The sequence below is a fragment of the Diadema antillarum genome, unplaced genomic scaffold, assembly GCF_040938485.1.
Source record: "Diadema antillarum isolate AM-2024a unplaced genomic scaffold, OU_Dant_1.0 seq00000413_RagTag, whole genome shotgun sequence".
Taxonomy (NCBI): Eukaryota; Metazoa; Echinodermata; class Echinoidea; order Diadematoida; family Diadematidae; genus Diadema; species Diadema antillarum.
In genome coordinates, this window is record NW_027271399.1 from 1,190,768 (window position 1) to 1,253,784 (window position 63,017).

The following is a 63,017-nucleotide window of genomic DNA, read 5'->3' on the forward strand; positions in this document are numbered from 1 at the left end:
AAATCACATCCTACCCGAAACGGCGAGAAGTGCCAGAGAGATGAATACGAATCGGAGCGCCATGATGATTGAATAGTGTTATCCACTCCTTCTTGTACGACGGAAAATTTCCAAGTCTTACGATCCCATCGGTTTCGGTCACAATATATGGCTTCACTTAGATAGCCCCGCCCATTTTAAACCATTCTAGCCCGTACACGACACCTGGTCTTCCAAGGAAATGTTAGCAACCCACCTTAATCTGAATAGTCATATAGTTAAGGTCAATATTTGGTCAATAAAGCACAGAGGTGCGGTATCCAACTTCTCATCTTTCAGCTGTGGTTGGACTGTTACGATGTCGAGTGCTATTGACTGACAAAGGAGCTAGAAAAGTGAGACAAAGATCCTATTTCTTATCAGATGTTGAACCTTATGATCGCAACGAACAAATATATATTTCCGATAATCAAGAGGTCCATATAGGCCTATTCGTATTATCATGTATGATTATATCCTGATTACAGATATGAGACACTGATTTAATTCAGGAGAGAGAGAGAGGTTTATGACTGTAATAAGGGAAAAAATAAATGCTTCTGTTGTCACTGATCGTGCCTTGTAAAAGTAGATATAGCCACTGTTCGTTATAACTCACGCAAAACAACGACATCAAAATCGCAATATTATGTCCTTCCCTTCACGTATACAATATAAAGAATAAACAAATCCACGAAAACGTAATACGTCAATATCCTTCTCAAGATTATCCTTCACGGAAAGAAGTTTGTACCAACTAATGCTGCCAGAAATACTGATATTATTGATTTGATTTGATTTGATTTGATTTGATTTGATTTATTGGTCCCTCAATCATCACTGTACATGCACATACATTCATATACACATGCATTGTTGGTGTCACACATAATCATACGTAAACATAAGTTGTAAACAAAGTATCTTTTCTTCATTACCTTTGCTTTTCCTATAGCTAAGCGTATCAGCGATACAATGCATAGCAAAGAAGGGCTACAGCTAAAACTAGCTTGATTTGTTTGCATCCTTTGTACATAATACACATCGGAAAAATAGGAGGGAGGGACGATTTGCTTTAAGGCAGTTTGACTCTCTTACCCAAAGCAGCGTAAACATGGTCTCAACCAATGTCAAGAGTGTGATTTACTTTACACTCGACCGCGATGAACATTTACATTAAGATAAGGCTTCCCTTAAGACCGCATCACTCTTTTATATTTGAATTGTTAGGAGGCATGTTAGACATACATGTAATGAAGTACTGTATGTAAACAACATAAAGGATGCCAGGCAACGAAAGATACCATTATGCCCTCTTTGTTGTGTTTTCATCGGATGTTTAGATATCAGACCATTGGAAATTTTATATACTTCGATAAGGTGAGGCATCTTTAATAGCGACGAATCCTCTAGTTAAACAAAAGTCCATCAGTCAGGTAGCTGGTTGGATGCCTGCCTACACTGAGCTGACGGGAGAGCCAATGAGCACTGTAACTGTAACATTTGTCCTGTTGAAAGCAAGAGATTATTAAGCAGAGGGGTGAAAGTTCAGGTGTGAATTTTCTTCAGTTTGTCTCCCTTTACAAATAAAAATTTGTGCTGATCTGTAATTTAACAAACATGTCGAAAAAAAAATTGAGAACCACGCGACGTGACCCGAACCTGTCATGCATTGCTTTCCCAGCAGCGACACTACCACTAAGCTATCCCTGGTTGCCGGCAGTGATACGATGAACTTTTAACAACTATTAAAGATCAGTGTTCTTGCCATATGGAGAGAAGTATTCAGTCCCATTTTTCTAGGTAGCGTAAACAGACATTATCATTTCTTACACAACAGCTTAAAATTCATAAAGCAGAAAGAAGGCCTTGAAAGATTTTGCGCCAGTTTTCGTAAAAAAGAATGTGTCTTGAATGGTAATCACTTGCTATTCAGGAGAGATTCCCAAGTGGACTGAATGAAGAAAGAGCAGGGGGACTGTTCGGTAGAAGCATGCAAGCAATAAAAACCAAAACCCGAAACAAAAATTAGTTACTGTAAAAGTGCTCTACAGGGGCCAAATCTATCTCTGCATCAGCACTTATCTGCTTCTCACGATCTCATCCAAATCGAAGGTAACTACTTCTGTTAGAAACTCTTGAGGTAGATATTTCACCAAGGGGCCCGAGACAGAAATGGTCCCCATTAACCTACCTAAACTTACACATCCTATCACCATCGCTGCATATACCTAATGAGAAAATGATATTGGAATCCGCTAATGGTAGATTCACATCAAACGAATGATTTCCATTTAACATAGGTATGACAATTTTTTTTCTTCAAAATATTATCTATCCTTTGTAAATAACACACAAAATGACGAAATATCCAATATCTTCCGCCATTATTAAATTTTGCTTTGCATCCTCTACGATTCTTTGGTTACATTGAAGACATAATGACTTATCAATAATAAACTCTCATTAATATAATTATATACATATATATATATATATATATGTATATATATATATATATATATATATATCAGTGTATACAGTATACATATATATATATATATATATATATATTTCTTCTAATCATATAGGAGACAATATTTGAATGTGAAAAAAAAAAATCTCTGTCACGTTTCTCTATAATCTATCATTGTATCTGTCTTAAACTCGCTCGGGTGATCACGCCACTCTCTAGAAATTTCACGCAGCAGACATTCTTTTCTTCTTCTTCTCTTTTTCTTTTTTTTTGTATTCTTCGCGGGCTATATTTCCCGACTTCATAAATTGTCTTTCCTTTCAATTGTAAATATCAAGTAAGAATGTATTACATATCAGTGTCTTGGAATCTACACCCTACAAGCAACGCTTCTATCAAGATTTCTCATATTTCACATGTTTAATTGTATTAACTGCTGTATTTGACAATTCGCCCATGCATTTCTTTTTTATGTTTATGTTTGTTTATTGTTGAAACGCCGAATATGGAACAACAACAAAAAATCATAACTTTGCCTGGTAGGGAGGCCAGGTACTTACAGTACTGTATACACATGTTTATAATGCGTTATTCCGACGGTTTCAGACGGAAGCATCGTATTTTCGAAAAGGAAATAAGGTTCATTATTTCGAAAGTTTGTTAATCTCAAAATGAAATAAGGTTTGTTATTCAGGAAATCGTTATTACGCTTTTTTTTTCTTGAAGATTAGCGCATTTTCTTTCACTAACAGATTATCTGAACTTTATTTCATTTTCGAAAAAAAACATAAACATTTCACTTTCTTTGGAAACAGAGAACAAGGTTGCATAATCAACACAAAGTAAATTGAGAAACATAATTGTGGAACCTTGGGGTAACAAATACGTTGTAATGAAAATTGATTGACTGAAGTGATACAGACGATATAACATTACGGAAAACATCGAAAAATGGAGGGACCCACTAAAAAGACAATGCTTGTAGAATGTGGGCCCCTCAGGTACAGAATGTCAATAGAAAATGAACTGATGCAAAAAAGGGGAAAAAGGTTGGGAATGAAGTCAAGAAAAAAAGTCTGGAAGCCCACTAAGAAGACAGAGTAACAGACAGACACACATACACAGGCGAATAAACATTAAACGAGACTGGGACGACAAAACTTATAAAGGGGGACTAGAATACAAGACAGAACGAGACAAGACTAACATAACAGGAAGACAATACAACGGGCAGAAAGGCAAAACAGATCCAGCGATCCTCGACAGATTAATATCGAAAAAATAATGTGATGCGTGAAAAGGATACGAAAAATATAGAAAAAGAGAGAGAAATAGATGCAGAAGTAATACGAATAAAATCAAATCTACTCTGTAAGTGTCTCAGGACAACAGGGCCGAGAAAATACGTGACAATATGTTATTTATAAACAAAATTCTTCGAAAAGGAATTGAAATAAGCCAACAGGCTGATTCAATTCTGTAGGATCATAAAATCGCAATAAAAAAGACTTTAATCTCCTTTTAAATGAATATATGGAGGGTGCATTTTTTTATATCATTATTCAGAAATTCCAATAAGTTGGGCCAGTATAAATAAGTGTGTTCTTAGCAAGAATCGTTCGTAAAAGAGGTAAATGAAATTCATTGGAATGTCGAGTGGGATATTCATGGAATGATCGATTTCTTTGAAACATAGAATCGAAAATGGACGGGAGTGAGTTGTTGCTGTACGTATACATAAATTGCCTTAAATTGAATAAATACAAATCTTTAATTTTTAGCAGCGTATTAGAGGCAAATGACAAATTTGAGTGAGAGGGTATGGAAGGATAACGGACAAACGAACCTTCTGAAACGCTATGATTTCGGATTAATGAATATCTAGGTATATGGAATAACGAACTTTCGGAAAACAAGGGTCACAGGTACGTATGTTATGTACAGATTTTCATCTTGGGAGTTGAAAACATTTTCATATTTTTATGCTCCAACAAACTAATGCTGTACTACATTGTATTATAAGATAAAATACCTGATCTCCTTGATTTATTTAGTATATTGTTGTACATGATAAAATATACATATATTATCATTATCATCATTATTATTATCATAATTGCTATTGTTATCGTTATTATTATTGCTATCATTATCATTAAGATAAAAAGGATTCGTATCTTGCGATACACGAGAGCTATATAAACAACATACAGCAGCACGTCACGATTGAAAAGATTTACACTATATTCAATTTACATACAAATATGACAAGCGTGAATGCTAGATTTATAATTTCAGCTCATTCTTTCTGGCATTTACTATAAGTATATGAAAAGAAAAAGAATTACATCGAGGTCAAGACAGCACATTTCCTTTTCTATTTGTATGTACATTGTAAATTGTAGCTGGTAGAACTTGCAATGCAAGCTCTGCTTTTGAGTGGGTTCCCCATCTCCGTATCCAACTTAATAATAATAATCACCAAAATGTCTTTTTGTGTAATTCTCACTAAAATGATAATGTACCCTCTTGGTATTAATTAGTCGTGTTGATTTTTGTTTATTTTCATGTTCATTGTGAGCATAACTTATTGATTACGCTGAGTTGGAGAAAATGAAATATAATTGAACTTGATTTTGAACAGGCAGGTCATGCAATTATTGAACTTTCTTATGAAACTCTATTGACTTCGTTTGAATCGTATTATTGACACACAATATTACACATGATGGTAAGAGAACGTGACTTGTGATTCGAACTATCAAACCTTTGTTTTGGAAATAATATGTGATTAATGATAGCTCAATTGAATTGAAATGAAAGAAACCATAATTGCATTGAGCTGGATTGGATTTAATGTAGGCGATAATGATATAACACTAATCTTTTGTCTCCGGTTTTTTCAATGAGGCACAGCGGTAACAAAAAAAAAAAAATGGAAAAAAAATCTACATTTTATATTCCACATTTGTCATGGTGCCGTAAATCATCCACGAAATGCCTAATAATAGGACTTTACAGGAATTTACATTATAAATGAAATTACGGATCATTAACACAATAGTTATATGATTTGCGTTGAATTCCCATGTCAGAACACAAAATAATAGGCCTATATCTTATGAAAATCGCTATTAAATGATTTCACTTTATTCAAAAAAGGAGATAATTTTGATATAGGTAATCATAGACCTATTTCTTTACTTTCATCCATTATTTGGAAAAAAATTGATATTCATGGGAGAACTTACATTTCGTAATTATCATAATGTTTTTACAAACTCTCAATTTGGGTTTCGTCAGAAACACACCACCATTCACGCTCCTTTAATGTTTATTGCTAACATCGCGAATACTAAAGATAATCATTCTCATCTTATCAGAATCTTCCTGGACTTCTCCTAGGCCTTTGATACAATTCATCATGACTTTTTAAATCACACATTGTCTCATTTGGTATAAGAAACAGATATTCATTTATAGCAGCATAACTCAAATTAACATGGATTTATGCGACGAATGCATTTACTCCTGTTTACTTTTTGGGAACCTAGTATAACAGGTTCTCTTAAGGAACGGGTTAAGATAACATAGACCTACGTGCAATCTTGATTCGTGCTTCTTAATTTCTTTCCCAAGAGCTCGCATGGAATAAATCTGTAGAAAATTTACTTTGGCATTGCTTTACAGACATTCTTTTACTCCTAGGCAGAACAAGAGCAGGAGGTTGCTGTACACGAACTTCCGGTGAGTGAATCTTTGCTCTTTGAATAGATTGGGACTTCGACGAAGGGTGTGCCCAAAGGGCTTGGGCAATACTACACACACACTGTTTGCCAATCGGTTTTGTGGCGTAATGGGTAATCTCATCTTTCCCTCCCGAACGCATCTTTGCTAGTGATATAAGGGGGTGATGCAAGTCACATTTACTTCATGAGGTGCGGCGTTTCTCTGTTTCGCACTGTCATCAAAGCACAGCCTGTCTCCATCTGCCATCTGCCTCGTCATCCCGATTACTCAACATTTTAAATGTACCAAAGATAATGTGGAGCTTTGAAAAGAAAATAAATCCTAAACATATCAGAAAAAGTTTATCAAAATATATAATGTTGTCATAATAATGAAATAAGTACAACTACTATTAATATGATTGTTCTTATTGTCATCAATATTATCATTATCATCGTCATCATCGTCACTTTTATCATTATTGTTATCATCAATTCAAATAAATGTTATTATTTTACTATGTCGATTGACATGGCATCACCAGCCTCTACTTTCTTCCAAACGGGTATCCCAGTGTTTTGTTATTACCTCCAATGCATATGTTAGGGATGGATAATAAGAAACCTCTTATGAAATAAGAAGTGGTAAGTAATTCCAAAAGGAATTCAACGTTTATTTGATGAAAATTGGTTTTGAAGTGGCTGACATATCCAAAACAAGTGATTCTAATAAAAGGTGGACCCCACCTTTTACTAAGATCTCATTGTTTTTACTTTGCTTTGAAGATCTAAGCCATTTCAAAATCGATTTTTGTCAAACAAGCTTAGAATTTTTCTTCGAATGGTATGCTCTGTAACATTTCATGAGCAGTTTCTCAGTATCTTGCAAAAAAAAAAAAATCACAAGTTCAATCCTTATCCGTACCTATACCTGAAGTCAAGTCTCAGCCAAAACTTTACAATTCCTTTAACCAGGCCAGACAAGTTTCACCCTCCCCCTCCCATATTTATACAAAAGAGAAAGATGCACCCTAATACGTCCATAGAGTTACAGGAAGGGCTCGTGTGAAATATGGAAGGGTTGTTTTTTTATATGCACCAGAAGAATACTATTGGTTTGTATTAGTACAAATCGCTTTTCAGTCTGCGTGTGGATTTCTGAGCAGGTACTGCCGTAAATTAACCTTTAATAAAGATTACCATCATGTATTATATAATAGTTTATATAATATTACAATGTATAATAACATTGGTATCACAAAGGGCAATGGTAATAACATACTGACAACCTAATGCACTTTTCCAAAATGTTTAATACAATCGTCCTATAACCATGCGCATCCGTCCAGCAAATAAAGTATCCAAAGTCTTAGTTTATGAATGTCAATGTTTTATACAAACTGTGATATCAACAAACATTTTAAGATAGTTAATGATTGCCACTGATGATGTGCTATCATGTTGATAGCACATGACATCACTCCAAATGACTTTTTGAATCGTTCCTTGTTTCGCTCCTTTCAAGCATTACAAAATCCAAAGTCTCATTTTACCGGTGTATTATTCTGGAATCTTGTATGACCGTTATCTCAACAGGATGCCAGTAATTTATGATTACAAAGGAGCGTGATCTAGAATACAATATCAGTTTTTCAAAATATGCCGTATGTTTCCTTTGCTAGAATTGAATAAAAAAAAAATATGTTTATCATTCCGTGAACACATAGATTTTTATTGGCCTGTTTTGCGTCAACTGTAAAAGGGAAAGCCGTATAGGATGCACATTGTGGTTTCTGACGTAAAGTGCCTGTGCTCAAGCTATCTTGTCCTTTAAAAAAAAAAATCGTCAACCACTGAATGGGGGTATGATCAGCAATGTACTTTGTACGTATCATAGTCCTTGGTCTTGGTAGGAACTGCCTTTCACCTATTGTAGACTACAGCTGTAATATTGTTGACATGCCGATGATATCGATAATGAACAGCAATCGCAGTGATGACACACTAATCCATTGTCTACCATAAAAAAAAAAAAAGATACGGGCAATCTGCCAACAGTTGTTTTGATAATTGAAATACACCGTTTCTTCTTTTTCCTTTTTCTTGAAACATTTCTTCTCCTTCTTTTTTTTCCAAGAACAAGAACAAGAACAAGAACAAAAACACGCAAACAAATAGTACTATGTATACCAGTATCCACTAGCGGTTGTTTGATACCTTCCTTTATATTATTAAGATGTAATACAAAAGGGAAACAAAACAAAACAAAACAAAATTTATATATATATATATATGTATATATATATATATATATATATATATATATATAATGTACATATTGTGTCAGGTTTTACTTTATCTCCAAAACATAAGTAAAGTAAACGTGAAGTAATTTAGATCACAAATTCCCAGGTTGAAGTGCCTCTTTTTTCCTTTTTTTTAAAATGTTGGTTACTAGAAATGATGTTAAAGTTTTAGGGCTGGTTCGTCTGGGAGATAGGTCATTAAAGGTGGGGAAGTTCCAATGCTTCCATCGTACTTTGTAAGTCTGCCATGCCTTCCTAAAATACTTCGTCACACCATGGTACCGTTCATGCAAAGGTAGGGGTTATCGCAACACGGCAAACTATTATATCAACAAACCTGTGCAAACAGCCCTCTTGCACATCATACGTAAACATATTGATAACAGTGAATTAACAATAACCTCAACACCGTCGAGAGGACAATCTCTTTCTTCTTTCTTCCTTTTTTTTAGTGTCTGCCTATTCTTCTTTGTCTGACTATGATTTTTACACACACACACACACACACACACACATATATATACATATATATATATATATATATATATATATATATTGTTTTTATAGTTGCTACTAATCTGCAGTAGTCTTAGTTTCTCTTTAAATTTTCTGCCAGCTATTGTGAATTGTACGTCTCTCGTCTCATGATTTTTGCCCTTATGTTCTCTTTTTTGAAATGTCTCCCCGTATCCGTGCGGCTTAATTAAGCATGACTGTAGTTTTGTGTGTCTTCTTTGTGTGTGTGCGTGTGAACGTGTGTGTGTGTGTGCGTATGTGTGTGTGCGAAGTAAAATAACGAATGTCCAACCCTAGTGATTGTATCAAATTGCATGTTTTTAAGTATTTTCTTGACCCCACTGAAGGAGCTTGTAAATTATCGCCACCCTGTCTTGAACAAGTTTTACTTTGACAAGGTAAAGTCCTCGTCACGAATGCCGAACCCCTTATGAATAACAGAGCTTGGAAGCATTTTATAACGCCACAGATTCTTATCTCTTGAGATTACACCCACTATTTCAACAACCGGTTCAGAGTATTCATATGGGATTGTCGATGGGAAATGATTAACTATACTGTAAAGAAGTCTGTTTACAGATCATAACTTTGATTTTGATTAGTTTGTCGGATTAAGGGCAACACACCTTGGGCAATCTTTAAAGACAAACATATTTGTCTTTGATTTTTTTTCGGGGGGGGGGGGAGTGCTGCTGCTAGTGTAATGGATAATTTGAAACGCCCTTCTTTAGACATGTTAGAGCTATTCAGTGGTTTTTTGGCTGGTCTTTTTTGGTGCCTACACTTAAAGATTATCCGCTCTCTTGCTGAATGAAGGCTTCTGTGTCGAGAAAAATTGCGTATTTTTTCATCGAGGCAGAGATCGCACAAGCCTCTCTTGCTTTTATTGAAATCTGTTTTAATTCTTTTAAGGATGTCAAAAATTAATGTATAATGGCTTTTTGTCTTGTTCAATTTGTAAATGTCTATTAGGAGTTGAGTTTTGTTCTTGTTTTTTTTTTTTCTTCTCATGTTTGGTTACTTGCAACTGTCTTTGAAGGTGCCGCCCGGTAGTCCGTAGTGTGATTTTTTTTTCTTTATTGTCGTACTTGACTGTGACCTTGTACACTAGGCTTTTTCAAGGCATTTTCCTCCTCGCAGAATACTTGAATAATGCATATTTATGTATGATTTTTCAGTACTACTTATATATTGACTTATACATGATTTTTTCACTGACCACAACACATGTGAGCATTATGTTCGTAACATAATATGGAAATACAATACATCGTAGCAAGTGACTAAGGCATAAGATTTTGATCGTAAAATAATCAAAGTGTCATTTTGTAACAGTTTGAAGTGTAAGTGATGTTTAACTTGTAACGTAGCAAGGAATATTCTAAAAGTTTTGATTGATAATATCTCACGATTTTGTTACCTTTTTCTTTTTTTAGCACTTTGTATCGCATATTTCTCAGCTCAACAAGAACAGAGTAAACTCATTTTTTTTGTAGGGGGGATCAAACTTTTTACAGCTGCAACACACACACACACACACACACACACACACACACACATACATACACACACACACACACACACACACACACATACACACACACACACACACACACACACACACACACACACACACACACACAATGTTATTAAATATGACCGTGCATCACAAAACCAACAAAAAGTCGTAGCCCTTGATTTTACGTGAGAACTCAAAAAAGTTGAAATGGGTCAACCGAGTCAATCTTGAGTTTTTCAGATTTTCTGAAAGGGCTCTTCTTCTTCTACTTTTTTTTTGTTTATTTTAGTTTGGGATCATAACATGAATGGGAAAGTGTGGTTTAATTTCTACAACCTCTTTTGGGGGAAGAGTTGAATGTTCAGGTATATCTTAGAGGCCCTATTCATTTCTTAAAATCCTTTGCACTCTCTTCACTTTTAAATCTCATAACTTTTGAAAGGAGAATGCTACTGCTTTGGAAGTTGGCATTAATCATGGACAGAATATGTCAATAGAGCATGCTTAATTTCAGCTTAATCTGGTAATCTCTTCATTGTTGTTGCTCCTGTGGTTTACAGTCTGTGTTTTATCCCTTTCATCACACAGCTAGCTCGGTTTGGTAGACCCTGTACTTCAGAACCTCTTTTCTCAGTTCACACTTTTCCAGAGTGTGTACTTTCTTTTCAATATCTAGATAGGTTAGGGGAGTCCATTGGAATTGAGTTATACATCATTTTAAAGCTTATTAGAGTCTGCTCTTTCAGAATCTGCCCTTAAAGGACAAGTTCACCTTCATAAACATAAGGATTGAGAGAATGCAGCAATATTAGTAGAACACATCAGTGAAAGTTTGAGGAAAATTGAACAATCGATGCAAAAGTTATGAATTTTTAAAATTTTTGTGTTGGAACCGCTGGGTGAGGAGACTACTACAGCTTGTAATGTCATATGCGTACAACAGTATAAAGAAAATGTAAAGAAAATTCAACATATTTTCACTTTTTTCGCATAATAAAAGAGCACTTGACTTGCCGCTTTCTAAATGCAGGGGGAATAGTATTACCCATAACATATGTCGGTAACGAGTCAAGGGAATGTGTACTTTTTTCAAAAGATGATATTTTGTGAAATTCTCTTTATATTGTCCTTATATTGTTGTACGCATGTGACATTACACACTGGAGTAGTCTTCTCATCCAGCGGTTACTGCACAAAAACTTCAAAAATTCATAACTTTTGAATGGATTGTCCGATTTTCCTCAAACTTTCAATGACGTCTTCTACTAATATTGCTTCATTCTCTCAATCCTTGTGTTTATGAAGGTGAACTTGTCCTTTAACTAAAAATCCATGTCTGGCGACTTTTTGTTGGTTTTGTGATGCAGGGTCACAAATGTGATATATATATATATATATATATATATATATGTGACACTGCACCTCAAAACAAACAAAAAGTCGCCACACATGAATTTTTAGTTAAGACCATATTCTGAAAGAGCAGACTTTAAGCTTTAAAATGATGTATAACTCAAATCAAATGGACTCTCCTAACCTATCTAAATATTGGAAAGAAAGCACAAACTCAGGAAAAGTGTGAACTGAGAAAAGAGGCTCTGAAGTACAGTGTCTATTCAAGCGCTTAATCTTTACTTTAACCGTGCTGGCTGCGCGATGAATGGGATAAAAAAACAGGAAGTAAACCACCAGAGTAACTACAATGAAGGGATTATCAGATTAAACTGAAATTAAAAATGCCTCATTAACACATTCTGACCATAGTTAATGCCAACTTTCAAATCAGTAGCCCTATCCTTTCAAAAGTTACTAGAGTTGAAAGTGAAGAGTGTGGACAAGGTTTTTCAGAAATGAAAAAGGGATTCTAAAGACACACCTAATCACACTATTCTACCAAAAATGTTCGAGATAAACTGCTAAAAAAACACACTTTCCTGCCCGTTTTATGATACCAAATTTTAGCATAATGTAAAAGAAGACCCGCTCTTTCAGAAAATATGAAAAAGTCAAGTTCAGCTAGGTTGACCCATTTCACTTATTTTCAGTCCTCACGCAAAATCAATGTGTGCGACTTTATGTTCGTTTTGAGGTGCACGGTCACATATATATATATATATATATATATATATATATATATATACATCTATTTACACATTACATCGTTCTAAAACTTGATTTTGAGTTGTTCTTGTCACTGCATTTGTCACCTACATGTACGTATAATTCATGACAATTGAGCTCATCTACTCCAGCATACACAGGCGAACTCTATTCCAGTCGTATTTCCCTCGTATTTGAAATTTGCTGCATAGCTTATACGCGTAAAATTTCCCATTAACAGTGTCACTTGTCCTAAGGTGTCACCTTGCTCTTAATCTAACACTCTTCGTGTGTCCTACTTTACTAAGAATGAAAAAGAAAAAAAAAAGAATGAGTCTGAAAGGCAAGACGGTTACTGCCATCTTTCAATAATATTCATAGCTTTTTATCCTTTTCCAACACTTCTTAAATCAAGTAAAATTTCTTGGTGAACGTATGAAACGGGACAAACCTTGTATCTATCACACAAAATCTCACACATATTATGCAAATGCATATATACTGAAATACACAATTCTACTATACATTTCCGACATTAGACTTGCACAGCCTACCCAGTTTCATGACAAAACACAGTACAATGAACCGACAAAACCTTGTTGTATTGATTAGTTGAGATTATGTATTTTCAAACATATACAAGGACAAAATCATGTGACAGACATTGCATATCAAAGGTCTGCGTGAATCAGCGAATACAAGCAAAGTTTGTATTCATTCTTGAATAAATATACACACTGCAATATCTTTTTCTTTTTCAGTTTTTCTTTCACACAAAGGAAATCTTTTCCACACCGGTAAACATGGTAGGACAAGGTATCATCATTCCAAGGACAAATAACAGTTATCACATTTATGAATAAATAGATAACCACTGCGATACACCATCTTGGGTCTGTTTCATGAAACTTTGAAGCTGTGAAAAAAAAAAAATCTGGTTAAAATCAACCCGAGGTTTTCTCACGTAAAATGTTTTATGCAACAAGCAACTGGATTTCTAATGGAGCATATGTATTAGCAAACAAATTACAGATCAACAATAAATTAAAAAAAAGACAATCAAAATCAATGCAATCAATTGAACAAAGTATTTAGTGTCTTATATCAAAATTGACAGATTTATTCATTTTCTTCATCTACGGTTATCGTCGAGGAGGACTATTGGAACATTTGATACAATAGTCCAATGTGCTCTTATTGCACAACGAGGGATGAGTACTGTCTTTATGAGTGTATTTTTAGTATTCATCATTATCATTTGTTACCTTTAGTTGCTGACGAATCTCCTAAAAGCCAATGAGATGGTTGGAAATTAATTCGCAGACCGGCAAGTATTCTGATTATACAAAACATAGTGATTCTGTGTAGGGTTATACAGCCGAATAACATACACAATTCGAATGAATACCAACTCTAATCTCAAACAGCCAACTAATATCGGAGCCTTGATCATAAGCACTTGGAAGGGTATTATAAGATAAACCTGGTTTTGCCTTTTTTGTCATGGAATCAAGAAAATATAAGTACACTGAACGAAAGCAAATGTGTCTTGAGTTCGTAAGGGTCGCAAGGTTTAATTCTCTTGTCTGTTACAATTATGGCGTTATCAAGAGAATTCATGCGTTATAGGAAGATTCATGCCTTACTCAATATAAAATATCCTCATAATTGATAAACATGGTGATAAAAACTGGGTCGAAATTTGTCCAGTGCTGTCTTTCTGCTACTTATCGCAAACATTATGAAGTTGCAAACGAATTTGCAGTGTCTCAGACTTCATTCGTTCGTATTCGTTCTGCTTCTCAAATCAAGTAAAAATGAATTACATGGGTGTGACAAATTGAAACAAAACATAACCAAATGACAAAAGAGCAATATAAAAGTGCAGTTTATAGTTCCCGCATCACAAAATCATTGTAAAACTTGGCATATAAATACAGAAAAGGTAGTACATTTGATTCAACAAGGAAGCAGGAAACCGTCAGCATAAGCATAGCTTGACTAGGCTGATGGCCGGGGCCGGGGTGGGGGGGGGGGGGGGGGGGGGGGGGGGGGGGGGGGGGGGGGGGGGGCATTTCATGAAGCATTTTGTCTGACACGTTGTCGGACAAATTGGGCTCTCAGCAAATCAGATGCAAGGATTTCAATAGCTTGTAACAGTTTGTCAGAAAACTATCCGACCAAAATGCTTCATGAAATGCCCCCTGGTTGTTTGCCTCTCACGAAAGGCAGTTCTTTTTTTTATTACAATAGCATGTTTTTCTCAAGTCATTGAACGCAAATCGGAAAACGAATAGCTGCTGAAAAAGGTAAATACATCTCTTTGGCTTAGCCATTAACGCGCAGTGAAAATTATTTTGTTTAAGTTAGGATTGGAATCCCCTAAAATACACACAAAATATTGACAATATATCTTTTTTTTTTTGTTTGGAAGAGTAAAACTCTCGTTTGCCGAAAGAGACTGTGTACACGAGCGTATACATTACAATGCATTGCTATTAACATTGTAGATGTATGTATGTCAATATAAAATGCAAACAATAAAACACTTTAAATCATTCTGAATAACCCTATATTTCTTGAATACAAACAACAGTTTTAATGATAAACACACCGATCAACAAAATCACACACCGCCACTAGGAAGATTACATAATGTATGTATCACTGTTTGCTCATAATAATATCAAAGCACATACTCTGGCGATTAAAAAAAATCCTTTCCATAATCACTTCATTACAATCCTTATGATTTCATTATTCTCGTCTTTATCGATCATTCTTCGTAAATTTAAGCATTTCGATAAAAAAAGGACAAAAATCTACGTACGTCTTTTATATTTGATATCCTCTGTGCAATTACTCAGAGTGTAATCGCATGGATGTTGCGTTTATATTTGAGATCTTGAGAAACGAAGCAGGTAGCTTTTTCACGGATAATTACAAAACTTAATAGAATGATAATAACGTTTCTGTTTGTTTCAAGTACGGATTGGTATAATTCTAGGGTCTGCGTATAAAAAAGTACAACCTTCTACATACAACGAACCGACAATATTGATCATGGTCACGCAGAGATTCTTTTTTTTTTCTGGTAGAAAAAAAGTGTCAGGAAACCAATGTGTACGGCTCTGAGTACAAAAACAAGTTAGTAAAAACAATGCGTGATTCATTGGGGCGATGATAACTGCAGGTCAACATTGGTCAATGGCAAAACTGACAGTTTAACCGTTTCAGCTTATTTGGAATTGTAAAGTCTGAAAATTATCCGGAGGTCTCCTTTGATGACCGGGTTAAAGACACATCTTGATACAAATGCTACTTAAGAGTGAATTCTGCATGCCCTCTATCACTTATTAACATTATTCTCGAGAGGGTGTTGTTAAACTTCATGAGCGTGAATTACATACGTACGTTGGCCATTAGAAATAAATGCAACTTCACTGCCAGCCATGACACAAGGTGATATAGAATATCTGTACATAATTCTGCTCAGATTCCGGAATGTCATTCAATTATACTGTATAATTATGAAGATATGAGAGCGGTTATACTGACATTACCATGGTGAGAAAAAAAAAATGATTACTTCTGACGGAAATACAGCTTCCGGCTTGCAGGGACTTCCCTATCCGCACGTGTTTAGCTGTTGGTATTTAACCTCTCTGCGTAGCCGCCCCTTATAGTGTTTAACTACAGCAAGTAGGATGACGGAGAAAACACCGATGATGACTCCCAAGCCGATCACCGAGTTCATCCACGCTGTGTCCTGCTCGTTTTCACCTGTGGCTATGACAGAAATGGTACGATATCATTTGTTTAACCATCCATTTATTTATTTATTAATTTATTCATTTATTTATTTGAACATATTTATACAGGATTAAAAATGATCAGCTAAAAGCTGTTTTACATCGAAGTCCTGTATAAAACAATGCAATTTCCTGTACAGGGGATTACTGTAAAAAACAAAATCAAAAGACCAAAACATACAAACATTTTGCAGCAGATTTAAAACATCATCATGCTGTTTGTTTGTTTGTTTTTCGCAATACATCGCATGTCTGCATGAAGAGTTTTCTGTTAAAGGTCGTGTTTGAAACCTTTGGGAGCAATGATTTAAAAAATGTTGAAGATATCACTTTTGATGCATAATTACTGTATGTGCAGGTCAGTTGTATCACAAAACATCGTACGATTTTTTTAGTTTTTGCAATAAAGCCTAAAATAGGAGACATCACTATTTTTCTCATGAAACTGTAACTATAGACGGTTTAGTGTGGATTTTTTTTATTACAACTATTGTTCACATTTTGTTTGTTAACAATACTTAACACCGAATATACTGGTTCATATTTTTACATTGGTTGATTCTATACCGAACTCACATTTTAGAACTATTTTGAAGCAATAATGCTGGGTTTTTGTTTAATCTGCAAAGGGCAAATTATGCCTTTGAAGAGACACGGGTATATTATGTCCTCACAAGTCCCTGTTCCTACCAACGTATTTTGATGATTCAAGTATGCTATTAACATTTTGATAGACAGCTATGAAAGTCCTTTTTCGTTTGGATATGAATGGGATGATTAATTATGTTGTCTGCATGGAAACTCGGGCAGCCAATTATCTTATGGAAAGATGCACCTCTTAACCGTTGTTTGATACAAATGAAAAAGCAATCACCAAAAAGGAACCAACAATTCCACCACCTCTACTGTCTATCATACTGCCTCTAAATTTACACACTGGGCCCCCTTGTACATGACGTTTAAAACCATGATAACTTTACAATAATACATGTACTGGTAATTCTGTAATCGAAGATAACATCCGTAGTAATGAACATTTTGTCATAGCCAATTGAAGCCAAGAAATTACCGATTGTTACCATTCCCTGCAGACCTAATTTTGAAATTACTATAATATTTTGATTCAACGGACCCCTTATGTTTATGTATATAACTCGTTTAAATTGATGAGGTTTGTAGTAATCAATATGAGTAGGGAATAGGGGCAAAAGCTTCATCGAAAACAAAACAAAATGCTAATCTGAAAAGTGGCAATGTAAGACCTTGCAAGCTTGCAAGCTATTAATGATAGCTTAAATGTATCTAGAATTAGATAAATCTTTATTTGAGAAGTTCCCTATTCCCGATCTAATATTGAAGTTTGCCCTACATCACACACACACACACACACACACACGCACACACACACACTCACACACACACACACACACACACACATGATAAGCACCATGTCACCATGATAATTTCTCTCTATCTCTCTATCTTGGGTTTGTGCTTCATGAAGTATTTTTTATACATACATTATACACTGTTGGTCAAAAAGACGGAATAATTTTGTATTGAATTAAAGTCAACCGTTTTGTTTGCATTTAAAAGGTTGTCTGTAGACAAGGTGGTATGTTATTGATTACGTGATGTTACCGGATTATTCAGGTGACATTTGAACATGAGGAATGTGTTATTTCGTAACAAAGTTACCGTGTGCAGACTATAAAGCCCTGTGCAGTTGAAATATTGCCCTTTTTGCTGATTGTGCACCGTGTAGAGAAAGTTTATTTTTTTCCAAGTTCCCTGTACTGTTTGCATTAAAAATCGGTACTGGGAGTCCACCTAGACCGTGCCTGGTCCAATGCTCACGGCAATGCGTGAGAGAGAAATAGCTAGCGCTTAGGCAGGAGGGCTACAAGCAGACTCGTAGGGCCTATAGGAGAAATCCTAAGGATTTCACAGTCTCTAAACTCCTTAAGCGTAATCGTAAGAGAGGAAATGTGCTGCCATGGAAATCACCAGACTGAAAACAAGTAGAGATGATCGCCAACTGTTGAATCTTAGCCGCAGAAACAGGAAGTTACCCCCGAGTCTTCTTCAGCGCTTGTGAAGGAGACATCATGGAATCAACGTCTCAAGATCAAAGTCAATCTCAGATTGATACAACATATAGCTACAGAGCACGATGATTGGCTAGATGTCCACGCCTGATGGTTCGCCACTGGGTAGCTCGTCTCCTTTAGGCCAGGCAGCACAGGACGCTTCAGCTGGAACTTTGGCAACACGTTATCTTCATGGACGAGAGCCGGTTCTTCCTTGACCGTAAAGATGGGAGACAGCGAGATCATATGTTAGCTTGGGAAAGCCTTCGGGATGACTGTGACTACGAAACGACCCAAGGAGGAGGCCCAGCGATGGTCTTGGCAGGAATCCATTACGGAGGAAAACATCACTAGTGGTGGCACCACTAGTGGCGTTTACTTATCAAGTCTATATACAGGGAGATATTGGAGTTCCACTGCCTTCCATATGAGAGCCATGAGTATGGGTTCAATTTCCTACTGCGGGATGATAACCCTAGACCGCACAGGGCAGCTGTAGTAAGAGAATTCCTAGAGGCAGAGGGGGTTGAGCAGTTGCCATGGCCAGCTTGTTCGCCAGATATTAACCCCACAGAACATGCATGGGATGCCCTAGGCCGAGCCATCAACGGCAGAGACGTCATTCCTAAAAATCTGCAGGAGTTGGCAGCTGCGTTGAGGAAGTGTGGGAAGCCATACCTGTCGACGTCATCAACAACCTGGTGGACAGCCTGCCACAACGCCTATGCGCTCTGATTCGTGCTAGGGGTGGATATCCCCGGGGTGGACATTCCCGATTTTAGTGAAATCTTAAGAACCATGACTAAATTTGATGTGAACTTGTCAATGGAATCACACAAAAAATTGTCATCTTGAAAATTGAATGACGTTTAAAACAACTATTCAGTTAATAAAGTTTTTTTTTTTGTAAAATTGTCCATGTTTTTTGTCATGCCCATAGTTTATAATGATTTAGACATATACTTGGTAATATCACTGTGATAGTGTGTAAACTGCATGATAACAAAGTTAAGTGATTGACATACATCAAACATATTATTTTACAAGCACATTGTAGTAGATATGTCGTTAAAATCTGAGACCAAAAAAAATTCCACCTTTATGAACAACAGTGTACATGTATAATGAAAACGATCGATCAAAAAAGTCAGAAAAAATATAAAATGTGTAATCCAGTTATATGATTTACATCGGACTTTTGATCCTTGCCCAGTAATTCCTCCTATCTGCTCTGTCTTCGAGATTTTGTCTTTCCTTGTCATTAAGTTTTGTATTCTTTTTTTTTATCAAATCGTAATCGCACAGTGTTGGTCACTTAAATTTTTCTAATCCTAAATATTACATTCTATCATAAGGTATTATGATGTATTAAAAATCTCAGACGCGTGTACATTCATGCTTGCGTAATGTCCACATTTCGGATTATTTGAAAGACATTTTTGCTATTATCACTGTTATTATTATCCTTCAAGAGGATCTTCGAGGAGTGGCAGAATCAGAATATTTACCAAAGTGCGGCAAAGCAACCGCAGATCCAAAACGAATCGGACCGGCATGCTTCCACTCCAGCTTGAGGTTTGACGACCTCGCGACGCGAGAATTGTTGTAACGAAGAGCCACGTGTCTTCTCTTTCTATCACCGGTGCTGCAGGCTTGGCAGAAATTTTCATCTGTTGACGTGTCGTGGCAGACGATGACCGCACAGTGAATCCACACCTACCAAAGATCAACAGCGATTGTGACACAGGCGTTTTCTAATTAACACAGTTATGGCGAAACAAAACATCGTGTTTCTTTTAAAAAAGGACACGGCAATCACGCAAATCACCTACAAGCGCATGTAGGCCTAAGTGTCGTATTACAAAGCGAAAAGTTACAAGTTACGCAATATGTAAAAGTTACACACACACCCACACACACACTCACACACATACATTAATACATTCTTACGTAGCGCATTTTAGACTTGAAAAAAAAATGAATGCGTTTTACAAACAAATCATACCATAACACAAAATATAACAACAAAAATTGTAATTTACCAAACACAATTATAATTATTATGAGACCGTGCATCACAAAACAAACAAAAAGTCGCACCCCTTGATTTCACGTGAGGACTCACAACAGGTGAAATGGGTCAACTAAGTCAATCTTGAGTTTTTCATATTTTCTGAAAGAGCAATCTTTCTTCTACATTATTCTGTAGTTTGGGATCATGACATGAATGGGAAAGTGTATTTTCAGCAGTTTTTCTACAACCCCTTTTTCGGGGAGAGTAGAATGATCGGGTATGTATTAGAAGCCCCTTTTCATTTCTTTTTGAAATCCTTTGTACACTCTTCACTTTCAAGTCTAATAACTTTTGAAAAGGTAATGCTACTGCTTGGCATTAATTGACATTAATCATGGACAGAATGTGTTAATAGAGCATGCTCAATTTCAATTTAATCTGATAATCCCTCCATTGTTGTTGCTGCGGTGGTTGAAATTCTATGTTTTGTCCCTTTCATAGCACAGCTAGCAGTGCTTGGTAAAGATTAAGCGCTTGAATAGACCCACTACTTCAAAGCACTTTTCCAGAGTGTGTGCTTTCTTTCCGGTATTTAGATAGGTTAGGGGAGTCCATTTGAATTGAGTTATACATCACTTTAAAGCTTAACGTCTGCTCTTTCAGAATCTGCCCTTAACTAAAAATCCATGTCTGGCGACTTTTAGTTTGTTTTGTGATGCGGGGTCTCATATAATAATTATTTCTTATACGTACATAAAGGGTCAGAATTGCTAATACATCTGACATAATCACATCAATAAGTTCGAATTCAACAAAAATATGCTATTTTGTATAGATAAGTTTTGAGTTTTTGTTTGAAATTGTCTATCGGCATCTGACTTCTCAGTGGGTCTGGCAGAGAATTCCATAAAGTTCGGCAAAAGAAAATGCCCTCTCCCCATAAGACGTTGTACGGATGGTAGGTACAACAAGTAAGTTTTGAGCAGAGGATCGGAGACATCTAGAAGGCTTGTATGGGGTTATGAGTTCTGTAATGTAGTGCGGGGCAGTTCCATGTAGTGCTTTGAAAGTGATGAGGATGATCTTGTATTGGATACCTTATGGGAAGCCAGTGTAGATCTTGAAGGATTGGGGTTATGTGTTCACGTTTCTAGTCAAGTGTAACAAGGCGGGCAGCGGAATTTTAAATTCTTTGAAGTTCGGAGACCTGCTTGTACGGGAGCGCAATGAGAAGACTGCTGCAACAGTCCAAATTAACTACAAGATTGCCAACAGTCAAAGAAGGGAGTTCCTTACATGACTTCATGTGGGAGCGAATGTGAAGCAATTCCATTTTACTGTCATTTAGTACCAGAGATTGTTGGACATCAGGGTCAACACAGGGCCAATTTTTCAAGAGTGCGTTCCATGTCAACTGGGTCTACAGTGATTTACAACTGTGTCATCAGCATACATGGCTCAGATGAAACCATATATATATATATATATATATATATATATATATATATAGTATATAAAGCTGTTATATTACTCTCCAATAATTATTTCTTATACGTACATAAAGGGTCAGAATTGCCAATCAGTGAAGGAGCTACACTGTTGCTATAAATGGTCGAGACCCCTTCTCGCAGTCTATATATATATATATATATATATATATATATATGTGTGTGTGTGTGTGTGTGTGTGTGTGTGTCACAAGCACCTTTTATGCTAATTAAAAGTGCTTATTGTAATCATTACAAGAAGTCATTGACAATGTGTACAGATAATTACTTGCCTATTCAGGTAATGTGAGAGTAAAAGACGACGTCGCTAATAATCGAGATGACTTTATTGTCACGACGTGGTTTAAGTTATTAACATACCTGCATTTCAACATCACCAACGAAGCGGAAGGTGTTTAACTTGAAGTAAACGTTGGCGTCAGTTGACCCATCTGTGTTTGAAGCGTCCTGACCGCTTTTAACTGTGAACTCAAAGGTATCATCAACGACATTGCAGCTAGGGGTAGAAAAGGGACGAAATAACCACTGTTATTGAGTCTGGCCCAAGTGACACGACAGCAAGCGGATTTTATTTTCATAACCATAATTGCAATTAATATAGTACCAATACTGATGGCAAGAATAGAAACTTTAATTTCACTTTATAAGTTACGTAATTAGGAAAAAAATAACAATGTACGTAATAATCATGTAATGTATTGAAGGTTATGTATGACACATGAGGGGAGGCATGTAGGGGCATGATTAAACAGTAGCAACCACACCGTGAAACCAGGATCACCTAAAAAAAAAAACCACAAAAACAAAAAAACAAAAAAATAATGAAAAAAATATTTGAACAGACATTTTGATTTGATTTTGATTTCAGTTTACTTATCAATTCTATAGCATCAAGGGGATATAAATTTTTGTTCGATCACGAGTTACACATGTAGTTATTGTTTATGAATGTAAACGAAATCAAAAGAAATGCAATAATATGGGATTCTTAAAACAATGTGAAGAAAATGAAGAGATACTTTTATCATACAGAAGAGCTATTGCTTGTAGCCTTCATGGAAAATTGACTAACTTCATTACGGTTACAGCTGACATCAACAACGGTTTAAAAAAAGACAGCTTAGGTATTGTTTTCAATAAAAAAAGAACAGAATATGTGAAGGAATATTACCCACTGCTTAGGTCAAACAATAAGATTTAGAAAGTCAATCGTCATTCAGTTTCGATTTTTTTTTAATTGATTCCTGAAAATTGATAGAATTGAGATCTATAATCTGGGGATTAAAATCTACAAGTGAGGAAAAAATACCCGACACAAAATCGTTCATAAGATCTAGAGAGATGAACAAATAGAACATAGCATCATTTGATGAGAGCGCAGCAGCCTGCATTATTTTACTATATATGAAGGTGTATTATACGGCTCTACTGCAGGCTCCTAGAACACGAATATATTGGAGAAAGTATCATCTGATTCTGAGAAAAGACAACAATCTCAGAGGCTGTCAATGATTGACTTCGTAATACAATTAGTAATCCATTATTGTTTTTTTTTGTGTGTGTCAAACGCTGTTATACCAAGGTGACATAAAACCGTATACTTAAAGAAGCCAATGGAAGTCGCCACACTTTGAGAACCCATGTTAACTCCTTCCCAATGTTTGTCCCCCACATTGCACTTCATAAACGTGGTAAATAACTCCCTTTGTTTAATTAAATATGCTCAGAAACCAACCAAGAAGAGCCAAAAACAGAATGCGAATTGCATCAATACCCATATAAATGACATCACGCGTGAACGGATATGTATTGGCACAATAAGACGTCCCTAGTGAAAAGCAAGTCCACATGGACACAGGTAAACTTACGGACACGCAATAAAAAAACTTAAACAGATACAAAGACAGACATCCACACACAACGCCTTGCGATATTTCCATGCCGACATTAAATTTGGCTTCAGATGGCCCACACGTACCTTTCTTCCAGCAGCGGATATGATTCATCTCGTATCTCATCCTCGTCTGGAGTGCCCCAGCAGCTCTGCGCCACGAGATAGTCTGTTTCCACATTTGTATCTAGCGAGAGCTGGAAGTAGAGCGTTCTGTCAATATCGATGTCGATTGCTTCATCCTTCGGGTATCGATTGCTGAACGACGAAGTATTGTAGATCCCGAAATCGATACTATACACACCGATCTCCTCCAGGTTCTTTCCTATCACGTAGTCGTATACGGTGTACCGGACTGCTCGCACTTCTTGGTTTCGCTCGTAAGAACACTTCAGTGGTATTCTCACCTCATCCACCCTTGTCACGATGTCGTCATAATAGTTGTTGATAACTTGATTCATGTAAGTATCGTGCGTGCTATTTTCCTACGAAATGGAAAATAAAGTATGAATAGACACCTTATGCCGCGTTCGAACTTAATACTTATACTAAAATCTAGAAATGCAGTCTCTCTCCTCTCATGACCTGATTACCAGCATGACCAGTATGCAGAGCAAATCGGACATAGTCGTGATTGTCCAGTGCTTTGGATATTGTCATGCACTTGATGACCTCTAATTACCAACATCTATCAAGTATAATGACACGTTCAATTTCTTTCACATGTAATAAAAAGACAAATATTTCAAACAGTACTGAAGGAATCACAGACATGGTGCAAAGGTGAAAACATTGTATACAACTGTTCAAAGCAGATAGTAGGAGAAAACAGAATGATTTAAGACACTGTGGACATACAAAGACCAAACGACCAAAATATGATTCTTATAATGATTCTTATAAAACTGTTGTGAATGAAAAAGGCGAGAAAATTTGTAATCAAATCTAGGGATATTCAATGCGATTGGATTACCCTGGAGAGTAAAGGAACAAAATACTTATTTCCTTGAAAGAAGTTATCGAGAAACTCTGGTAAAAGGTTATGCATTTATGAGAACATAATAAAACAGTCATTTCATAGTGATGAAGATGACACTAATCTAGATATTCTTGGGAACTTCTCAAAATCTTACCTTATTTGAAGAAGTTATCACAAAAAACCGAATGAATCAATTTGATTGTCATGATTGTAAATAAGATGTGAAATAAAGGCAGAGTGATGAGATATCCAGAGTCATATCACTTCAACCACTTTTAAACAGCTGACAATACAGCTGTCGCTATCCGTTGACTTACATCTCATAGTTTAATTGTTCATCGAATTTACATGCCATTTTCCGGGATGAAGCCATACTATGATGATTTCATCATTAATGGGTGGGAACGCAATGACTATTATGGATACATCCTTAACGGAGGTGTGATTACATTATTAACACTTATGGAAGTGTTAAATAAACCTAAATTCTTAAATCTGCTTCTGTTTTCCTCCCCCTCTCTCTATCTGTGTGTGCTTGTGTGTGTGTGTGTGTTTGTGTGTGTGTGTGTGTGTGTGTGTTTGTGTGTGTGTCTGTGTGTGTGTGTGTGTGTGGGTGTGTGTGTGTGTATGTGTGTGTGTGTATGCGTGGGTGTCCATGTTCTTTATGCACGGGCGTCGTGACTATCAGGAAAAAGAATATACTGAAAGTAATGTCTCAGCAATGTCTCTGTTTGCAGACAAGGACATCACTGTGTTGTGCAATTACTCGTTGAGCTGCCATGCCCAGTAATGACGTGCCGAGGTTACCTTCTACTTGGTGCATGTGCAAAAATTTTCAGTGCTGATTGTATGTATGTATGTATGTATGTATGTATGTATGTATTTGTGGATGTATGTATGTCGCAAATCAATTCAAGCAAGGAAATCGAAAGCTGCATCCGTAGACAGTGTGATAGAACCGAGGTTACTCTGCGGCCTGTCTTATAAAGACTTGTGATAGAAATCAATCGCAAGTTTTTTTGAGAGCTTCAATGCAAGTTGCGATTGATTTGGGGACTTGTGATTGATTTGAAGGCTTTATAAGACGGGGCCATGGTCCCTATTGCTGCATCACTTACAGTTTTGTTCGTGCCGCATCCGGTGAGCGTGGTGTTAACGATTATCATGTCCTCCCGGACGAATCCTTGACAGTTGAGATCGCCCTCAAGTCCGAGATCGGTAGGACCGATATCACCGAGCAATGCAATCGGGATCTCAACTTCCATGCTCGTGGGTCCACACGTCAACATGATGAGGTCATACAGAGACTTATCTGGAGTCAAAAACACAACATTAAAGGTAAAAGGCATTGTCAGGATATTAATGACGCCGGGTGATATAGATGTAATATTAGAGCATGGATCATGTCAAATGAACAATCAATCAATCAATCAATCAATCAATCAATCAATCAATCAATCAATCAAACAAACAAAGAAACAAAGTCAAACAAATTAACATAACCATGGAACATAGTTGACATGAGCACTGTATTTATCAGTGTGTATAGTATTACATTGAAATGTAAGTTCACCTGGGGCCATCTTCCTAGTCAAGCTCTGCTCATGAAGATGGTCCCCTGCACTTCTAATTTCAAGTAATATCGTATATTGTTATTCTTTGAACCTAATTGATTTATTGTTCCTTATCGTGCAAGTTACTTAGTTTTTGGTGCATGGTCCCGGTGTTTTAGTCAATTAATGCGTACGCGGGCGCACGGCTCAAGTTTCCTATAGAGACCTATGCAACCGACTTCTCTTGGGCGCTTACGCTTTGGCCCACTTTCCCGAGTCCGAAGAAGTCCGATCCACTGTGTCAGTGGTCCGATCACAGTTCGGCTCATGATTCGGCTCAGGGGGATGACAGACAGCTTTAGCAAATTTCTTTTGTGATGTCATAATAAGAAGCACATATGCACGCACCCTGGCATTACTGCAGACTGCGTTATGCGCAGAGAAGACAACGAAGGCAACGTTACTTAGCAACACTACGCACTTTACTCTTGATGCAGCTCAATTTCGGCAATCTTCGTATCAATGCTAACGGTGATCGGCAGTAGCATCAATAGCGCCATCTATACTACCGGGACTATGCCCCTTTAAAGTTGTTGCATACTTCTTCTCCCCATATGTTTTCTTATACAATTGTACTCCAAAATACGTATGAAAGCGTTGGAACAATTACTATGATATATGACAGACTGTCAAAATTTGTTATTCATTGTAATTAAAATGGAATGCAGATGTAAATTGACTTGACCTTAACTGAACTGGACATACCTTCTTAAGCTTTCTTTCTCATGTGAAGAGGTATAAGGGTCAGGGGTACAAAATTAATGTGTATAAATTTGATGCAGGATTGTAAAGCTAACAAAGAGACGCTACCAGCTTATCAAAACTTCCGTTCGTAATTAGTTTTTACGAATGCTGAAAATCGGTTTTTGACACGTTTTAGTGCTATGATTGTACAAGAGCTCAATGCGTCGGGTTGTATGGTAAAGAATCTGATAAATCTGTCCATAGGCTTTTTGAAGTTTGTTGATGATAATTGTCATGGGTTGCATTTGCATTAGCACTCGCAGCTTGCTGTAACAATTTATATCTCACCTGTACAATTTGGCATGATATCTGACCACTCTCCGTCATTGCAGGTGATTTCCGGAGATCCTATGATATCGAATCGCTCGTTGCAGTAGTAAGTCACTTTTGTTCCGTGGTAGAAACCGCCACTTGGGGTAAGATCCCTGGCACCATTTGCCGGAGTCCCAGGGTCAGGACAGTTTGCTGGAGGAGTTTTGAGAAGTCAGAATAACTCAGTAATGGGAAATCAAGAACCAGAACTAAACCCGCACTATTCTCAGACACACATCGTTGGTTTTACGAAGTCTCATAAAAGGGATGGACCGTTGGTGAGGAAGTGTCATCAAGGAATAGTGACCTTTTTGCATTGACTTTAGGTACAACGCTACACCGTGTTTGAAATGACGTAATGTAATTAAGCATAACGATTAAATTCATTTCAGTGATTAAAGGCCCTGTATACCTTTAGGCAATTGTTGGGAGCAATGATTTTAAAAAAATGTTCAAGAAATCACTTTTGATGCATATGTGTAGGTCACTTGTATTACAAAACATCCCACCATATGCAATTTTTGCAATAAAGCCTAAGGTATAAGGGGATAGCATTATTTTTTTCTAATCAAACAATAACTGTAGACGGTTGAGTCTTGAAACATTGTTATTATAACTATTGTTCACATTTTGTATATTTAAAACTATTTAACATCGATTAAACTTGGTCAAATTTTTACATTGGTTGTTTCTATCCCTAAATCACACTTAAGAACTATTTTGAAGTACCAATGCTGTCTTTTACTTTCATCTGCAAATGGTGAATTATTCCTTTAACCATATCAAAAAGTTATGGACTTCTAGATTTCAGTTATTCTCATGGTATGTCAATATTGGTCGCAACTACCTAGAGATAGAACCATTGCCTCACAAGTTTTCATATCAGAGTCTACAGAGTTTGAGCGTGAGACAGAACAAGGTCTGTCGATATTAACTGCAGTCATTGTTTTCTATTACAACTCTGCTTTGATTTTGAAATAAACACTAAAATAAGTGAAGATTTATGTGCAGGGCTATCGGAGATTTGCTGATCAACACCTTATTATAAAAAATTATTATGTATCTGATCTTTCTGTTACCTATACCATAATTCAAAAATTCCATATTTTTTCTTGTCTCCCACATCATGAATGATATGTTGATATTTCTGCCACTCATTTGCTTTGAGTTTGTTTTGCTTGATCCTGCCCTTTGACAATAAAACATTGACTACCATAGCAGGTGACGTTGCGTCCGTCGTCGAGTTCGCCGTCGTCGCACTCTAGCGTGGTTGAGGGCGTGAAATCGCCTACAGTGTAGTTGGTATCACACGTGATCGTAAACGGCTGCGTGTGGTAGACAGACTGCTCTTCTGTTGAGTCCGAGTTCTCCACCACTGGTGTAACACAGTCCCCTTGATATGGCATCACAAACAAACAGAAATAACAAACGTCAGGAGGTCAAGTCAGACACATCTTTAATCCCTTCATAACCATGATCTAATAGTGTCATTAAAACTGCTTTCAGACTGGTTGCTAATGAAATAACAGAGTTACTGCAAAGTTTATCGGGCCGGAAGGTGGGGTATGAATAAAAAAAAAAAAAAAAATCCCAGGTGATTGAAGTTCAGAATCATGTGACAATTTCAACTCACCGACTACCCCCCCCCCCCCTGCAAGAAAAAGAAAACACTTGAAGGTGATGGGGAAGGCTTGTAATCGTTTGTATTATCATTGGCTTTGTATGATTTAGGAACATCGTAATTCAGCATATGATGATGATTCAATTCTGGGATATAACGTACTTGTCAGAAGACTACAGTAAGATTAATGAACAAAGCATGTGGTGAGATAGAATATTGATATTCTAACCACTCAGAAAGGTTGTTTAAAAAAAACCAAAAAAAAAAAAAGAAACAGGAAGACTAAAAACTTGTGGGAATCTGAAATGAAACCAAACTTACTGTAACACTCTTCTGGCGCCGGTTCGAATTCGCCATCTTGGCATGTGATATTTTGCATGGTGTCGGTTCCAGTGGAGAAATCAGTATCACACGTGATTGTTACGGGAGTTCCGTGGTCCACCGATGGTTTGCTGGTGCTGTAGTCCGAATTTTGTATTATCGGTGGCAGGCAGTCAGCTGCAAGGAATGAGAAAACCGACATTTCTGTTATGAGAAGCCTGCTCTGACTTTGATATAATTGCGATTATTGCTAATTCATGAGCTTTAATGCATTGCTGATGAGGATATTCATTTTGTTGTAGTAACAAATGCTATATACTTGGTGCACAGAACTGGTGAAGAACTGATAAATATTTCATAAAGCAAGATAGGTAACAGATTTGGACAAGAGGCCAACGATTGCGGTAATATGTGACCGTGCACCTCAAAACGAACATAAAGTCGCACACACTGATTTTGCGTGAGGACTGAAAAAAGGGTGAAATGGGTCAACCTAGCCGAACTTGACTTTTTCATATTTTCTGAAAGAGCGGGTCTTCTTTTACATTATGCTAAAATTTGGTATCATAAAACGGGCAGGAAAGTGTGCTTTTTTAGCAGTTTATCTCGAACATTTTTGGTAGAAAAGTGTGATTAGGTGTGTCTTTAGAATCCCTTTTTCATTTCTGAAAAACCTTGTCCACACTCTTCACTTTCAACTCTAATAACTTTTGAAAGGATAGTGCCACTGCTTTGAAAGTTGGCATCAATTATGTACAGAATGTGTTAATTAGGCATGCTTAATTTCAATTTTATCTGATAATCCCTTCATTGTTGTTACTCTGGTGGTTTACTTCCTGTTTTTTGTCCCATTCATCGCACAGCCAGCACGGTTTGGTAAAGATCAAGCGCTTGAATAGACACTGTACTTCAGAGCCTCTTTTCTCAGTTCCCACTTGTCCTGAGTTTGTGCTTTATTTCCAATATTTAGATAGGTTAAGAGAGTCCATTTGATTTGAGTTATACATCATTTTAAAGCTTAAAGTCTGCTCTTTCAGAATATGGTCTTAACTAAAAATGCATGTTTGGCGACTTTTTGTTTGTTTTGAGGTGCAGGGTCACATATGATAGCAATAATTATGCCAATTTATGAAGCGCATACATATTACTAAAAGGGAATAAATAAGTTACTGTCAGTGTAGATGAATGATTACTGTTTTATAGAATTAAACTTGAATCAAAATAACAGACAGGTAATACGGAAAACGTGTCTACCAAGACAAAGTGGAATAGCGGGGTTCCAAGTGCCGTCGTTGCAAGTGACGGTTTCTTCACCGACCAGCGTGTAGTTAGTATCACAGGTGAAGGTAATACTCTCTCCGCTGTAGAATGGCGGCGAGTTTCCACTGTATTGTCCGTGTTCGATCTGAACATCTGGGCAGTTAGCTGGAAAGATCAAACACATCTTATTTTTCATAAACTGCGCAAACAAGATACCTCAAAAGCACTCGAAAAAATAAAAACACTCGAACCGTATACAATGTACTTCCATCAAAGAGAAAACGAAAATCCAATTACATGCACTAAGTCTACGCTTACACCAAAGCTCGGTGCCAACGGCAATCATGGGCCAGGCCTCGCCCACCTCTGGAGGTATAGTCTCGTCCCAGCGACGGCTTAAAGGGATCGTACAGTTTTGGTGGAGACTTAATTTCAGGTTTCTAACACTTTTTTTTAGATAATGAGAAACCTCTTATGGAATGTGAAAGAGCGTGTGATTCTATGATGAATTCAACGCTTATTTGATGAAAATTGGTTTTGTCGACGAGAAAGAATGTTTTGATATACATTGACGGCTGGCCAACGCTGAATGTTTTTCGTGATTATACTGTAACCATAACTACAGCGAACATTTTGAAGTATGTCGGCTCTGAAGGGTTATTCGAATGAGTTGCCCATTGTTGATGTAATTTCTCCTCACCAACAAACAATAGTCAATGTGAAATTTTGTGAATGTGAAGTTTATACGCTAATAAGGAATGTATATAAAAAAACCCACTGTGATATTTTAACAATAGCAATATTCTATCACACCGAGTAATGGGCTGAAAGGGCTTTCCATCCCATGGGTGGCAAATAAATGAATACAAATAAATAAAAATACATATATACACTGCACGGGTATATCATGACAATGATCGATGAAATTTTCAGCATAATTTCTGAGATTCATGGGCGCTTTTGTATCTGCACACTTATAGTTGGTATGAAATTCAATTTTATGTTGACCACATCTAGATTACCAGAGTGGCAAATGGAGTTTTATATTCATACGGGAGGATTCCTTTAAAACAAAAACAAAATCAAAAAGGTCCGTGGAAAACAAGGTAAGATTTTCCAATCCATTAAATAGACATAATTGATCATGATTCTACGTGAACACAGAGCTGGTACACCAGACAAAAGGGCCTTCTTGTATTTTTTTTTTTACCATAACACGTTGGGTCAGCGCTTCCGAGATCCCCGTCGTCGCACGTCAGTTTAGTGTAGACCGCGGTTCCTGTGGAATAGTCTTCATCGCATGTAATGTTGAACGACACGAGGTGAAACACGTCGTCTCTTGGCTCGTTATAGTCCGAGTTGGGCACAAGAGGCACCTCGCAGTTTTCTGTTCTCATTGGTTGAATGAAAGGAAAATGATAATCATTTGTTAGACTTTATACAATGCGATATATCCTTGCCAGCTTACTCTCATGGCAAGCAAATCGTTTTCTAATAGTACATTTGAATCACACCTTTACTCCGCTTTGATTCATACTCTTATGACAAACGATATTATAGCAACCAACCAACTTACGGCATGTTTGTCACGACTTCTCAAACGATTATCTCGTGCCTACAAACTAGATTTCAAACATTGGAAGTCATTTAGAAGAAACTGAATACAAACAAGTTTCGACGCAAAGTTTGATGTGATATGTATCAATAGATTTAAACACATATGTGAAATCATCCGTCATTCTTCAAGTTATGTTGAGAAATTTTGACGGCATAAAAGTGTACATTAAGTAAAGGTTTATGCATTCATAGATGTATCACGATTCCTATGCTGTAGGTCCTAATCCAATTATTTTATCCGCAATAGCTGTTTTTCGTTTTTCCTTTAATTTAGTTAGGTCGTGTTTAATTCTTAACAGCAATGAAATTCAGGTGTGATTTTTTTTTTTCAATCTGTCTCCCTCTACATATTAAATTTGTTAAGATCCCAACTGCTGATCTGTAAATTATCAAACATGTCAGAGAAAAATGAACCAGTGGGACTCGAACCTGTCATCTACTGCTTCCCGGGCAGCGGACACTACCACCAGGCTGTCCCTGGTTGCCGGCAGTGACACGATAAACATGGAAGAAATACCCAAGCCTCGAAATTCCGAATGTTAAGGAGTCCAAGGCGGACAAGGCATACCATAAGTGAAAGAAAATTATTATTCAGAGGGGCGAAGGTTCAGGTGTGAGTTTCTTCGTTTGATTTGTCTCCTCTACAAATCAAATTTGTTAAGATCGCAATTGCGGATCTGTGAACAAACAATTGACAAAAGTCGTTTGTTGATTTACAGATCAGCAGTTGCGATCTTAACAAAATTGATTTGAAGAGAGAGAGAGAGAAATTGAAGAATCTCTGAATGATTTCTTTCTTTCATTTAAGCAATGAAATTGTAATTTGCTTTGACTTGAGAAGCAGAATAAATGCTATCAAAAGAAACATCAGATTCATTCAACAGAAACATTCATGGACTGACACGCTCGGACTTGGCTGTTGTTGGTTTACCTACGTAATTGGTTTCATATTTCTAGATTTCGGAATGACATGAATAGGGAAATGATTATACCATAGCAAGTGACGTCATCTCCAAGTGACCCGTTGTTACAAGTCCTCGTGACAGATTGTGAATCAGGCCCAAGGGAATAGTTGGCCCAACATTTGATAGTGACGGCAGTTGAGTGGAAGACTGGTGGTTCCTGTTCGTTGTAATCGGAATATGGAACTACTGGAGGTTGGCAGTCAGCTGTTGGAAAATGAAGAAATACATTTAAGGAAGATTTAACAATAGGGCTGCCGTGGCAAGCTGTGTGTCATAGCATGGACGCAATATGTGGTACGATTTTGATTTTGATTTTGATTTTGATTTTTTTTCCTTTAAATTCAAGGAAGCAAACAAAACCAGAAATCTCCTGTGAGACATGCCCGATGACGCCTGTAGCCTTGTTGAAGTAAACTGGTGCGAAGTAGAATCGTACGGTACGTGTGAGTGTGTGTGTGTGTGTGTGTGTGTGTGTGTGTGTGTGTGTGTGTGTGTTTGAAGGGGGGTACGTATCCTTTTTTATTTTTGAATTGGAGTGTTTTGCAACAACTCGAGGTTTGCATCATACGGTCAAATACGAAAAAAGCACTCATTGTTGGGGTATCCTTTCCAAGACATTCAAACATTACAGAGCAAGAGCTCTCACCGTAACATACAGGCGTTGTGCCATTGAAATTCCCATCTACGCAGGTCAGTGTCGTATCATCCTGGCTCCCTGTAGAGAAGCCAGACATGCAGGCAATAGTGATCTCCTTTGAGTGATACACGTCTGGCTGCTGACTGGCATAGTCGGAGAAATCAACTACTGGAGGTGTACAGTCCTCTGTAAGGAGATACGAGATAAAGAGATGATTTTTGTAGTCATGCCATGCTACATACGCGTAATTACCCCCCCCCCCCCCCAAGCTTACACGTACACGCACGAGGCAGTAACAAGGAAGAAGAAGTTAACAGTCTCTTTGTTATCATAGTGTCCATGATTCTCCATGAAAAAAAGAACAAATAAACTTATAGTAATAAAAAAAAATTCAACAAACAACTTCATTTTTTTTTCAAACAACTTCATATTCATGTAGTACTGGATTGCATGGATTATCTAGAATAAAGCCAACCTTACTCAAAGTTACTATTTCAATAATTATAGTTAGATATTATTAGTCACTTAGCCTTGCTTTAAAGAAATCTAGACAATTGTAGTGCTCTATTTCCCGTAAGATTCCACTTGTTTATCAATGTTGAATCTATAACACTGAGAATCAAAAATGCGAATACACTGTGAGACTGATGATTTTCGCAATAACGCTTAAAATGTCACGAGAAGATGAAAATTACATTACGACCGTTGTGTCGCTTGATAAAGTAATTGCTCTTTTTGTTATTCAGTATTGTTATTATTTCATTATCACAGTTATCAGCACATGACTTAGATGGCTTCCCCAAACAATATCATTTCTCAAACTGCTTACAATAGCAAGATTAACGAGATTGAAAGATCCCACAAATTTTGAAAAGAAGGCACAGGTGTTCCCAAAGCAATAACTCTCATAGTACAGTCTACTCCCGTTACAACGAAGTCCTCGGGACCGACAGTTGTCATTTGTTGTATTGACATCTCGTAATAACCGAACAAAAAGAAAATACAGAAATTGTGATGTGCGCTGCCTGAATTTGTACGTCCTTCAACCGAAAGTTCGTTATATCCCTGTTGTATAAACCAAAAGTGCACTGTAATAATATTGATCATTACGTAATTTAGGATATAAATCTTCCTGAGTCATATTATCGGTTATATCAACAGTGTGCTACAAACATTTGACGACTAAAATGCAAGCAGGATATGACAATCTTTGTAAAATTCGAAACTAAAGTACTGAAATAAAGTATCTTATCAGAAATTGTTCATAATTATTTAATGATGATATTTTATAGATCCCTTACCGTAACAGAGGAGCGGAGTTGGGGTTAGGATTCCGTTCTGACAAGTCGATGTACTGGTCTGTGATTGGCCGTTTGAATATCCGGTGTCGCACACGATGAGTATGGTCTCCTCGTGCTCGAGTAACGGGGTGGACGAGTTTGAATTGGAGTCCGGAATGACGGGTCTTTGGCACTTTGCTACCAGGAAATATAAAGACGAGATGAATATATTATAGAAGGTTGAACAAGGAAGGAGAAAACAGAGATGGAGGAGGGAAATAATGCTGGGGTTGTGATACGAAAGCAATATGGATAACGTTAAACAATGACACCCAATGAATAAGGGAAATTACAAAAACAATATAAGTATCAGTATCACGTGAATGGAATATATTCGATGTAGAAGGCATATGAATTGAGGAAATGAGGTGAGTTGCTTGGATGTCAGTCGGATCGGTTTCAGGCTGAATATCATTTCAGTTTAGTTCTGATATCGTGATCTGACACTGAAAAAAAATGAAATAACAGATTGAGGGGTCTAAGATGATTATCAGTAATCCCTTTTAGTTCCGATGAGCACATAAGGTTTCCCGATTAAAATGTCGTGTTCTATACTGTGTATGCACATCAGCTGCTTTCCATGAGGAGGTCTAAGATTCTATCATAACGCTTGCATACTTTATCAAGATACTCTCAGCACTAACATTCATTGATGGATGCCCTATCCTGAGGTGAGAGCTGTGCACCACGTGGTCGGACTTAGCATTCATATACGCCAAAATACTATAGTTATATTTATAGCCTGTTTCTTCGATGATCCTCTGGGAGTTTAGTCAGTGCACTAATTATGCCAAACTACATTTGTATGTGGCATGTTAAGTTCCACTCGGGGGAAATAGTGACTTGCGAAGCGTTTCGAGCACCTTGGAAGAGTGAGATGCGTTCTACATAAATTCCATTTAGGCCCTACATGGTCAATGAAATCAGTAATGATCATATCATCACTAAGATGCTGTCTTTTTGAATATACGTAGAAACCTCTCGCGCAAGATTTCTCGTTTTCACTTAACTCCCGCCTGTGGGTAACACGTGGTGTTAGAAATATTCATCGTCGTATATCACATCTCTGCCATACGATGGACATCACTCCTTGTGCTTTTCTTCATTCTTTTTTTATTCTCTTCCTTTCAATGAAAATGTCAAGCTTTAGACGGGTGTCTTTGAAAAATTCGTATGAACAATTTATATCACTTGCTTATCTTCTCAAAACTAGTCTTTGTCTCGTAATGTCCATTGTAAGTTGCGATGGTTTACCAAGACTTTCGTACATGCAATATTATAAATAATGATTATAATTCATACTATTGATAATGGCAGATGTTAATGATGATAATGACGATTACAGTAACAATATCAACATTTATGAAAATAAGAATAATTTTGATAAAATCAGGAACCAGTCGTGTACAACACACCAGCTTTAAATACACCTACCCTGACACACCGGGGGATCGTTGTCCCATGTCCCGTTACTGCACGTGATCTCATTTTCTCCAACCAGAGTGAAGTCGTTGGAACACTGGAATACTGCTTTCTCTTCGTGGAAGAATGGGCTTTCTCCTGCTATTATTTCGCCGTCACTTGGGGGACTGATGTCTGGGCAGTTTGCTAAATTGGAAACAAAAAACAAACATCAAAACAAGAGGCAAATTAATGCTGACTGAAAAGGAGCAATTCATTCTATGAGCTCCACGAGTGTTTAGACAAGTTATGCTCCGCATTCAGTTATTGCGATGGCTAATTTATCTGATATGTTGATATCATTTGAGCTGGGTGATGATGATAATAATCACATCATCAATACAATGTTGACGACTATACAGAAGCTCAGAAACTGTATGGCTCCAGGAGGAGATCCTACCGTAACACGTCACAGGTTCCCCGGCTAGGTTGCCATTGTTACACGAGAGTGCGGCGACCTGGGAGTCCGGCCCGATGGAGTAGTTCGGCCAGCAGGTGATGTTGAAGGACGTGGAATGAAAGACGGCATCTTGCTGGCTGGCATAGTCAGAGTACGGTACCACAGGTGGAGTACAGTCAGCTGGGTGAAAAAAAAAACACACACAAAAGAAATGGAAGGTAAAGATTGCAATAATCATTGTTTTGATTTGACATCTCACGTGCTAAGGTTTTCTTGGTCTTCTTGACATTCTGATTCATTAATCCATTCATTCCTTCATTCCTTCCTTCCTTCATTTATTTATTCATTGATTCATCCATTTATTTATTCATTTATTCAAACATTCGTTAATTCAGTCATCTTTATTGATCTGTGATGGCACATTGAGATTTTGTTTCCATTGACATTTGCACAATAATCATGACAATACAAACGCATATAACATCATTACAGTTACTTGTTATACACTTTTACAATTATTTGAGTGAGTATTAAATGTGAGTATCATGAAGTGTAACAAACTATGAACGTTTGTCTTTGCAATGCAAAGCTTGCACGTAAGAAAGTTTGTAGAATCATTTCACCAAAAAAATACAAAACGGCCAGAGTTGATGCTTGAAGTTAACCATAGTTTGCTAATATTTGCTAATATCCCAAAGATTTACCAGTCCATTGTAAGGCTCCTATATTATGTAGGCAAGGGCATGGTTTTCTTATGATGCCCTTTACCACAAGTAATCTATCGATATGTCTAAGCATGTTCTTACCGTAACAGGTGGGCAGTTCAGAAGGTGTGAGGGTGCCATCATCACACGAGTATGTAGAAGCCCGGCTCTCTCCGGTCGAATAGTCGACGTCGCAGGTGATATCAAAGGTTGAGCCATGAATTACATCCCCACCACTGGCGTAGTCCGAATTAGGCACAGCTCCGACGTCACAGTTGGCTACGAGACAACGGGTTAATATGGCGAGCTGACACTACAGTATGGTCACGCAGGCTATGGTTACAGTGATATAAATGAGTTTACTATCATTTCATCAACATGTGCACAATTTCTAAGCAAAACATTCTATTATCGTGTGTTACTATGACGATGAATTTTGTCAAAACTGAACGGCAAGTGAGTTAGTTTTACTTATTAGATCTGAGGTTCCATTAGTGCAGTTTATTGCAATGTCTAATGCGTATGGCGGAGATGGAAGCACGGTTTTAATGAGCGCAAATGATGTGTGTCTTTGAGGGAAGGGGCATAGAATTACTACTCTACGCACTGTGTAAACTTAATCCGATATTGCCACAGTCCAGTTACCCACGATGTGGGGCAACTGTCTTACTAGGCGTTACACGACAGAACCTATCCTCTACCATCATAATGTACACATCATTTTGAAGATTGCAATATTTGCCAGCTGTACAAAATCCGCATTTCTCTCTGATAAAGAAATTTATCATTTAGGCTACTTTGTAGTCTACCATTCTACGAGGGTCTGCTCCATTCTCTTATCATTAATTTGGTCATTCAAACAGAAATTATGAAAATTGATGAAAATCGTGTTATTTTTGAACACTTAACGGTTTAGTGGACATTGGATTACTAAAATCAAAACAAGACAATGATACCGTCTAATTTCGCTCACATTCTATCATATATCGCATGTTATTATAATTATATTCGTGACAATCATTACTAAGCTATGTCACAATGTGAATGGTAAGAAGGAAAGTTCGAGAGCATCGACTATCTTACCTAGACAAGATGGCTCCTCTGCACTCCAGCTCCCGTCTGTACAATTAATGGCAGCGGCTCCCACCAGAGTGTAGCCAGTATCACAGGTGTAGGTGACTACCTCCCCGTGGTAGTACGGGGAGGTATCACCCGATCTTTGTCCGTTGGGAAAGGTGGACGCCAAGACACCACAATTTTCTATATGGAGTAAAATGTAAACGTGTGTGAATATACACAGTAACAAGGAAATAATTATACAATGCTTATTGAAATATAAACATACAGTTTCATTTCGTAAAGCCTATGGTGCATATTTGAGTCATAGTCTTCATATCCGCAGTCATGTGACGAAATGGTTCCTCAGTATCGTCAGGATTGCCACGAAAATGCATGCATTTCGAGAAAAAGGGTTCTTTCGGAGCGTTGACTATTATAAAAACACATGAAGAATAAAAGAACAAAGAACAAAACAAAACAAATAAAATTACAATCTACATACACATAATAAAATATGACTTTATACTGATATCGTTTATTCAACCATGTATGGAAAGTATACCATCTCTTTTATTGTTTAAACGTAATCATTAAATCAATGGTAACATAAATATAGATATAACAGACCATTTCCCCATCTCTACTAGTTTCTCTTTAAATGATAGTATTGATAATAAATATGGTTGTTTATTGAGACGAAGAATCACTCATGAAAACATAGCCAGTCTAGGTGCTAGTTTAGACATGACAGACTGGTCTTGTGTCTTTGATACAAATGATGTAAATTTGTCTTTTGAATATTTTATGCAGAAGTTTCTTCGACTCTTGGATATCCATATTCCAAAACGTAGACAAAAACAATCTGCTTATAAAAAAATACCTAGGCTCCCATGGATCTCTAAATCACTTTTACGTTCAATAAACAGAAAGAATAATTTATATTATAAATTTAAAATGAAACCTACTGAGCAATTGAAACTTAAATATACTAGTTATAAAAATACGTTGACGAAAATTATACGTATAGAAAAGAGAAAATATTATACCAAGCAGTTATATTTGTATAGGCATGATATGCAAAACACATGGAAGGTTTTAAAGCAAGCAATGAATATATCAAATGATAAATGTAATATTACTAAAATTAGGTTTGAAGATGAAATCATTGAAGATTCTCATCAGATTTGTAATATTTTGAATAATCATTTTTCTTTAATCGGGGAAAACCTTGCAAGCAATATACCCCATTCAACGAAACATTTTACAGAATTTTTAGGTCCACCAAATTCTAGTTCAATGTTTCTTAGTCCAACATATAAGCAGGAGATAATTAATATTGTTTCAGATTTTAGTTCTAAAAAAAGTGCTGGACATGATGACATCAGTAATTTTCTTTTGAAGGGGGTAATATCTTCAATTGCGGATCCTTTAGCTCACATATTCAATTTATCTCTTTCCAATGGCATCGTCCCTGAGAGCATGAAAATAGCAAAAGTTATTCCTTTGTTTAAAAAAGGCGACAAATTAGATGTTAATAATTACCGACCGATTTCTTTGTTATGTACATTGTCCAAAATTCTTGAAAAAATCGTTCATAAAAGAACTATTACTTTTTTTAAATTCAATCATATACTTTCAAATTCTCAGTTCGGATTTAGAGAAAAACACAGCACAACACATGCATTATTAACTTTTGTAGAAAAAGTGGCACACGCTATTGACAGATCTTCGCATCTAATAGGTTTGTTCCTGGACTTCTCCAAGGCCTTCGACACCATTAATCATGATATTTTACTTGATAAATTACATCATTATGGAGTGCGTGGGAAGGCCTTGGAGTGGTTCAGGAGCTACCTCATGAACAGGAAGCAATATGTCTCTTTGAATGGGTATAATTCACAAATGTTGAATATCAAATGTGGGGTCCCACAGGGAAGTTTATTAGGTCCGCTTTTGTTTCTTGTTTATATAAATGATTTTTGTAGGTCATCAGATGTTCTTTCCTTTATTCTCTTTGCGGATGACTCAAATTTATTTTTTTCGCACAATAATCCTCTTACTCTTGTAAATACAATAAACTCTGAATTAGAAAATGTCGCCGAATGGATAAAGGCAAATAAATTATCTCTCAATCTTCAAAAAACAAAATATATGTTTTTTAGCAACTCTATAGAGAAACCACCTGTCGACATTGTTTTTGATGGGACTCCACTGGAAATTGTTTCCCATATTAAATTCCTGGGAATAACAGTTGATAATAAGCTTTCATGGAAATTCCATATTGATAGTATATGTAAAATTATTTCACGAAATATTGGTATAATCAACAAGGTTAAATTTTGTCTTCCTTTGTCGTCCCTTATTACATTATATTCATCTCTCATATTGCCATACTTAAATTATGGTATTCTTGCTTGGGGAAACACATATCAAACATTCTTAGATAAATTACTTTTATTACAAAAGAAGTCACTCCGTATTATATGTCATACTGCATTTCTGTCTCATACTGACCCGTTATTTTTTGAAAACAAAATATTGAAAATCAAGGATTTATATCTGTATAACCTAGGACAATTTATGTTTAATTATGATAAAAAAAATCTTCCAAATATATTTGAAACAATGTTTCCAAGAAATCAGTCCGTCCACAATTACCCAACGAGGCGTTCGAATGAGTTTCATTTGCCCTTTTTCAGAACTCTTCTGGCCCAGAACACCTTTATTTATGATGGGCCAAAGTTTTGGAACTCACTTCCTAATGATATTGTAACAGTGCGAACTTTGAATTCTTTCAAGAATAAATTGAAATCATTTTTATTGAAATCTTATAACATATTACCGAACTAGGTTTGTTTCATTAACTCAATTAAGTTATCACTTATTTTTATGCATTAATCATTACACATCAATTATTTTCTATCATGAGAGTAAAATAATCTGTCGAATATAAGTTCTCCTCAAATATGACAGTCATCGAACAATGCATCATTGTGTCTATTCTTTGCTTTTAATATGTCCGCGCTTTTGTAGTTTTTCTGGTATATGTACCCAATCCTTATATTCACAATATCATTCAAGGGTGCGTATTACTACTCCTATACGTCCTGGAAATCTGTTTGCTTGTGTCCACGATGGCGTGTTTTTTTTTTTTTTCTTTTTTTTCCGTTTTTTCCTGTTATTTCATTTCTTGTCAGTTGACATTGGTTTCTTCGATTTTGTTTCATATATTTGTTTGTAGTTTCATGAAGCCATTATTTGCTTTTTATGTATATATTTCTGAGGGTCCCATATCGTACAAGCTTGGCTTTTTAGTGGGACCCTCCATTTCCATTACCATTCGTGTAATATGCATATGTATATACCTTATAAATGCAATTATATGTCGTTACTCATCATCACATGTATCTTGTTGATGTACGTTTATCGAAATTACTACAATTTTGTTTTGTTTATGCATTGAATATAATTTCTCCTGTTTATTTAATGGAAATGAAAATAAAGTTGAACTTGAACTTGAACATAAACCTTTTACAGTTGAGTATACTTTCTTCCATCTTGTTATTTAATTCTTAACCTGTAGGGCCATGTTGTGGTTCTAACCTGCACTACGCGAGTTCTCTCTCTCTCTCTCTCTCTCTCTCTCTCTCTGTGTTCCTCTCTTCTCTATCTCTCCTCCATCATGTCCATTTTTTCTGGATTAAAAAAAATGACAGTTACAGATAATAGTTGAATTAGCTAGGTTGTTCATATTTTCTGCAATGTTGCCGTGGTATTCCCCGCTATACTACTCATCTTGATCCTTCATTGCGATTACATCGTGTGTCTGAGATGACGGTCCTTGATTTAAAGTAGAGGCAAATGAAAGTAGGCCTATGGTGTAATGCTCACCGTAGCACACGGGGTCAGGCACATCGAAGTCCCCATTGCTACAAGTCATGTCTGTATCCGTTCCAGTCCCTGTCGAGTAGCCGGGATCGCATTCCACCGTGATGGTGGTGGCATGATCTACCGGCTGTAGCTGCGTGGCGTAGTCAGAGTTAGCTACCACAGGTGGGAGGCACTTGCCTAATATGGAAGTAAATAGGATAACACTCAGAGCTTGAAGTTATTCCCGAAACCGGAATGACATGACATTGCTTTGATGAAGAATTTGCTTTACTTGGCATAGTTTTTCTTCAGACTTATGCTCAACGAGCATAACATTATCGTTTGCTGTAAAAGTGATACCAGCAAATACCAAGTAAGAATTCAGTCCACACAAAAGAGATTGCTTAAATTAGTAGAGACTCAAATATCATCACTTTTGCTAAGTTTCTCTTTCACAATTAGTGTGCACACACATCAAAAAATCATGCATACGGACTCGCATAATGAGCCAGGTAGTCCGTATGTAGTTCCATTTTGCACAAGAGCAGAAAAATATTATTACTATCAGGCATGTTGGTTTTTGCACTCACAGACCAGGGGCGAATCCAGGAATTCCGTAAAGGGAAGGTGCCTTTACAAAATTGTTATTATTTTGATATTTCTTTTGTGTTGACAACAAATAAAGAGGGGCGAGCGCCCCCCCCCCCCCTGGATCCGCCACTGCAGACATTAATATCTGTGGTGTAAGTTTATACTCGTATTATTCTTATGAATTGTGATTGTCAGTACATTCACCTGACATCAACAAATATTCTGCTCATTAAAGCATAGTATTTGGAAACGTGAATAGGAAAACAAAGTTTGGTACTGCATTGAATGCAAAAAAAAAAAAAAATGACATCGATGCTTCCACAAGTATAGACAGATCATTCAGGTCACTTGATTTACGCAACTTTTTTGTTAGCTTGACTATAAATTTTGTAAATTGTTTGATAACGTCAGACAAATAGCTGCATTAATTATATTGCTTTGAAAATATAAATAAGGCACCTTAAGAACTGAAAGTAAAAGAAATTCCATTTTTGAAGAGTAGACTTGAGGTAATCACGAAATGGTTTGTATCTGATATGTCTGATAAATGTCTGCATAGATCAATCTTTGCGTATGATACATGGACCTATTATACCTTCATGTTTTATTCACGTAGGTGTATATGGATAAAATTGTCCCCTTTCTACGATACTAGAAAGGTAAATGAAAGAAAAATCTTCCAATGCAAATAGCAATAGGAAAAGGTAAAGACATCAGCGTTTAGTAAGGCTGAATACTCACTGAAGCACGTTGGCGTCTTTTGATCGAAGCTTCCATCCCTGCATGTGGTTGTCGAGATACCGACCAGGGTGTAGTTTGTATCACAGACAAAGACAAGAACATCCCCGTTCGCAAAGGTGTCTTGATCTGGGGTAACTCCCCCGTTGTCTAGAGTCGGTGCGACACAATCATCTGTATGCACATTGCCATAAAGTTTTGAAGTGGTGTCAGATGAATGAAACATTTCCGATATTTAAACGAACCATGCTAAAATAGAGAACTGATCAGTTACTTCTGATTTCCAAATAATTAATGCTTTTCGTGAAGTTTAAATGTGAACGGTTTGCATTGACCGTCTCATGAGATATACTATTATTATGCTACCATATTGATAGGTTTGTAAGAATGTGTGTTCTCTTTGGATGCTGAAACGGAAAAAGAACTTCATGCAAGACTTAAAGTAAAGGAGGGATGGTATTGTATAAGCTCTAAGTGAAATATGAATAAACTTAATACGTGAAAAAAAGCCATATCTAGTTTCAGTTTGCAAGGACAGGTAAGATGATTTGTGTTGACACCCGGAAGTAGGTTTTATATTCGGGAACATTACGAAAATAATCAGCTATTATACATTTATAGGTGAGTTTAAGTTTCGAGACAGACGGACGGAAGGCTTGGCATCCTGTTGGGTATATCATTGAGCCCTTTATGACACTCCTGGAACTTGCCGTGCTTTTTTCATCAACAGCAATATGCTTTAGCCTGTATACTGTTCCAGGTAGACGCCCTCTATGATTGTTTTATCCATCTATGATTAAAATGTTGACACATCTCCTTCGACAGCAATGTATCATTATAAACAATGAGCGTTCCTAGCAGAATTGGTAAGGAAAATGTATTGTTTGTGTCTCTTTGTCTTTCATGTCTTTGGTACTCAACTTCTTTTTTTTATGCTGACAAAGCTTCGATGTATTTTGACTAGAATTACTTTCTTGTTCAGTCAGAAAATAAATGAGATATGCAGATTTGACGCTTGTTTATGACGTAAGCTGAATATATAAATACCACCTATTTTCATTCTCTTTTCTAAATTCCAGGGATATGTCTTATTCTGCATGGAATATCTGAGAAAACGTTATATTCATGTAATTGAAATCGATTTTCTGACTTCGCACACAAAATAAACGGCTATATGGCAGATTCGTGTGTATGACAAAAAAGAATACAGTCGAATAAATTTTGTGCTACAAAGTTCTATATTCTATTTTTTTTTCCAAAATATACATATGGAACATTTGGTAACAGGGCTGTTTGGCTTTTGTGAATACAAAGCTGATGTACGTATAATTACAGTTAGATAATTATGATAATCATAATTATAGAATAAATCATGTTATATTATATTATGTTATATTATAATCACATAATCATCATTATGCAAAATTATACTATACAAAATATCGTATTAAATTTGTTTATTATTAACTAGAGTTCATGTTTACTGCTGACTGGAATGGGTCTCAAGCACGTGCTGAGCATATCAGACCAGGGCCCCGTTGCAAGAAAGTTGCAATCAATTGCAAATAATTGCTAATTTTGAAACAACCATTCTGATTGGCTCCGGGTCTGCCCTATTAAGAAGACATGCATGCAACAATGATTTTGATTGGCCAGTGACAATCAGTTGCAAGTTGCGTTTAAACGCAAAGTTTCTAGCAACGGGGCCCTGGACGTGGAGTCTTTAGAATACTGATTATAATAAGTTTTTTTTTTGTGTGTGTGTACGTGTGTGTGTGTGTGTGTGTGTGTGTGTGTGTGTGTGACTTTTGTTTCTCTCACCTGCACAGCTGGGAACGGTAGAAGGGTTCCATGTTCCACCAGACTCACATCTACTCGTGGTCACACCCACGAGAGAAGAAGTGTTGTCACACCCGAAGGTGACTGTCTCGAATGCATCGTATTCCGATTTGTCAGGAGAGATCGTGCCTTTGTCGTCTAGGGTAGGTTTAGGGCACATATCGCCTAAATAGAAAAAGTTTGCAACAAAATTCATATTACGAAAATTCTAAAATAGGGTGGTAATGATAATTACAATAATTAATTGACGTATTCACCTCAGTTGAACTATCTCGATACATCGAACATACTGAACGGACAAAGAAATGATTCAGTTTAACAAAAAACAAACTAGGCACTTTTCATCAATGTACAGTAAACTAATAAAATACATGACACGAGATATTGTGCCCCTGTTCCACATAGGGCAGCGTATCATAATGTCAAAAACATAAAATAGTCAATACTGAAACATAATTACACACAAATCGTAATGAGGTCGCTTATAATCATTATGATAAACACATTACACAAGAAATGTAGTTTTGGGAGAAATTATACTGTCCTAATGGATGCATCTTAAGATAAAAAAGAAAGGTTAAATAATCTCAAGCAAGTTAAGTACAAAAAGATAAAAGATAAATGAAAGGAGCTTGCGTAAGCAGCTATAGGAAGAGCGTCTTAGTTTTATACTTTGTGGTTAGGTAAAAAAAATGCAAACTAACGGTTAAGATTCGAATCAAAGACTGGAAAACACTGCAAAGTACACACACGCACACACACGCACACAACACACACATGCTCATCAATTAATGCCAAGACAGAGAGAAAGGAACCATGGGCACCAAGGCAGGCTGGACCATCTCTATGTTAAATATACATAAACTGCATATACATTCTTTTCTCTCTCTCTCTCTCTTATATATATATATATATATATATATATATATGCACATACATATAAACATGTCGGGATTTCACGTATTGGCTCGACGAAGAAATGAAGAAACAAACTGGTAATTCATTTTTGGCCGATAAAGAATGAGTCTATTCGACTCGAATTTTCGGCTTCCTACGCCTTCTTCAGGAGTCTTGACAAAAAACTTGACTTAAAATTCGAGTCGAATAAACTCATTCTTTATTGGCCCAAAATGCGTTACAAGTTTATTTCTTCATTTCTAATAATATTTACGTCATCACGTTATATCAACATTACCAGTTTGTTTCTTCATTTCTTATACACACATATATATATATATATATATATGTATATATATATATATATATATATATATATATATATATATATATTAGATGTTAGATTGGATTTTTGTATTCAATTGAAAGATTGATTTGTGTATACAAAGGCAATATTTCAGAAGGTTGGCATTATATGTCTTTGCATTATATCATGACACATCAGATTACTTAGATAATAACTATTCTGTTGGTAGATCCTGATGAAGAACTAATGACAGGCCGAAGGCTGGACTGATTAAAAGGGAGACGCAAGATCGAGAGCAACGTCCGCCTCAGTCCAATTTCTTTCAGTATATATATATATATATATATATATATATATGTATATATAATATATATATATATATATATATATATATATATATTATTTATATTATGCATATCAATAATAATGTCACAATAGAGGAATGCATTTTTTTGGGGGGGGGATTTTGAATTGATATCAAGGCAATTGGCATTTAGTGCATTCCTCTATTGTGACATTATAATTCCTATTTCTAGTACTGCCAATACGCGGATAATATACAATTTGTATATATATATATATATATAAAGATAGATAGATAGATATTTATGTATACTATATATATATATATATATATATATATATATATATATATATATCCTATATGAATTATCGTCATAACAGTTGTACCTTCCTCGATACACAAATGATATGTCTTTGAAAAGAAATCGAATGACCACTAAAGGGAAAGCATATAAAAAAAAAATCAACAAATATTGATTTAGGTAAGGAATTGCAAAGTATATAATGGAAATGGTTTTGTTGTTATTATTGTTATTTTATTGCATCGATGTGAAATCACCGTCTTTTTATCAGAAATAGATTTATGCTCACACATGGATTCAAACTTGATTCGAACTGGAGGTACCCACTGAAAAGACAAAGCTTGTAATATGTGGACACCTCCGTGGAAGGGTATAGAAGGGGTGAAGGAGAGGGAGAGAGAGAGAGAGAGAGAGCCTAGATCAGTGTAGTACATCAAGGGTCAAAGCCCACAGAAACATCAATGCCATTTCCTTACCTCCCAGAACCAACTGGAGCAAGCAATTAATCAAGCAAGTAAGCAAACAAACAAACAAACAAACAAACAGACAAAAACACAAACAAACAAAAACTCAAACAAACAAAACTTTCCTCCTTCATTCACATTTATTACAATAAATCCCACCTTTTTTGTGGCTATGCTGATTACATTATTACCTTCACATGTAGGGGCAAATTGAATGGCCCAAGATCCACCGCTGCCACAGTCATTGTAGGGAGGTCCGTACAGAGTACCACTGCACTGATACCAAATACGATCACCGTTATTGTAGCAGTTTTGTTTTGGAGCAGGATCGCCAGAAGTCCCCTCTTGTGCCGGTAAATCTTCGAGACAGCATTCTACGTGGAGAAAAAAAAAAGAGAGAGTGGAATTGACCTTTCGTAGACTGAAACTATGCTGATAAAAATCATTCAGATTGCAGCCTTTCGTGTACTGACACACATCTCAACAAAAAGACGCACACACCTCTCCAATCTCCAATCGGCAATATCCGTCTGAATTACGAAGAATTTAAGCATAAAATCGAAGACTGTACTCACTCAACTGTCACTGCGAATAATTGCACGAAACACTGAACTTGTTTGTCTTTTTCATTGTTTTTGTGCCCACAAAGATTTACGTTGCCTTGTTTTTGAAGATTTCTTTCCTCACTATTGTAAAAGCACAGTGTTAAAAATCGAGAATATGCACACACGCACGCACACACACGCACACACACGCGCACACACTGTGATTAGCGTACATTATACTACTTTGTCAGTTAATTTCATTGTGTTCAATAGTATACCTGTAGGCAGACATAATAATGCTATAGTATATTGGGCAGTGCTTCCACTATTCACAATTCATGTAGAGATAGACTAACATCTCTTTGATTATGTATCATTATCTATTCAAATTTTATACTGATATCTTGTATTAACAATGGTCTACATATTGAACTTATACACGTTTATATGTTAATAATTTTGTTTGAAATTACTTAGTTTTTATATATTTGAAAATTGTGTTTTACTCCCATTCCTCATAACAGTTGTTGAGACAATAAACTTCAAACATAAAAAAATGCCTGCTTATTTCTTTGCTATATCATATCTATAAAAAAAAAAATCACGGACATAATTATGTATTGTGTGTGGTCGCATATTCAAACCGAGGATCGGATACTTACGGTCTGACGTGCAGGTTGAGCTTGGGTCTGCGGGGAAGAGAAACGTGGTTTTAATGGTAGCGCAAGATAACCACAATTAGCATTAATTATTTTCTGCTCTGTAATTCATCCACTGCGTTTTAAAACTCATATTTAAGAGTGCATGTCTTGGGTATCGGTTTGTTTGATCTATTTTCGTGTTTTCCTTCATCTCTTTTTTCTTTCTCTCTCTTCCCAGCCATGAGTACTACATTTTCATGGCCTTTCGAACAAGAGAATGATTTTTTTTTTCATATGTCTAGAAATGTTTTGTCGATTTCCAGTTCCTTAATTTTCTTGTTGAATAATAGATCTAGGCTTTTTTCTTTCTAATTTCCTTCCATGGTTTATCATCATGTTTAGCGCCATTTTATTCCCAGTTCCAAGTCTATCTGGGAGTTTTGTGTCAGGAAGGATGTGCTTGAAGAAGACCTATAAAACACTCTAAATCAAAGAGTATGACACAATTTGACACTTCCTTTCCTTCTCTCACATGTCTCAAGCTATATAAATGGAGATGATAAAATCTGGGATGAAAAAAATGAACAAACGTAATTAAACTGAGACTAGGAAATTATGCATAGTAATATACCACTTCTATAAACCAACAATGAATACATAACAATAAAATTATTCACGCAGTGTTACAATTATAGCACTTACTATTGGTGCAAGCTGCTACGACGCCTGAAAATGAAAGAGAGAAAAAAAAACCACGATTTTGTATTTTTCATAGAAAATGCAAAAAAAAAAAAAAAGATAGATATCTGGCATTATCAAACCACATGACACGCAAAGGAGTCTTATAGTAAAAGGAGAAGAATTGAACATGATGCAAATGATAGACATTGGGACACTGAAACGTTTCGACGGTACCAAGTGCGGGTAAGCACACTAATGCCCGAAGAAAATGTAGTGTACCATTTATTTTATGAAATAATGAAGCAGATTCTTGACGTTTCACCTATCAGCATCATCGCGAGTAAACTAAAATGATGAAATCTCGCCTGGTCACCATCGACACATGAAAGTGCTAATGATGGGTCATAAAACTTTTCATCTACATGTGACCAGTCATAAATAATGCCTGGTCACTTTTACACTTTCAATCAGTTTTTCAATTAGCATCTACCCCATCATTTATATCACGATTAATACATACTATTTTTTTTCAGATCTCCTTACTGTAGTGATCCGCTGTATACTGAATATTACAATCCATGGCATAACTGTAAAAGCGACGTATGTTGTTGAAGCAGATGCTCTATAGTATGGAATGGACAGTACCGTTATACAAAACAAATCAATATCACCTCTATACTTGTTTTCCCATGGTCCATGCGGTGCAGGGCCCCGAACGAGTCACACAAGATTAGATCAAGCGAGACAAATGGAAATGTATCAGCTATTCAACAGTTAAGGGCAACATATGAATATGAATGATTATTACATTATGTCATGTTTACATATTATATAGACCTATATATATATATATATCCATGAACTTATGTATTTGTCGACGGTTCATCAATGTGTAAATGCATCATAGATGTCAAAGTATGGACTGCAATGGCTAAATGTCTTCCACCGCATACTTATATAGGAGCTCATGAAGAACAGCAGAAGAGCTGGGTACAGCCCAATAAGCATTTCACTAATATATATACAAATTATCTATCATTCAACTTACTTTTTCGATATTAAAATACATGTACATACCGGATAAAAAAGCGATACAAAGCGCTGTAAATATCACGGCCCGATGTTTGACGATCGTCATTATTTTATCTGAACCTTCTCTCCAGCTCAGAATTTATTCCATGTTTCAAGCAGTCCTGGTTAAAATCGAGAGTCCAGAAGTAAGATGGCTGCCGTCTAAAGAAAATTATACAGTCCTCTTTTACTTCGTGTGTGCAATATTACAAGAGGTGCAAAAGCTTCGACAAAATGGTTACACGTAAGGCGCCGTCATCCGATTGTTGGAGGTGCGGTTTAGGGGTTTTAACAATCTGCAAAAGTCAACTAATGGTGGGACAAAGTATGAGGTTTTCTCTCTGGTCCATAAAGTGACTTGCTTGGCACAAAGTTTATGATTAACTTTGTAAGTAAACAGATCACGTCGTGCTCATAAGGTGTGTGGATTTTCCTCAACCTACAGGTTATCATCTCGGGATCAGCCAAGTTTGTCTTGTTCAAACATCCGCGACTGATCTCAACATCATAAAGATAACGTTTTGTTATGTGCAGTTCCGAAAATGAGATATAACCAATATAATGTAAAATATACAAGATAACATTACATGCAGAGTACGTCGTGTGTATGAATATTCGTGCAATGATACTTAAATATCCACGTGAAACTAAAACCTGATGAAATGAAAACTAACACCATCTCAGGGATGTTTCGGCATTTTTTTTTAAATCTTTCTATTCTATTACAAGCATGAAATTACATTTTTTCTTGTATATCTTAATTCATATGACAAACAAAGGTAGGAAATGAAAAAAGAGAACGATGATAATATACCAAACATGTCGTGTCGGATATAAGATACCAAACATGTCGCGTCGGATATATCCGACACGAAGTCTTCGTTCAGATGCACTGTCACTTCAATTACGTGGGTGGGAAATTGCGTCTTCTCGATAATAGGATCAAAATTTTGAAATCAACTATGACTATTCAAATACGACTATTGTCTCTAACAGAAACAAACTGAAAACGTATTTTCTTCCTCTCACCCTGAGGATGACATAACTGCAGTATATGTTTAGGATATTTGTGTTCCTTATCAGGTATGTGTTCGCTTATTAGTTTCTTTGTTATTTGCGTCCCTGTTCTCATGTTTGGAACATGTATTTCTCTTGAAGTGCCATGAGCACCAAAAGGTTTACCTGTGTGCTATACAAATAACCACTATTATGCGTACACTATTAATGGTTTTCAGTTTTTACTTACAAAACGAATAGACAGTGACAACACAAACACACACACACACACACACACACACACACACAAGTCATGGTTTCTTGAGATGTGTTCTTTTCTAGATCATGATATGCAAAATTTCTTGGTATGACAAACGATGCATCGAACATTGACATATTTTCAAAATGTAATGAAATCAATTAGAACCAAACTATAGTAGGCCTATACAAAACTATAAGGGAATGATATCATTGATTTTCACCTCTAATGACCCTTTGATCTCCACATGTTTTTTTTTTTTTTTGTTCTGTGAGTTTGCCTCCATCTTTTTTTTTGTCATAATTAACATGGAGTGAAATATCCCTTAAATGAAACTTACTTTCGATCCATTTTAAAACTATGTAATAATGATGTGATGTAAGAGAAGATCTTGAAGGCGCTATAGGTATTCGTTGAAGCAATCTTTCACTTCTCGGATCCACAGCTATTGATACATTATAATAATGTATGCTAAAGTCCTACACGTATTAAATCATCAACAAATGAACATACAGTGACTATTCCTGAAAAAAGGTGTATTACATAACACGTGTATATATAAACTTGTACGGGTCAAAGAGAAACAGAAAAAAAAATCCCCTTATTTACCCCCCTCCAATCTTATGTTTCATTAAAGAAAATGAAAGTTCACGATGTACATACTTTTCAGGCTGCATTGTTTGTTGTTGTTGTTGTTTTTTTTTTGTTTTTTTTTGGGGGGGGGAATACACATAAGATCATTTTCCTAAAAAAATTGGGTTTATTTTTTTCCTCATCACCAAAATCATTATATCTTAAAAATTTTTAAAATATCATTGGTCTGATGTCTGGATTTCTTTGCCTCAAAGTCTATGAGAGTTTTTATTATGGAATATTTTAAGAGACAGTAAAAAGATATCCTTATATATCAATATTCTCCCGATATTCAAATAAGTTAATGACATTACTTTTTTTTCTTACTGATTTTGAATAAAAAGTTTAAGAAGAAGAAATCGTAATATGTTTTAGACATTATGTGGATATTTATATACAGTATAGTGTACTGTAGTGAACATATCCTAGACATATCTTCACAGCATAATGCACACTTCACAGCACTCTGTACCCTCTGCATTGTTATTCACTATAACTATAATAGTGAATGGCGAAATGGAGATGTACCTTGAGATTATTAATCTTATTTACGTCGTAAGTTTACCTGGTGCCATCTTCCTACTCAAGGTCTGCTTAGAAAGATGGTCCCCTGCATTTCTAATTTCATATAATATTTCATGATTATAATATTTTTCTTTAAACCCGATTCGAAGTGTTCCTTCTCGTATAGTATACCTTAAATCTGATAGTGGTTCGCATTTTCACCTCATCTGTTTTCTTTATACAATAATGCGATTGGCCTCACAATGTGAATCAATGCAAATGCAAAGTACATATCTCTCTCTCTCTCTCTCTCTCTCTCTATATATATATATATATATATATATATATATATATATATATGATACATGCAATTATATAATTCATCATAGGATGTAGATATCAATGTATTATATCAACATAAATATATGTTGATATCTCCTTTTCTCTGCTAATATGTGCTGTAATCTTTTCCCTTTTTTTCACTAATATCCTCTTTCTTCTGTTCCTATAGGCTTGTGTCCTTTTCTTGTGTGTGTGTGTGTGTGTGTGTGTGTGTGTGTGTATTTAGTTTTGTTTTGTTTTTGTTTTTTATATCGCAGGTATGATGTCTTGTGTGTCTACAAAATCACCTGATATTTTGTCACCATACATTACTCTCTTCCCAAGTAAGCAATCGAATGAAACACCAAAAAACAAACACAACACATACGCACAAACTAACAACATACAAAAACACCGTGCAGTCCGATATATTATCATTCCATTCGTAACGCAGTTCAGCTTGAACGAGTAGTTCATATTGATAACGTGTATTTCAGTGATAGCATACTAACACCCAACTGTTCAAGTCTTTCTGTGTGCGTACAACGTGATATTCTATGTGCTTGTTTGACTCTGTGTGTGTGTATAATGCAGTATGGTTTAAAAGAATCAAATCTCAAACATGTGACGTGCATATTTTGAACTTCGGAATAACCAAGTAAATAACAAGTAATGCTTTGAGTAGACCACCTTTTCCATTGTTCGATGTTATCGCATTTTGCGTTGTGAACTTTATTACATATATGTATCCTTCCTTTGTTAAGACATGTTCCGTGAAATATCAGCTATTTGATGAATATAATTTGTAATATATATTTATGATATATATATGTTTATTTATTTATATATCTAATATATATATATATATATATGTATATATATATATATATATTTATACAGCAATACACTTATCAAATGTATAAAATTTGTATGTGTGTAATGTTTTGTATTTTACTTGAACTTCGCACTACGCATTGTAAAAACATATCAACTCAATTCCTGAATATGTAGGTGTTTGAAGGTCACAATTTTCAACCTCCCTCCATATCCATAGATGTCATTTACAGACAGCTAAACCAGTGAAATCATAGTTTACCATGCTTTTATTCAATATTTCTTGGATACACATGAGATAAAGAATTTGTTTCACTCACATTCTCTCGAGTTTTTGGACACTACAATACAAAGGAAGGGACTGTCTATTTTCTAACGCGTCCAATACATCATTTCTTCATGAATAGTTATCTGAGTCACTCATTGGCTAATAGTAGCCACATGCATTGAGATGTATGTTTTTTCTTCTTTACTACTGAGGAATCAACCTATCTTTTTAATCATGTTTTTAAATCCTGTCTAAACTTTGGCTTACACACAAAATAACGGAAGCAAATCTAACATTGAGTTAGATTTTTATAATCCATTTGACTTCGATCATTCCACAAAACTTGATCAGCTCGCAAAGCTCTTTTCATTCCCTTGGAAGCTTGGTCCATATGGTTTTCAGTACTGCCTGAAAAAAGAAACAAAAGGGGAATTTTGATTTGTTATCAATAAAATTGATGCCCAATAATATGCATGTCCGCTCTCTGAATACCGTTCACCTTCCCCCGTTAACATAGAAAAACATTCCGTGTCCACTACTTTGCGGCATTGAGCAATAATCACAAAATAAACTTTCCTTTCATATACAAATTGCCAATATACCACATCAAAGATATCATTAATATAGTCTGGTAATTTTCGTTAACAGTTTAATCAAGAACCATGTACATTTACTGGAAATTGTGAATAAGGGAGTAAGGGCAATAATCTTAAAGTAGTTTTTGTTTGAATGTTACTATCACTAACACCACGTATCATCATTTTCAAGGCATTGTTGATTGTTCATTTCACGAAAATCTGTGTTGCCAGGGACTTGAAAGTAGAAGTAGAGAATTCGAAAACACAGGAATTTGCGGGGACTCAGGGGTTGTGTTTAAACAGCACGTTGCCTGCATTATGCGAATAATGTAGCACTTATATTTGCAAGTTGGCGTTTGTGAAGTTCAGCTGATGAAAAATACATCTTTGCTGCGGAAAAGAGACGTAGACGGTGAGTCTATAGAATAGAAAGCAGTACTAGCAACATTTTTATTGATTTTACAATGCAAATTCATGTTTAAGGAAATGTTAATAAAACAAAATAGGCCTGGGCACCCCGTAACACAGAGTGATGGAAATGTTTACCTCTACAGATACGTGAAACATACAATTCTAGCTTTCCGGTGGGCGGCATTAAGTACAACATACTGTCATCAATTCACCTTTTGTATGGATTTATCTTAATATGAATGATGATAATCACGTTTCACCTATAAGTATCTAGTCCAACCAAACAGGGGCACCACTTAAAAACGACTATACGCGTCTTTAATTCTGTGTAAATATGTATTATTACCATTATTATTATATAGATTTATGTCTGTTTGTATATACTATGTACGTTTGATGCGTGCTTGACACGCGATCAGATTACGTCATCCAACATCGATACATCAATAGATGTGTTCTATAGTTACTAATACTGACTTAATTTCGTGTTCCATATTCGCTTCCTGGTGAAACTTACATACGTACATTCTTCCCTCTTTATTCCTTAAGAAAAAAATCAAACAAACGAACCACAGGAGAAACGATGATGAGAAAATCATCAATCTGTGAAATTTCTTTCTGAAATTTAGATGATATTTCGACAAGCTTAGAGATTTCCGTTGATCAAGTCGAGGAAAAAAGTAACACATTTTGTTTAAAAAAAAAAACAAACCAACAACTACTGAATTTCCTTGAACAGCTTTACGTCGATGAGTATTGGCAAGTTATTTGCGATGTGTATTTATAAATTTTGCTTCTTGTGAATTTGTCGAAATATGCGCGTTTGTTGGAAAATAACTTCTTCACAGCTGGAATATTAATATTTTACTTTTTTTTTTATTCGCAAGTCAGATCAAAAGTATTAGCAATGCGAAACTGTTAAACACGATTTCAAAGATCATATCGTTTAGCTATGATCTCTGTAATGAAGAAACTATAAAGCAAAAATATTCGAAACTTGGGGGGAAATACAAGTGTGTTTCTTTGGGAGTTTGTTTGTTTGTTTGTTTGTTTTTAAGGGCGTAGTGAGTTTTCTGGGGCCACGGATCTGCTACTTTATTATGAAATACGGTGACGCCGCATGCATAATGTATTTTGTGTGTATGTATGTATATTTTATACACACTACCTACATGACCTACATGAGAAGAGTAATGCCAGTATCATCACAAAAATATTTTTAATCACTGTGTCCAGATGTCTAATCAAATAAGCTGTGCCTATACTGTATGACTATCCCTAGCTGTGAGCATATTGGTAACAAAGTGTGAAGTGGGTGACGTGGGAAACAGTGGTCAGGACAGCAGCGACTTTCATCCAAGATGCACCGTAAACAGTTCCCCTAAATGGTTGCCTGGGCGCCTATAAGAAGAAGAAGAATAAAAATAGAAATAGAAATAAATATGCTAAAAAAGATTCCATACAACAAGACAATAATGCATATGTAGGGAAGCAGCTTTAATCAATATTCTATCAAGGTAACCTAATGTTGGTTGAACTGTCACTCATTGTCACTCATTACTTACGATAGTTTTGAGCGCAACCAGACAAAGATTACAATCGGATTCTCAACACGTAATCAAAGTTAACACTTGAATATTAGATCTTGTCATCTCTATGTCGTTTTGATGCAGATTACGGTGATTGAAAGTAACAGAAGAAAAAAAAAATACTCTCATTACATACGTGGCAGGCTTTCCCTCATTTCTTGTTAGCAAACTGTTCGGGTGGATGCAACTCTGGTTTGTTCAATAATTGGTGATGTCGCCCTCTACTGTCTCTCTCTTCTGGCTATGATTATTGTCTGTACTGTACGCTATCAGCGCCATGCCGACATTCACTTTGAGCTTTAACCAAGAGAGTAACGGGTTCCTTGGTCTTCATGAAAATGATCATATTAACCATTTCCATACTTAATTCTAAAATCCCAATTGACTTAGTACACAGGCCACCAGGTTTTCGTATGGAACGGGTTAATGTAGTGGTCGAATTATGACAAAACATGAAATGTCAAGAGTTCGCATAACAATGATACTGCATCATGCACTTAGATCTTATTTGTCAAAAGCACATACTACACAACAGATGAGGTATAGTGATGTCTATCGACCCTCCTGTTAATCTGCATATTAATCTTCACCAAGTCTCCTTCTGTTTATTCACAGGAAATAAGTGTATAGTGTAATACCTTCGCATGTAGGACCAAATGGAATGGTCCAAGATCCACCGTTGCAGTCATTGTAGGGAGGTCCGTACAGAGTTCCTCCAGTACACTGATAGAAAATACAGGTGCCGCTATCGTAGCAGTCTTGTTTGGGAGATGGATCAAAATACGCTCCTCCCTGTGCTGGCAATCCGTTAAAGTCACATTCTATAGGTGTACAAACGGATCAAAAACAATACAGTAATGATGTGCGTATTTGCATATCATTTACTGCACGGATGAAAATAAGCAGACACAGAACTCGCCAGTGTTACGCGTATAAACTGGCATACTATAAAGTGTTCATTCGAACGAGAGATCCAGTATTTGTGATGAAAACTTCAGTCTATTAGCTATGGGGTACTTAGAAAGTCATCTGTTTGTTCCAAGCTGGAAAAATTATGTGCGACTGACATATGAATCTATTAGCGTATATAGATTAAATAAGTTCATCAATTTCTACGCCGCACGCCATACACATAATAGATGTGCATCAATGATCGATAATTTGAATACTTACGATCTGAGGAGCATGTGGAGATGGTGTCTGAGGAAAAGAAAATGATGATTTATCAATTAAGTTTAACAATATATAAAATTACAATATGTCATTGTTGTTGGTGCTTTTTTGTTGTTTTTTTAACGCCTGCCCGAAATAATCTGTGCAGAAATCGCTACAGCTAATGTCTCCAACAATCTGACACATTAGCTGTTTAATCATAAACCTGAACTTATAGTATATGATTATCAACAGTGATCGTAAGTGATTTTACAATATTATATACGGCTTTCTGCTCTAACGTTCAATAATATGTTATTGAATTCCGCACGTGTATGTATAAAATGAATACCTAAGGGTAATGTGTTAAAGAGAAACATGTTAAAAGCAAAACTCAGACCATGTGAACACTGATGGAATAAGCAACAGATAATGTGATATCGAAGTGAATAAAAGTAAACATGCAGACAGAGTCTAATAGTTTTTGAGACAAAATGTGTGATGAATAAAACATTTAAGAGTTTTTTTTTATCCATAAAATAGATGTACTTGAAAAACCGCCTCGCTCACCTACACAACTGGGCACTGCAGAAGGGTTCCACGTTCCCCCAGTCTCGCACCTACTGGCGGTCACACCCACGAGTGTGGATGTGTTGTCGCAGTCAAAGATGACGGTCTCGAAGGCATTATACTCCGGTTTGTCCGGAGTTATTGTGCCTTTGCTGTCCAGGGTTGGTCTTGGGCACGGGTCAACTTATTGGATTCATAAAATGTGGAAACAATCATTAGTAAACTAGAATATTGAAGTAAACTGGCGGGATCGCTGATATGAAAATACAAAATTTCAATATAAAATAACTCTTGTATATACCCGCAGTACACTGCGACTCTCGTGAAAAACACTGAGCAAAGACACTTTATAGTGGATGGTTACGTATAGGTAGAGATATTTATCAACAGAACATGCATTATCATGACTTTCAGGTTACTGTACAAGGCCTGAGTTTTGCAGTAATGGTTGTTAATTTATTTTTTTCAAGGAACTGATTAAAAAAAATGAGTAGTGTAGATCAACGATGTATAACGTAGCTGAAGAAAAAAAAATACGAAGAAAATCTTAATTACAGACATAGGCTATAGGTACACCAACGCTGTTGATTCTTAGATGCTTAGATTAATAGGGTCATCTCTTTGACACTTAAAATAAAATTGGTTAAATAAAATCATAGGCCGAAGCACAATACTTTTCCTTCTTTCTTTCTTTCTGCATTATTATTTCGTTTTATGATGATGCAGTCACTTTTACCAGACAGGTATGTATAGAGGTCGGATTGAAGTAATTAAGGCTCAATTTAATCATATACTGGTAGGACATTGCAAAACATTATCGAAGTCTTAAAGATAACGAATATCCAGGGCATCTTTTCAATGTCATGGCCTTCGTTTGAAAAATAATCTAAAATCAAATCCTTATAGTTTTATGAATTACGACATGTGTGAAACAGGCGAACCTTCACATACACATGCCAGCATAGTTATTCAGGTTCCACATATTCGTTTCTTTTTGAACATCTGTCTATGCAAGCCATGCGTAACTCACACTTAATCGATCGAAACTTGCATACATCTCTACTAGATATAAACTGCTTGTTACTGAAGACTCATGATAATATGTTTGAACGTTATTACCTTCACACGTAGGGGCAAAGGGAATCAACCAAATTCCACCGTCACACTCATTATATGGAGGCCCGTAGATAGTTCCAGGACATTGATAGAATATGATATCACCATCATCGTAGCAGTCTTGCTTTGGAGTTGGATCAAAATATGTTCCTCCTTGTTTTGGCATATCCACGAAACGACATTCTGTGCGTAGAAGATCAAATGAATCATAAATAACACATATTCGACATCCGAAAGCACACTGGTATGTTTACTGAAAGACTAACAACAAAAGGGTTTCAATCGGACATCTTTATGCCGAGAAACAAGGCACACGCTGTCATGACAGCTACTTCCTTCTTCTTTTTATCTCTCGCTCTAATAAGCTTGACGTGCTCTATACCTCGTATGAATATCAAAATCTGAATTAATCAATCACTTATAATCAATCTTTTGTTGAGATATGGAACAATGGTTAGTAATTGTATTATCCTAATGATTGGAAGATTTGAATTTTTGTTCTATTTCTTATTTCTCTCTTTTGTTACCTGTCTGTCCATCTGTCTGATTGTCTGTCTCTCCCTTTCTCTCTCTCTCTTTCTCTCTTTTCTCTATATATACAAATATATATATATATATATATATTGTGACGAACTCGCCTTCTCGTCGTGAATTAAAAGAGTGTATTTGACTGTTTGTACAAATGTCTCCGCGAGCCGTGTCAGGATGGCCGAGTAGGCGGGGTTCGTTTTGTTGCAGTTTACAACGATCCCTTTTAAATTACTAAAACTAGTAGTCTGTGTCTACCATGTAATATGTTGGGTCAGAAGCAGCTCACCAACACAAGCGGCATACATACAAGTTCATCATCACTTAACGTATCTCACTCCCAAGCGTCTCTTGTTGAGGATGTTAAATTGGTACGCCTATTTTTGTTACCAACATTTGCTACCAAGTTCTACTACCAAGGTTTGCTACCAAGTTCTGCTACCATGTTTTGCTACCATGTTTTGCTACCAAGTTCTGCTACCATGTTTTGCTACCAACTCGGTCACGCTAACGTGGAACACATTTCACAACTATGTGGTGGCACAGGTAATGTGATGACTGGACCTTGGATTGGGCACGGGCATATGCGACAAGTCACATTACCACTATTCCCGAAATCCAATAGCGACGACTGGAACTTGGATTGGGTACGGACTATGCGACAAGTCACATTACCATTATACCCGAAATCCAACGGCGACGACTGGAACTTGGATTGGGTACGGACTATGCGACAAGTCACATTACCACTACCCGAAATCCAATGCTGCTTGCTGGTAGAACTCTACTGCTTGTGCCACCACCAAAATACTACTTGCTTTAAAAGTCAAACTCAAAGAAGGAGACTAAAGAGTCAATGTTTTATGAACGTATAAACAGTTTACTTGGTGCTTCCAAGCAGCAATGAAACAAAAGCAAATGAACTCATGCAAACACTTACTGTACTGTTAGTGCTACGGGCTACTTGCTGGCGACGCAGTCGGACAGCGGCCAATTTATATGCTTCCTTTCCTTAAGAAGAAGGATAGAGGATGCAATCCCGCACGGCCTTGTAGTGCAGAGCGAATCCTCCGGATATCAATCAAATAACCTATTATCATGTCATGGTTAGTAAATTCGACATAATTATTGATTCTAAACATATTTGGGGTTCATTGTTCCATCTAACGGTATGTACCGACGGCTAAAACAAACATGTAAATACTACGATGGTGCCAACTCATAAATTTCCAACAATATAACTAATTATTTAACATCAATGTTTAAATCATGATAATGAATTATCCCATAACAACGACTATTGAGAGTACCGTATACGGCACTACTGTTGAAATAAATAGGACGCCCTCTTTTACTGTTAAACGTACAATCGATTTTAACAAGTTGTAATTGGAAACAATTAATTACAATCGATTTTAACAAGTTGTAGTTGGAAGCAATTAATAACAATCGATTCAACCAAATTTTGTTACATGGCTGCCCTCCCCATGCAGGCTTCGTCCCTGGAGCCGAATTTAAGAGAAATATAGAACAGATATCAGGAACATATAACTACGAGATCAATTGTGGGTTTGGTAACTACAAGTCTAGGTACAGTCATATGACAATGTTACAGCTACAGTTTTTCCTTGTCAAGCTGTCCAATATGACTAATTGTCCATAACGAATTCCTCTTTGATGACCTCCACAATCTCCCCATTTGGAGCGAACAGTCTCTCTGTCGTGCGGAGGAGCCGGTAGCCTGGTCGAAGGGTGAATACTTCTGCTCTCGTCTCCTGCATATCCTCCCTGCAATCTTTGCGGACTCCGTTTATGTAGTGCCGCAGCATTCCCTCCGGAGGGGTCTGTGTGGCCACGGTGCAATGCTTCTGGACAGGCGGTGGACTCTGCGGGCGACGCGGTCGGGCCGATGTGCAAAGGTCTATCACCTCCAACGCCGGTGTAATAGCGGTGGATGGTGCTTCTTCCCTGCTGCTACTCGGTCCGGGCTGCCGCTTG

The 63,017-nt window shown here is 36.4% G+C and overlaps 2 protein-coding genes across 2 annotated transcripts in view; both read right to left on the minus strand.

Annotated features, from left to right (window-relative positions):
• The window catches only part of LOC139732310 (CUB and zona pellucida-like domain-containing protein 1), an 11,270-nt gene extending 11,207 nt beyond the window's left edge, over nt 1–63 (minus strand). The window contains exon 1 of the mRNA XM_071643179.1: nt 15–63. Coding sequence (XP_071499280.1) covers nt 15–63 — 49 coding nt within the window. The remainder of the gene's footprint in view (nt 1–14) is intronic.
• A 23,983-nt stretch (nt 64–24,046) lies between these two features.
• Nucleotides 24,047–60,668, minus strand: LOC139732311 (complement receptor type 2-like). The gene is made up of 19 exons (XM_071643180.1): nt 60,495–60,668; nt 59,376–59,558; nt 46,032–46,214; nt 44,214–44,384; nt 42,903–43,079; nt 39,036–39,212; nt 38,055–38,231; nt 37,249–37,428; nt 36,822–36,995; nt 35,349–35,525; nt 34,057–34,233; nt 33,438–33,614; nt 32,039–32,215; nt 30,823–30,993; nt 29,569–29,745; nt 28,840–29,019; nt 27,603–27,779; nt 26,076–26,269; nt 24,047–24,463 (listed from the first exon to the last, which is right to left on the minus strand). The coding sequence occupies exons 1-19, from the start codon at nt 60,655–60,657 to the stop codon at nt 24,047–24,049; spliced, it is 3,609 nt and encodes a 1,202-aa protein (XP_071499281.1). The 5' UTR covers nt 60,658–60,668.
• Nucleotides 60,669–63,017: the final 2,349 nt, after the last annotated feature.

Excerpts from the sequence above, each read along its gene's own strand:
- LOC139732311 (XM_071643180.1), bottom strand. The coding sequence starts at position 60,657 with ATGCCAAAACAAGGAGGAACATATTTTGATCCAACTCCAAAGCAAGAC. Across the intron at positions 35,526-36,821 it reads CGATCCCCCGGTGTGTCAGG|CAAAGTGCCAAAGACCCGTC; the intron begins GTAGGTGTATTT and ends ATTTCCTGGTAG. Across the intron at positions 34,234-35,348 it reads AACTCCGCTCCTCTGTTACG|AGGACTGTACACCTCCAGTA; the intron begins GTAAGGGATCTA and ends ATCTCCTTACAG.